This window comes from Impatiens glandulifera, chromosome 2 (genome assembly GCF_907164915.1).
Source record: "Impatiens glandulifera chromosome 2, dImpGla2.1, whole genome shotgun sequence".
Classification (NCBI taxonomy): Eukaryota; Viridiplantae; Streptophyta; class Magnoliopsida; order Ericales; family Balsaminaceae; genus Impatiens; species Impatiens glandulifera.
The window spans coordinates 54543855-54615943 of NC_061863.1; the positions used below are offsets into that span (position 1 = coordinate 54543855).

At 29.2% G+C, this 72089-nt stretch overlaps 5 protein-coding genes across 7 annotated transcripts; all 5 read right to left on the minus strand.

The window, feature by feature from the left end:
* Positions 1 to 23362: 23362 nt before the first annotated feature.
* Positions 23363 to 24926, minus strand: LOC124924965. Its single transcript, XM_047464946.1, has 2 exons — positions 24516 to 24926; positions 23363 to 23962 (listed from the first exon to the last, which is right to left on the minus strand). The coding sequence occupies exons 1-2, from the start codon at positions 24924 to 24926 to the stop codon at positions 23363 to 23365; spliced, it is 1011 nt and encodes a 336-aa protein (XP_047320902.1).
* Positions 24927 to 29764: 4838 nt separating this feature from the next.
* LOC124928061 (transcription factor MYB52-like) lies at positions 29765 to 31144 on the minus strand. Its single transcript, XM_047468594.1, has 2 exons — positions 30956 to 31144; positions 29765 to 30537 (listed from the first exon to the last, which is right to left on the minus strand). Exons 1-2 carry the CDS (start codon positions 31092 to 31094, stop codon positions 29888 to 29890), a joined length of 789 nt encoding a protein of 262 aa, XP_047324550.1. The 5' UTR covers positions 31095 to 31144; the 3' UTR covers positions 29765 to 29887.
* Positions 31145 to 35665: 4521 nt separating this feature from the next.
* Positions 35666 to 44045, minus strand: LOC124923887 (transcriptional corepressor SEUSS-like). Of its 2 annotated transcripts, none has more exons than XM_047463870.1 (10): positions 43696 to 44045; positions 42017 to 43367; positions 41359 to 41478; positions 40758 to 40806; positions 39341 to 39555; positions 39155 to 39223; positions 38249 to 38346; positions 37918 to 38011; positions 37548 to 37617; positions 35666 to 36666 (listed from the first exon to the last, which is right to left on the minus strand). In XM_047463870.1, exons 2-10 carry the CDS (start codon positions 43001 to 43003, stop codon positions 35957 to 35959), a joined length of 2412 nt encoding a protein of 803 aa, XP_047319826.1. In that variant the 5' UTR covers positions 43004 to 43367; positions 43696 to 44045; the 3' UTR covers positions 35666 to 35956. The 2 variants fall into 2 exon arrangements, with proteins under 2 accessions (XP_047319826.1, XP_047319827.1); XM_047463871.1 differs by lacking the exon at positions 43696 to 44045 and adding an exon at positions 43534 to 43621.
* Positions 44046 to 62214: 18169 nt separating this feature from the next.
* Positions 62215 to 63708, minus strand: LOC124926203 (psbP domain-containing protein 4, chloroplastic). 2 transcript variants are annotated; one of them, XM_047466388.1, is made up of 5 exons: positions 63394 to 63708; positions 63142 to 63245; positions 62954 to 63065; positions 62484 to 62711; positions 62215 to 62391 (listed from the first exon to the last, which is right to left on the minus strand). In XM_047466388.1, exons 1-5 carry the CDS (start codon positions 63653 to 63655, stop codon positions 62327 to 62329), a joined length of 771 nt encoding a protein of 256 aa, XP_047322344.1. In that variant the 5' UTR covers positions 63656 to 63708; the 3' UTR covers positions 62215 to 62326. The 2 variants fall into 2 exon arrangements, with proteins under 2 accessions (XP_047322344.1, XP_047322345.1); XM_047466389.1 differs by having other exon boundaries at positions 63142 to 63249; positions 63394 to 63605.
* Positions 63709 to 65302: 1594 nt separating this feature from the next.
* Positions 65303 to 68912, minus strand: LOC124925566 (serine carboxypeptidase-like 42). Its single transcript, XM_047465600.1, has 9 exons — positions 68459 to 68912; positions 67104 to 67211; positions 66945 to 67037; positions 66774 to 66866; positions 66614 to 66702; positions 66261 to 66539; positions 66059 to 66192; positions 65760 to 65970; positions 65303 to 65681 (listed from the first exon to the last, which is right to left on the minus strand). The coding sequence occupies exons 1-9, from the start codon at positions 68691 to 68693 to the stop codon at positions 65514 to 65516; spliced, it is 1410 nt and encodes a 469-aa protein (XP_047321556.1). The 5' UTR covers positions 68694 to 68912; the 3' UTR covers positions 65303 to 65513.
* Positions 68913 to 72089: the final 3177 nt, after the last annotated feature.

The following is a 72089-nucleotide window of genomic DNA, read 5'->3' on the forward strand; positions in this document are numbered from 1 at the left end:
AAGGAAAACATAAATAACTTATTTAGGGAATGCTCATTCGTATCTATACTTTGGTCTAATTTTACAAGGAATATGAACATCTCTAATTTCCTAGGAACATGGAATGAAATCAAATAAAATGATAACGATGAAAAGGAAGAGAGAAAATTTCTACGCAAATTTACTGAAATACTTCTATGGAGTATTGATTTACAATATATGGAGGAAAAGAAATGCAAGAATTTATAGTATAATGCGTAGATCAGTGGAGAAAGTCTGAAAAAAATATAATTGCAGACGTCAATGCACTAATTCATACTTAGAGAGTAAAATTCAGAAGAATGAAGCAAACTAGAACTTAAGTCAAAGATGGAATATCTATGGGATAGTCACCAGCAAAATCAGATTCAAAACGCTTTAAACGATTTTTATTTGTTATAATTCTCTTTATTGTTTGTAATTCTGGTTTGTTGTTAGTTTTTTTTTTTTTGTCAAAGTAGAGCTTGTCCAGGTTTGATTTTAACTCTTGAACTATATTTCAATTTTTGGGTTTTTTTTTAAATAAAATGACACTAAGTTATTTTCTAAAAAAAAAAAACTCAGTTGATGGATTTTTTTAATAAAATATTTCTACAACAGTCTGTGTTTAAAAGATTAAATCAATTTTCATTTAAAACGCCATATATTTGAAGTGAATGTAATGACTTTGAAATTGTCTTAAATTTCTAAACTAAAATAAAATAAAAAAATCTTTCATAATATCATACCATTAGAAAAATGTTCCAATCTTATTTATACATATAACACGAAAAAAAATAGTCCTGGCAAGTTTGGGTAATATGCAAAGTCTCAATCCCTACAAATTTTCCATGAATCTAAGACATCTCTTTGTTCCGACAATGCAAAGCTCCTTAGCCCTCACAAGATGCATTTTTCGATTTCTATATGATTATGGCTCCACTCTCATTGGTATTATATTTATGGTGACACATTAAACTCAACTTCATGATCGACTTTCATTCGCTTAAATAGCAGTGAAGGGAATATAGTTTAATTTAGAGTTAGTTCAATCGGTTTAGGTATGAAATATATTTGATTATAATTGGATTTAAAAAAAAAACGAATAAGCTATTATAATATTTTTCATTAAAAAAATTCCCAAACTAAGAGAATTTGATTCTATATTCTTTTTTCTATTCATATATAAAATAATAAAGGGATGCTATGTGAATTAAAAGACACATTATAAAATGAACATAATATATTCTTTTTCTTTCTAGTTCAAGAAAGATCTAGACTTTTTTTATTCTTATATTTCAATATATATGATATTAGTTTAATTAGAGTCTTTATCAAATATCTCATATTGATTACAATGCTAAGAAACAAGATCTACTTTGGAAGTCATAGATCATGCTAACTCACTTGTTAGCATAAGATTGAACAATTATAGAATTTGAAGATAAGACAATGAACAATCACTGGTAAAAAAAGGGTCTTTACCGACGGTTTTTCCCGAAGGTTTTGTAAACCTCTCCTAAAAACTCCCGAGAGGAACAAATCTTTCGCTATTAAAAATAGATTCCGAGAGGGGTGTAAAACCTTCGGGTTTATTTATTATTACCGAAAGTTCTACAAAGAACTTTCGGTTTTTACCTTCCCAGAAAACCCAAAAAAATTCTAAGTGTTGGATGTGGGTTAATTGCGAAGGTTTTTGTAAAAACCTTCGGTTTTGAAATCCCTTGGTTTTTTAATTACGAAGGTTATTCAAAGAACCTTCGGTTTTGCCTTTTTTGAAAATTTCATTTCCGAATGTTTTACAAAGAACCTTCGGTTTTGCTCAATAAAAAAAAATTCTAAATTTGTAAAATGTTTTTTCCGAAGGTTATTCAATGAACCCTCGGTTTTGACTAATATCAAAACCGAGGGTTTTATGAAAACCTTCGGCCTCAACCTCTATAAAAACAAACCCTAGCCCTTCTCTTTTTCATTCCGCTCATCTCCTTTCTCTCTCTTCCGCCGCCGCCGTCTGCCTCCTCCAAGCCGCGGGTTCTTCTCCTCCCTTCAGGTAATTTGTTTGATTTGGTTATTTTTTTTGTTTTGTTTATTGTAAGATTTAGATTTCTTAAGTTTATATATATATTATAGATCTAGATTTATGTTAGTTTACGTTATTTTGTTTGATTAATATATATATACATATATCTGAAATGCATTTAGGATATGGGTGATTCGACATGGAAGAGACTTCGGCAAACACCGGAGAAACTGCATCCGTGTTACCAGAATCTGATAACACAATCAGAAATTGCGGCACGTGAGGAAGAGGTCAGAAAGATGACGCTGGAAATGGAACAAATCCGATTAAGGGATGCCGAAAGAGGTCGTTTGCTCAGTGAAATCAAAGCGGACCGGGCCGAAATGTCTCAGAGATTAGAGAATCTCGAACAGGAACTTGTCTTGTTGAGGAGTCGACTGAATCAACCACCCCCTCCTTCCACCCCATCTAATAACTAATTTGTAGATTTATTATGGATTTATTATGGGTTTATGACAATTAATATTTAATTTTATGCGTTATGTTTTAATATTTATGAATTATTGTTATTATGTTTGTTTGGTTTGGTTTAATATGTTTTAAATAATTATGTTTTTTTGACTTGTCACCTTTTTTTTAAAAAAAAAACCGCATCGCCAAAACCGAGGGTTTATTTGAAAACCTTCTGTTTTGACCAATTTTTTTTTAAAATATTGAGGTAAAAACCGAAGGTTTTCAAATAAACCTTCGGTTTTGACCTTAAATTAAAAAAAGCTGATTTTTTTCTAAGTATGGGGAAGGGTAAAAACCGAAGGTTTTCAAATAAACCTTCGGTTTTGACCTTAAATTAAAAAAAGCTGATTTTTTTCTAAGTATGGGGAAGGGTAAAAACCGAGGGTTTTCAGATAAACCTTCGGTTTTCACCTTAAATTAAAAAAATGATTTTTTTCTAAGTATGGGGAAGGGTAAAAACCGAGGGTTTTCAGATAAAACCTTCGGTTTTGACCCCTCATTAAAAAAAGCTGATTTTTTTCTAAGTATGGGGAAGGGTAAAAACCGAGGGTTTTCAGATAAACCTTCGGTTTTCACCTTAAATTAAAAAAAGCTGATTTTTTTCTAAGTATGGGGAAGGGTAAAAACCGAAGGTTTTCAGATAAACCTTCGGTTTTCACCTTAAATTAAAAAAATGATTTTTTTCTAAGTATGGGGAAGGGTAAAAACCGAGGGTTTTCAGATAAAACCTTCGGTTTTGACCCCTCATTAAAAAAAGCTGATTTTTTTCTAAGTATGGGGAAGGGTAAAAACCGAGGGTTTTCAGATAAACCTTCGGTTTTCACCTTAAATTAAAAAAATGATTTTTTTCTAAGTATGGGGAAGGGTAAAAACCGAGGGTTTTCAGATAAAACCTTCGGTTTTGACCCCTCATTAAAAAAAGCTGATTTTTTTCTAAGTATGGGGAAGGGTAAAAACCGAAGGTTTTCAAATAAACCTTCGGTTTTGACCTTAAATTAAAAAAAGCTGATTTTTTTCTAAGTATGGGGAAGGGTAAAAACCGAGGGTTTTCAGATAAACCTTCGGTTTTCACCTTAAATTAAAAAAATGATTTTTTTCTAAGTATGGGGAAGGGTAAAAACCGAGGGTTTTCAGATAAAACCTTCGGTTTTGACCCCTCATTAAAAAAAGCTGATTTTTTTCTAAGTATGGGGAAGGGTAAAAACCGAGGGTTTTCAGATAAACCTTCGGTTTTCACCTTAAATTAAAAAAAGCTGATTTTTTTCTAAGTATGGGGAAGGGTAAAAACCGAGGGTTTTCAGATAAACCTTCGGTTTTCACCCCTCATTAAAAAAATCGGATTTTTTTCTAAGTATGGGGAAGGGTAAAAACCGAGGGTTTTCACATAAACCTTCGGTTTTTAACAATTCCCAAAAAACATTCTGATCAAGGTCAAGACCGAGAGGTGTATTTAAAACCTTCACAAAATACACATGAAAACCGAAAGTTAATTGTATAACTTTCGGTTTTAACACTACCTAGTTTGTTAAATTTTTTTGTTTTTAACCCACTAATCTTAACTTCTAACTAATATAATCAATTTTGTGTTGTATTTTAAAAATCAATATTGTGTTTCATGTTCAAATATTTATGATTGTGTTTGATTATTATAGAGAAGTCTATATGAATGTTCATGTTTGATTATCTTATGAATGTATGCAATGTTTGATCATATGGATTGTGCAATATTTTAAAGACATCAAATGTGTTAAAATAATGTTGTAAAAGGTCATTAGATGGTAGAAAACCAAAGAATTTAACAATTTTTCAAGTGCTAATTCCGAAAGTTATATAATTAACTTTCGGAAATAACAATAAAAACCGAAAGTTTTATATAAACTTTCGGGTTTGTCATTTCTCAAGAACGAGGGTTTTATATAAACCCTTCGGTTTTGATGGATATTTCCGAAAGTTAATTATATAACTTTCGGAATTATCATTTCACAAAATTGTTAAATTAATTGGTTTTCTACCTTCCAATTTAGACTCCTAAGTAATATAATCAAGTGTGTGTTTTATTTTAAAAATTTAGATTGTCTTTAATGTTAAAATGTTTATGAATGTGTTTGATTATATATAGAAGTGTATATGAATGTTTATGTTTCATTATCCTATATATTTGTGTAATGTTTGATCATAGGGATTGCAAAATGTTTTATGGAGATCAAATGTGTTAAATTAATGTTGTTCATGGTTATTAGAAATTGAGAAACCAAATAATTTAACAATTTGTAAAATTATAAAACCGAAAGTTAAGCATATAACTTTCGGAATTAACCACCAAAACCGAAAGTTTTAAATAAAACTTTCGGTTTTGATTAATGTCATTTCCGAAAGTTTTATATAAAACCTTCGGAAATTACCCTTTTTAAAACCGAAGGTTTTATATAAAACTTTCGGAAATGACATTAATCAAAACCGAAGGTTTTATATAAAACTTTCGGAAATGATATATTTAAAATTAAAAAGCCCTAGCCTCTTTTCTTTTCCGCTCTGCCCGATCTCTCTTCTCGTTTTCTTTTCCGCCAGCCGTCCGCCCTCCCCGATTGAAATCGCCAAGACCACGCCGCCCAGTCGCCGCCGACGCCGAGACGAAGCCTCCAAGACGACGACGCCTCCGCCTGAAGAAGACTTCTCCGCTGAACCTCCTCCGTCCATCCGACTCCGTATCTGCCGCCGCTGCACCTCCGCCTCCGCCTGAAGAACACCATTGACGGTTAGTTTTTTATCTTAGGTTTATTTTGTTTAGGTTTATTAGGTTAGATTCATTGTACACAGTTCTAATTTCATTAGGTTATATGATTTTGATTTAGGTTAGATTAAGTTATATATTAGGTTATATGATTTTGATTTATGTTATTGGAATGAAATCAAAATTGATGTTGGAATTTATTGATGTTGGAATTTATGATTTTCATTAGGTTAAATCATATATTGATGTTGATTTTGGTTATATTTGGTTAGATTAGGTTTATATGTTATATTTGATTTTTTGGGAATTTGTTAGAATTGGAATGAAATCAGAATTGAATTGGATTTGATTGGAATTTGTATGATTTGGATTGAATTTAGAATTGGGTTTTTTGGGAATTTGTATGATTTGGATTGAATTTGTTTGAATTGGATTTTTAGATTTGGTTTTGGATTGGGATTTGAATTAGGTTTTTCAAATTGGTTGTTGGATTTTGTTTTTGCTTAGATTATGTTGGATTATTGTTAGATTAGGTTTATATTTTTGTTAAAAAAAGTTTAGAAATTGTATTGGATTGTGTTATTGGTTTGATTTTGGTTGCTTTGATTTGGGTTAAATATTTGAGTTTTGATTTAGGTTTAATTGATGTTTGATTTAGGTTTTGGTTTGGTTGTGATTTGGTTTGATTGTTTGTTGGTTTGATTGGTTTGATTGTTTGTTGGTTTGAATGTTGGTTAGATTAAGTAATGATATGTTATACATTAGGTTATTTTGATTTGATTCATGAAAATTTGGTTAAATTAATGTTGGTTATTGTTATTAGGTTTGGATTGGGAATTTCAGCCGCCCGCTGCCCGCCCTTCGATCTACATCCACTGATCTTGTTCGTCGCTCTGTTTGTGCAAGGTTAGTTCTTGTTGGTTTATTATATGATTAGGTTAGTTTCATGTTAGATTTATGTTAGATTTTCATGTTAGATTTAAGTCGAGATTTATGTTTGATTTGACGTATGTTAGATTAGGTATTATGTTTGATTTATGTTAGATTATGTTAGATTAGGTTTGAAATGTGTATGAATGAAATAATGTTGAATTATAATTTAAATAGGTTTTGAAATGTGTATGAATGAAATAATGTTAGAATATATGTATGTTATATTGAAGTTAAATTTATGTTAGGTTTTATTATTGTTTGTTTATGTGTAATTTTGGTTATAATATTTGATTAAATTGAATTTTGGTTGGATAATGATAGATTAGTTAGAAATTATGTTAACATTATGTAAGCCTAATTAATTTAGACAAATGTAAGTAATTAATATTGCGGGTTGTTTTCCATTTTATTAGAAATATGGAAGTACCCGATAAAAGCTGGATGACCTTACGTCGAGATCATCCAGATTACGAGGAAGGTGTTGACAAATTCCTCGAGTATGCTGTTAGGAATACATCCCGACAAACCGTGAAATGTCCCTGCGTGAAATGCTTGAACACGCCGTTTATGGAAATAGACGAAGTCAAGACTCACCTCATCGTTTATGGAATAAATATTCATTATGAGTATTGGTATTTTCATGGAGAAAAGAGACGTACTACTCAAGTGGTTAATGAAGATGTCGATGAAGATGCCGATGACTTCGATGATGATGATGATGACGATGATCAGTCGGAGGATGCCGTGCCGGAATTCAACGATGCGAGACCGGAGATGAATAATACAGTTAATGAAGAGGTCAACGAAGAACGTTATATGCACGAATTTATAAACGATATGTTCCCCAACGTTAATGACGGCCCGGATAACGATGAACCAGTCGAAGATGCGCATAGATTTTATAAATTACTTGATGATTGCAAACGGCCATTGTATGAAGGTGCTCGAATAACGAAATCATCGGCACTACTGAAACTACTTCACATAAAAAATGTATGTCAATGGACGAATTCTTCGTTCGATATGTTGCTGCGTCTGCTTAAAGACTACATATTACCGATTGACGCTCAATTGCCAAACTCGTACTACGAAAGTAAAAAATTCATTACTGATATCGGGCTAAAATATGACAAGATAGACGCATGTAAGAACAACTGTATGCTATTTTGGAAGGACGACATAAATGAAGATTCTTGCAGAGTTTGCGGTCTTTCAAGATGGAAAGTCGACCAAACAAGTGGGACAGTTCGGGAGAAGCAAAACGGGAAATTCATTCCAAAAAAGGTGTTGAGATATTTCCCTTTAATACCAAGACTGCAAAGACTATACATGTCCTCAAAAACGGCTCCAATGATGAGATGGCATAAAGAAGGAAGAGTTGACAGTGATACGTTGAGACACCCCGCTGATTCCTTAACTTGGAAGACGTTTGATGAAAATTATACAGATTTTTCTTCAGAATCCCGAAACGTAAGACTTGGTTTATCAAGCGATGGATTTCAACCATTTGCAAATGGGAAAAAATCATACAGTGTTTGGCCGGTAATTCTCGTCCCTTATAATGTGTCACCCACGACTTGCATGGATTCTAGCAATTTCATTTTATCTATGTTAATTCCGGGTCCAAAGAGTCCGGGAGATGCAATTGACATATTTCTCCAGCCATTGATCGATGAGTTGCATGAACTGTGGCAAAGAGGTGTGAAAACGTTTGATGCACACACCTCGCAATACTTTAACATGCGAGCGGCGTTGTTGTGGACCATTAACGACTTTCCCGCATACGCGAATTTATCAGGCTGGAGTACGAAAGGTAAATTTGCTTGTCCTTGTTGTAACAACGACACGGTATCCCTTCGATTGGTCCATGGTTCCAAACAATGTTACTTGGGTCATAGACGTTTCCTTCCACCGAAGCACAAATACAGAAGGGATAAAGAGTCGTTTGATGGTCGAACTGATTATAGGGATCCCCCTAGATTGTTAACGGGCCAAGAAAGTTATGAGCAAGCACGAGACCTAGAAGACATTATTCTTAGTGCGGATATGAGCAAGAGAACCAAGATATATCATGAAACGCGGGGCGACAATTGGAACAAACTTAGCATTTTCTTCCGTCTACCTTATTGGAAATCGCTATTATTGAGACATAATTTGGATGTGATGCATATTGAGAAAAATATCTGTGATAGCGTGTTGGGAACAATAATGAATGTGAAAGAGAAGACTAAGGATGGTCCTAAAGCTCGTAAAGACTTAGAACTCTTAGGCATAAAATCATGGTTACATCCTATAAATGATGAAGGAGTTGTTCATTATCCAGAAGCGCCTTTCACTTTGACATCCGAAAATAAAATACGTCTTTGTAACTTCTTGAAAGATCTCAAGTTGCCTGATGGGTTTTGCTCAAATATCGGGAGTTGTGTAAATTTGGAAGAGAAAAAACTTTCGGGATTAAAGAGTCACGATTGTCACATCTTGTTGGAATATCTAATTCCTTTAGCAACTCGTGGATTGCTTCCAGAGTATGTGTATGATGCGTTAGTAAATCTGTCTCGTTTCTTTCGGTTGTTGTGCTTCAAAGAGTTGATTCAAGAGGACCTGGAACAATTGTACATGGATATTACATTGACACTTTGCAAATTTGAAATGATTTTTCCGCCGTCAATCTTCGACATCATGATGCATCTCCCGGTTCACTTGTCATTTGAGGCTTTGCTTGGAGGACCTGTTCAGTATCGATGGATGTATCCCTTTGAACATTACATGGGTACAATGAAAAGATATTTGCGGAATAATAACCACCCCGAAGCCTCTATAAGCGAGAGCTATCTTGTTAACGAAAGTATTAGCTTATGTGCCAGGTATATGGAGGAACAAGATCAAGAAAATGCACAACCTGAAATCTCGGGGATTTCAATATTTGCATCATTGGAAGACCTATCCAACGGAAAAGTATACAACTTGGATTATATAGATCGAGTGACAGCCCATTCTTACATTTTGAAAAATTGTCCCGAAGCAGAACCTTTTTACATGTAAGTTTCAAAGTTGCTGTTACTAATTAGCATTAAAGAGTGTTACTAATTAGCATTCGATCTATTTGCAGAGATTATAACAACGAGTCAAGTGGAGAAACGTTTGCCGCATATTTCAAACATCGAGTGAGTAAATTACAAACCATATATCCTAACTCTTTTTATTCATATTAACAACTTCATTTCGGATACATATATAGGTCGCCCATTTAACAGAAATGAACGACATATCAAGAGACCTCAAGATCTTAGGAGAAGGTCCAAGTATGTATTCGTCTATGTATGTTTGGTGTAAAGTAAACGGATTCAAATTCTGTACAGAAAAACACGACGAAGGTTTGACAACTCAAAATAGTGGGGTGGTTGTTGAGGGGTACAACGGTTCTGAAACTATGTCATACTACGGAGTTTTGACGGATATAATCGAATTACAATATTATTCTCACAAACGAGTTGTTTTATTCAAATGTAAGTGGTTTGATACACACTCGGGGGAACTAGGAGTGAAAGTGGATAAATATGGCTTCGTAAGTGTAAATGTAAACCGAATTTTGAAAACGCAAAGTCAAGACCCGTATATATTGGCGAGTCAAGCAAAACAAGTATTCTACGCCCCTGATATGTCAGCCCGACCCGGTTGGAAGATTGTGACAAAAATAAAACCGCGGTTTACAAACATATAGTTCATATTAATTAATTAGGTAGATTTAATTATGTTTTTAACTTTATATTCATTTTTATTACTACTTTATTTCAAGTATTCACTCATTTTTATTAATGGTGTGAATTAAGAATGTCTGAAGGTCCTAAAACAGTTTGGAAGAGTATGAGGAAGACACCCAAGAAATTGGATAAGAGTTACCAAAACCTACTTGCCCAATCCGAGGCGTTAAAGCAACGAGGATCGTCTTCGAGAGACCAACCACCGATTCCTGTGGTCCCGATAGCTACTGCGCCTCCCCGAACATACGAGTCTGAAGACGATATTGATGACATCGCAGAGTATATAGAGAGCACATTCGCTGCTGATAACCTGCCTACCGATGAGGCTGAAGACGAGGGTCTTGAGGAGCATATCGAGGAGCAGGATGACGAGGAGGAGCACGGGACCACTCCCGACCCATCATCGACAGGTATTTCGTTTACAAATTAGTTAGTGTTTCAATTGATTGACATATTTAATTAAGATTTTGATAATTTCGAAGAATCTTCTGCCCGCAAGAGACGGGGGAAGAACAAGAATATTGCGCTGTCTAAGAGGCTAGCGGGGACGAGGATCCCTCTAACGTTTAGAGAGAAGGATGGGAGGCCAGGCGGTACAGACGTGGGAAGGACACTGTGGTCTAGACATGTGGGGTCGATTATCCGGAGCCCCGCAGCCGTCTCACACCGTCTTCTCAAGTGGAAGGCTTTAAGTGCAGACCAATTGGATTCACTGTGGACTGCTATCAAGGTTAATAATTATTACTTGATTATACATTACGTCATTAAATAATTATTTTTCACATTTGGATGTTATTTTTTTCAGGATCCGTTCGAAGCGACTAATGGTGACATTGACTCTTTTCGAACGAGGGGGTTGGGACACGCCAATCAGATATGGGATAGATGGCGGTCGGATTTGAACAAGAATTATATCCGCGTCCACAAAGGAGACGAGGCGGCGGTACTGGCTAATCCTCCACCGGACTACGATCGAGATGATTGGGAGTTTGTGTGTCGCAACCATTTCTTCACAGAAACGTTTAAGGTACGGTTTCATAATTCAAATAAGAGTTGATATTAATTAATCTAACTTCATTTGTTATTTCAAATACAGAGACACAGTACTACAAATATGAAGAATAGGAAGAATCTGAAATTCCCACATCGAACGGGAAGTAGACCGTTTGCACAAATTGAAGACGAGTTGGTAAGTACATTATTTGTAATAACTTAATATAAAGATTGTTATTAAATTATATAAATCATTTATTTCAACAGGCGATTGAAATGGGACGGCCACCGTCTGTAATTGAAGTATTCAAGAGGACCCGTACACCAAAACCGACACAAGAAAACCCAACACCCGTCCCGGACGAACACGTGCAAGAGAAAATTGTAAGTGAATTGAATATGCCTAGTTTTTTTATTATAGAAATGATATTTTATTTGAATTGTGCAGGCTGAGATGGAGGAGGTTGTTAGTAACGAACCGGGAATATCTGATTTTGAATTGACGGAGAGGGTGTTCGGACAACAAAAACACGGGGTCGTCTTCGGAATGGGATCAGGCGTCCGACCCACACACTTTCGTGAGGATCGTCGGAGTGGAAACAGTTCACAGCGAAACAATGAGCGATTGTTAGAAGAGAATCAAATGATGAAGCTCAAGCTGGAGGAACTGGAGAAGAGGGATGAAGAAAGAAAGCGCAGAATGGATGAAATGAAAGCGGAAAATGAAGAAATTGTGGAAAGAATGGAGAGGGAGAAGTTAGAGATGAACGCAAGAATGGAGAGAATAGAATTGATTATGAGGCAAGGACCACCTCCTCCCCCCACAAGCTAAGGTAGTTTCGATTCAAAACATTTTTTCATTACTGGTTGGATTTAGAACAGATTGTTCGGAATATTAGTTTGGTGTCGAATTTTGTAATGTTCATGATCAATTAATGTGATCGTTTAATGTATGTTGAATTTCTTTTATCATTGATATATTGGTTTGGTGGCTGAACAGGTTTTGGTTGCGAAAAAAATAATCCGCACATTTTTAAAAATTTACATGAAAAAACCGAAAGTAAAAATGAAATCTCTCGGGTTTTCTCTTTGTTGAAAAACCGAGAGATATTAGAAAACTCTCGGTTTTCAGCCAAAGAGAAAACCGAGAGTTATATGAAAAACCCTCGGTTTTACCACAAAGAGACAAACCGAAGGTTCTTTGTACAACCCTCGGTTTTTCCACAAAGAGAAAACCCGAAGGTTCTTTGTAAAACCCTCGGTTTTTCCACAAACAGAAAAACCGAAGGTTCTTTGTACAACCCTCGGTTTTTCCACAAAGAGAAAACCCGAAGGTTCTTTGTAAAACCCTCGGTTTTTCCACAAAGAGAAAAACCGAGGGTTCTTTGGAAAACCCTCGCTTTTTCCACAAAGAGAAAAACCGAAGGTTCTTTGTAAAACCCTCGGTTTTTCCACAAAAGAGAAAACCGAAAGTTCTTCGTAAAACCCTCGGTTTTTCCGAAAGAGAAAAATCCGAAAGTTTTCATATAACTCTCGGTTTTTCCCTTTGTGGAAATCCCGAGAGAGTCGATACCGAGGGATGGCGAGAGTTACTAAAACCTTCGGTAAGGTCTCTTTACCGAGAGTTATATGCTCAAAACCGAGAGTTTTAACTCTCGGTTTTGACCACTTTTTCACCAGTGAATCCCTATATATGGGAATAAGGGACTAGGTTATACTTTCAAACTCCATCCTCATGGGTTCCTTGAGAAGCACTTCACAAAATATGTCAATTGTTCTTGAAAAGATATAAGCCTCACAATTGCAGGCTGGTGTTGAAGACTCGTAATTCAATAATAGTGCACATGAACTCAAGAACTTAAGGTCATGGGTTCGGTTTTTAATATCAGATCATTTAAAAATGCAAGCTTATTGGGAAATGAGAACCGAGTATGAAGCTTTCATTGTCGTTATTTCAAAACTAAGCTTTTGTTGTAAACAATGCAAAAATATCATGTTGGGATATTGTTTTCGAGATTAATGCATTTTTAGCTTATTGTCAAGATTACATTCAAATGATTTTTGGTACAAAATTTCACTACTTTCTAATGTAAAAGGTTGTGCCATGAACCTTGCTCACCAAGAAGTATAGGCTAGATAAGGCCAATCCAATCTAGCTATTGATTAGACATATATCCCTTAATTATGTTCTTTTTTTTTGCTTGAACATATTGTTTTGCAGACATTTTCAAAGGTGTGGCTAAAAAAATAAAATTACCTTAATTAGATCGATACCCATAATAAATAAGTCTAAAACTCTTCTTAATCACATATGTCGGCGAATAGTTAAATGACAAGAGATTTGGAATAAGTACCATACATTTTCATATTTAATTCTCACTAAACATATACATAGTGACATCGGGGTTATTGTGGAATGTAATGTTAATGGGTTGTTAGCTAACTTTCTAAAAAAAAAAACAAAAAAACTGTGAGATGAAAACAAAAGAAATTTGTTCCAAATAACTTTCTTATATTGTGAAATATATTTTCTTACACCGTGATTTTTGCTTTGTGGCACTATATATGGACCATACATGCATGAAGTGTTATGTGAAATATTATTTAAATCCATTGAGTGATGCCCAATAACACCATATATAGTTGAGATTTGAGATGTGTGTGGATCTGATATTTTATGTTTAATTATATATATATTTGTTACCTTATTAAAAAATTATCAGTTGGTCGAATGTTTCTAATTTTCTTATTTGTTATCGGAATAATGAATTTTATATTTGAATTGTATCAGTGTTAATTACATGTATTATAATTAAATGGCATATTACTGATATTTTACTATAGATAATCTTTAATATGCAACTTTTGGTGTCAGTAAGCATATTCGAATTTTTAATTCCATTATTCTAGAGGATATGTGCATAAGTCTGGCCTTCTATTGGAGTATTAACTATTTGCATGCTTTAGCATCCTTTTTATTTTAAAAATAGCCTCTTTTTTATATTTTAAAACAATAATATCTGATTAAAGAATCGATAGTTTTATTACATTCTATTTTACTACCGTATATGTTAAAACAAATAAATTGATGATATTGGGCTTGTTTGATGTTAGGTTATTTGGGTTTTCTTTTTGTTGGTTTTAAAAAAACAAATCTTGATGAAAAAAAAGTTATTTCAGTTTTTTATTTGTTAAATTATTAGATTTTTTTTTTTAATTAAAATTAAAATAACAATATTTTGGATATTTTAGTTTATAAATTAAGTGATTAAATGATTAGATAATAAATAAATTGTGATATATGATTTTTTGATAAAAACTAAAAGAAACCAACTTCAAACAAACTTTTAGTGTGCATGATTCCATCTTACAGATGTGTGGAAAACATGAAAGATCCCATCAGCATTAAGATATGAAAGGTGATAATCAAACTGCTTTTTTAATATTCTTTTACATCAATTATATTTATAAATTCTCATTTTAATTGTTATTCTATGAAAATGTCTTTTCTTGAATTCATTCGACGATAAATTTAAAAAATAAATAGAATTTATTTTTGCTCCAAGGGGTAGGGTTTAAGTTTAAAAATCTATATGGGATTCTAATGTAATATTCTATTTGGTGATTTCGAATCAACCGTTGATGTGTTTTAAGTAATGAAATAAGGCAAAAACTATTTCCTTCCTTTTTAACCGTTTTACAACCTAACTAAAAATAGAGGAGTGATAGGGGAAGGAATTTGAAGGAGGGAATGATGTGTCACTATATTATTGGTTGAAAAAAGGATAAAAGGTGAGGAGAGAGAGAAAAGAGAGAAATTTTGTTATTTTTTTTGGCTAATCAAATTGCGCCACATCATTCCTTCTCTCAATTTCTCTCTCCCAATCATTTCTCCTAAAAGTATAACCGAATATTTAGTAGAATAATTTGAATATAACGAGATATCTTTGAATAGTTAAAACAAAAGTTACAAGAGAGAACAAACATCTATCTTTTGATGATCTCAATTATTTCAAATATGTGGAAGAAATCTCTACTAAGTTCTCATGTCTATATTATTATAAATAACGAGATTTGTCATACGCTATTGCAATCTTACCAAAACAGATAAATGATCAATATTGTTCAATTTGGATATCGATATTATGTGGTCACAATAGAAGTGTTTCGATAGACATGCGTCAGCTTAGTTGGATGAATATCGATCATTGACTGAGTCTAAATAGAACATCAGCATTTGTCACTCAGTGAGTGAGCCGTGACTCATTTCAATTTGTCCTTTGCATGTAATTCTAAGCATGTGAGGTCCTCCTCCGCTTATGAGTGAGTCGGCGAGTGGAGAAAGCCATAAAGAAAATTCTCTTATTCATTTATTATCGGATTGTAATAGCGAATGGTTAATTATCGTTAAGAGATATCCATATCTTTATTTTTGGCTTCAATTCAACACATTATCTATTTTGGTAAAAAGATTGCAATAGCCAATGACAAATCCCGGCCGCTGTCTTTTTAATTAAGGTTTCCAATGTGTTAGACATACTTGAAGTTGAGATGAATGTGGCCGGCCACCTAATTCTTTGAATTTGTCACAAAGATAACATTTTTGCCCATAGGAAATAGTTAGACCCCTCTCAATGATCCTACATATATAATAAAAATATTATACTTTTAATCCTTTTTTCATAAAATGTGAATATCTTCGGTCTTCTTGAGATGTACTGAATTTGCGTCCCCCAAACGGGCCTGATTAAATAGTTAAATGTGTTTATAGGCAATAGCTTAACCCGTGTAGCTACATTTATTTTTTCCCAAAAAATATTATATTTTAAGTCATAAGAATATTTAATTTTACATCATTCAAATTAAAATGCAGTAAATGTCACTTAAATAATAATTTATCTCCAACCCCAAAACTTATTTTCAAATTCAAGATAATATTTTTAAATTTTCTTTTTCACACTAAGTTTTAACTTTTCAACACTACCTATATATTTAATAACTTAATAAATTGAACCCCAATATTTTTTCAAACTCTCACCCATGCATTAAAGAAAATTATAATAAAATTAATTATAGATCAATTATTTATACAAATACAAAAAAAACAAATTATTAATCCTATTTTTATTTATTGTTGTTAATTTCTTTTATTTATATTGTATTTTTAATTATTGTAGAAAATATAAAAATAAATCATATAAAAAACTAAATATATAAAAATTCACTTAAATTAAAAGTTAAAGGAACAAATTAAATATTAAAAATAAATTACATAAAAAAAAGTTAAATATCCAAATCAAAATATTTTTAAGTTTCAGAGAGGGCGTTTTTATAAATTTATCAAACTTTTGGGTGTTTGATCAACAATATCAACGCATATTTGCATTATTACGATAGATACACATTTTGGATTTGCCTGATACGTTGAATTGAAGCCGAAAAGTGATTATGAGTATGAGTTTTGCTCGTAGAGTTGGTTTATATAACTTATTAACTTGCACAAGAAAATATATATTTAGATGTTATTTATTTATTCTTTAAATTCATTTCACACCATTGTGGACAGGGACAAATCTATGTAGAGACTTGGGTCAGCTGAAGTCCACTAAAAAAAAAAAAAATTTACGGTGAAAATGTGACATTATCCCCTAATTTTTTTAAAAAAATCAATAGAATTCACTATTTTATTTATTTAATTATTAAAAAATGGTAAAATTTACTTTTATTTACCCGTTTTATCCAAAATTTTCTCGGTTTTTACTTTAGCTCTCTCTAAAAATTTTTTAAGCCCACTCCACCACCGAATCATGGGTCTGTCCTTGATTGTCGGATTATTTATTTTCGTTGTCATTTTATTTGTTCTGCCTTAACATTTAGATCAGTTATTTAGTAATGAGATTTCATCTTAATAATAATATTTTTCAATATTTTTATAAAAAAAAAATAAACCCTCTTACATATAAATAATATCGTTAAGCCATTTTGCATAAAGTGAGCACCACCCCAGAATCATAGTGCCAAGACGTGCATGGACCAACCTGTGGAGGGCCTATATGATGCCCAAGTCTAGTCTCTATCCTCTACTCCTCAGGTCAACAAAAAAACATCATGATTTATTAAACAGAAAAAGGAGTTACATAAACCTAGTAACTACACAACCTAGAAAACCCTCCATTATTTAGTGTTGTATGGACCTTTTTAATTGTCTAAGATCCAACTTTCTCAAAAAGTTTGTCATCATTATATAAAATAAAGTCATTTTGAACGATAATTAGGTATTGAAACCAAGAATCTTTGCTATATTAATACCACCATTAATAAATTAATGAGCACTCATCCACAAACCAAAATAGGTAGAAGTGGGCTACAACCATTGGTGCATAATAAAAGACCAAAGCGGACACACTTTAATATCCTCCTTTGTCCACATTTTATTAGGATTAGACTACTAATTAATTCACTTTATTAAAGTCTGTTTTTCTTTTTTTAACTTAATCACATCTTATTTCACATCCCATTCATAGTCAAACCTGGGATGCAAGTTTGTAGACACTTACCAAATTGATGTTCAATGGTCTTGTCCATCTCAGAATACATTTGTGTTAAATCATTCAAAATAATTTAAAATTTCTCCTCTATAAAATTTCAGGCATTTTATGTTTGAAAGGATTAAAGAATTTTAATTATTAGTCAACTGTTGTCACACACTATAGGAAGTTTGGAGGAATTCCTTGGTTACACTACAAAAATTACAATTGTGAATGAAGATATATATAAACCCCAATATATGATAGATATCGTGACTTAATTTGTTTCATAGAGTTTCAGACTAAGTGTGCAAATGAACTCGTTAAAGCTTGGGTGAAGACTCTCTATATCTAGCTTTATGTTCTTTGTTTTTCTATTGCATTGTTTTTCTTATGTTGCTTGTATTTGTATATTTCGTGTTTTTGTAAATATTTGACTTATAAGGTTTATCCTTATATGTATGTGATTTTTTATAAGACTAAAAAAAAGTCCCATTATTAAAAAAAAATTATAGCATGATAAAAAAAATACTTTCTTATACCTTTCACATTTTTCATCTAATTTTCAATTAAATCTTTTTTCTTATTTATTCAATCACATTTTTTATTTCAAATAAAAAAGAGTTATTTCACTTTTTAATTTATTATTTTTTCAATTAAAGTAATAAAAAATATATGATAATGATAATTATAACAAAATAATATTTTAAACAAGATACTCATTATATTATTTTATTTTTGATAAATTCATCATTATAATTAACTATGTTTGTTAAGTGTTTTATTACTATATTCATCACAAATATTATACATTTTTATTATTTATTGTGTTATGGAGTTATAATTAATTTGGAATCATATTTATTATTTAGTACAAAACTATTAAAATAAAATATTGATTTTCCTTATTATGAGTTTCATTATTATCTTATTGATTGAGATTGAATTCTTATATTGAGTTGATGATATTAATTAATGATCTACATATACATTTGTTTATGTATTTAACTACATCACACTTTGGTACGAAATTAGTAATTTTGGTACTTTTATTCACTAGCCTAATAAATATTCATTTTATTATTTTAATTTTCCATGTATTTTGTTTTTTTATGCTATTTAAAATATATTATTTATTAGTTGTAATATTTTTTACATTTCAAAAATCAGAATTTTTTAGCTTTTATTTGCTACGTATACTATGATTAGCATCTAAGATTTTCTTTATAACTTTGGTTCTTTTGCTTTTCAATTAAGTAGAGTTGGGCATCGTGCATAAACCATTTAATTTGATTCAGGCACAAGTCGTATTAGACTTTTAATCGTATCGTGTTGTGTCGTGTCTCAATCTTATCCGTGTTGAATCGTGTCTTGACCCACTCAAAATATTATGATTTACGGACTCTTTCGTGTCGTGTTTACTAGTGGAAAATGAGGTTTTGGTAACGAATGTTAGTAACGGCGCTATAGCGCCCTTACTGAAAGTTTTTATCAGTAACGGTTTAATATATCAGTAACGGCCATTTAAAACTGTTACTGATAAAGATTTTCAGTAACGGTCATAAGGAATAGTCGTTACAGACCTTAGTGTTTTTATTCTTCTTTTTCGAAATAAGAATATCAGTAACGGTTTTAAGGATAATCGTTACTAATATGCATTCATTTAAATTTTTTTTCACAAGAGGTGTCAGTAACAGTTTTCGAAAACTCTTATTGATACATACATACATTTGTAACGGCTATACTAAAACCGTTACTAATATCTAAGGGGTAACAGTAACGGTTATCCTTAAAACCGTTACTGATATGCATTCATTTAATTTTTTCACAAGAGGTATCAGTAACGGTTTTTGAAAACTCTTACTGATATATACATTTGTAACGGTTATACTAAAACCTTTACTAAAGTTAATTTAGCCCCTGAACATCAATAACCGTCATTTCCATTTCTTTCATCTCTACTTCTTCCTCAAAACACTCCCTGGACAAATCTCTCCACATCAATTTCTCCATTCTCTTTCATCTCCCCTTCTTCAATCGGCAAATACAGCGGTCTAGATATCTTCGTGTCTACGAGTTTATTCGTGTTATACTAACTCGTGTTTAAATTCGTGTTTCGTGTTATTCCGACTAAATTTTGTCATCGTATCAACACAATCGTGTCTTGACACACTCTTGTTAATTATTTATTTATTTATAAATATTAAATTAATTGTTAGTAAAAAATATAAAATATGATTATTAATTTATTTTAATTTAAAAAATTAATTTAATAAATTAAATTAATTTTTAAAAATGATTTAATAGGTAAAATGTGTAAATATAAATTTTAACATATAGTTTTATAAATAATAATTTAAATGTCAATTATTTAAAATGTGTTTTAAAACATACAAATAATTATACAAATAAAATTAATTAAATTTTTTATTATAAAATTATTAATTTATTTAAAAATATATATATTAAGTTGGTTACCTAGGAATAAAGGTGAAATTTTATAATTTTTAAAATATTAGATAAGAATTTATACCTAATTATTTAATTAAGTATATGATATTTATTATTATATAAATTATTATTTTTTAAATGTTTTATTAACTTTAAAAATTTTAGATTGATTTAAGATTTTTTTAAACTGATTTAGTGATATAGAAATATTAATCAATTATTACTGCATTTGTGGATACTCTTCTATGAAAAAAAATTAGAATTGATATATTATTAATTTTTTTGTTTTATATAATTAAAAATATTTTTAATTTTTTTTTGTTAAAATATATTTGTTATAAATATTTCACTATTGCATTTTTTTAATTAATAATAATTTTATAAATTAGATTTTTATTTAATTAATAAAATTAATTTAATTTTTTGTTTTATAAATTATTATTATTTTTTGTTAAGTAAAGTTACTTATTAACTTGTAAAATTTTGAAGTGATTTAATTTTTTTTTTAAATGATTCGATAATAAACAATAAATAATTAAATATGTGATCAATTAATAAGAGACTTGGAGAGACGTAATAATGTGATATTGTTAATATAAAGGGGTGTAGTTTGAGTAAGAAAATGATAAAGAAAACGGGAAAGAAAGTGGGAAAGTTAGATAGAAAATATAAATATATATAATTATATTATTAAAATTAAAATTATTGTTTATTATTTGATGTATTAACAATAATTGAAATTATAAATAATTAAATAATTAATAAATTAATTAAAGTAATAGAAGAATTATTAATTCATTCATATTTCTATTCATATAATTTATTTTTTATTTTATTTATTTATATTTTATTTTAAATTATATTATTTAAGTTAATATTTTTAATATTGTATTTTAGTATGTTTAATTTTAATTATAAATATTACATTTATGAAATTAAATAATTTATTAATTGAATAAAAATGTAACAGGTTTAGAGAATATTAACCTAAGTAGCTTAGGTAATGTTACTAATTGTGTTTATGTCGTTTTGTGTGTATACTCGTGCTCGTGTCTATACTTGTGTCGTGTCTATACTCGTGGTGTGTCTGTGTTGACTCGTAACCGTGTTACGATCGTATAAACTCATAATCGTGTCGTCTCGTGTTTGTATTGTGTCAACCCAAGACCTAAGTGAGATAATATTGTATTGTGTCGTTTCGTACAAATATCGTGTTGATTTGTGTCGGTTCGTATTTATCCAACTCGTTGTCCAAAATGAAGAGGTAGAATAAGATTGAGATCAAAATATTAGAATTTGAAAATAAGTGACTGTGGCCCATGATGTCATAGATTGGGCCTTGGGCCTAAACTATGTTCTAATTGAGTAGAATTTTAAATTAAAATGAAAAATCTTCATGGATCCACTTAGTGATGTATATCTAGAATTATCTCTATTCGAGTGGTATATATATCTTCTAATAAGGGTGAAATCTTTGAGATTTGTTAAGAAGTTCATGTGTCTAAAACTAACATAGCGATGATCTTATCATACATTACACAATTAATTAAGTAAACTTATCCAAATAATACGATATAAATATACCTGATCTCAGAAATAACTAATGAAATATGACATACAATCGAATTCACATATTAGAAATTCAAAAGTTTAAAATATGCAAAATTCGATAATGTCTTTAATCAAAAGTTTAAAATATTGTTTGGGTCAGTTAAAGTGTTTTGTAGGCTTTAAAGATAACTTTGGTGAATTTTTAGAATATTTTGGATTATATTATTGACTTGTGAGAATTAAACATTATTGGGTGATTGAGCCTCAACCTAACCAAAACCCTTAAAGACATTTGTTTTCTTTGGACATGGGCTTATAAATGCCCAACAAACTTATTTCAAATACTGGCTCAATAAAGTGAAGCTATAATAGAAGTACCATTATATTTTTCTTTATAAGAAAAAAACAATACAAAATCACGATTATCTGCCATGTTGAAAAGAGTGAATGGATCGTTTCTGATCACACTTTTTTGATTCCTAATTTAGTTCACATTGGAGAATGGTCTAATTCATTAGTTCATCCAATCTAATATCATTAGTCATCTAGTTTAATAATGAAAACTATTATAACATAGATATAAAAATCAAATTTAATATCCTTGAATCTCACCGTGGTTTTTCTTATCTAATAATTATCTTGAATCTTCATTCTGTTCTCTTATTTAGAGGATTAAACTTTAATAAAAAATAAAGAAAATTAAACTTTAAAAAAAAAATAAAGAGAATTAAACTTATTATTTCAAACAATATTTGTTTGAAACTAACTTTGTTATTACTTCAGAAATACCAGCTAAGAGTGTAATATGTTTTTGAATCAGTTAATCTTGTTTGACAAATAAAATTGTTTTGTATTATAATGACAAACTACGGTGAAACAAACATATTTTTTGTTTCATAAAAATTTGTAAATTAGAGTTTAATCTAGATCGCAAATTGGATTCAACAAAATATTAAATAAACATACAAACCAAATAGGCTTTTACTTTAATGCTTGGGTTGGTTGAACCATGCATGGGTAAAAGAATATTTGATTTTTACCCATTATCTGCAATATTAATTTTAATACAGTTTTTATATTAATATCCCAATAAGAAAACCTCGTGTAAATTTACAAAATATTCATAATATATGTAATATAGTTTGACAAGGAGCAACATATATAAAAAGTATTTCTTTAGTTTGTTATAAAATTTAGTGGAGAAATAATAAAGAACGGAAATTATTTGAAAAAAAATTGACATATCATTACTTGAATAAGTTGAAAATTTAATAAAAGAGAAATTTTTCAAAATTCAAACTAGTGTCATCCTACTAACTTGGTTTAAAATGCTTACAATATATAATTTTGTAGAAAAATTAACTCACCTAAAAGTTCAAGGACTAAAGTAAACTATTTAAACAATAATTATATTTAAAAACTTCCATAGTGTTTTTTTTTTTAGATTATTAAACAAATGTATTCTCGTATAAAAATTAAATATTATATATATAGATATAATATTAAATATTATTATATGAGGTGAATCAAACTCACACTTATCACTTATCGTAAAGAGGATTTATTTTTTTGGTTTATATGAATTTAACTACAAGGGTTAATCACATAACCTGCAAACACACTTAAACATGCGCATAATTTATCGATAACTCGAACCCAGTACCTTATATTCATCTCTTGTTTCCAATAGATAAGAAGAGGTGGTGGTCGAATGAATTAATTTTGATGACTAATTTGGCTTTTGAATCACATAGTTTTAATAATGATAGTAGACCTACCAAAGTTCATTCAAAATGTTAGACTAACTAGGTAAGAAACTTGCCATAACTAATTTTAAAGCACTTGATAAAAAAAAACAAAGACAATAATAAAACAAAAGTAAATTCTAGACATTATTGACGTCGCTCATTTGAACATCCTTAGGTGATCCAGTACCACTAAAATCATTATTGTACTCCCTGCTTAAATGAGTTGTCAAAGACGGCCTATCCACCACTTCATTGTGATAAGATTTACAAACAAAATAAAGAACAGCCTCAATCACCAACGCATAAAGGATCGCAATCAAATTCAACACCACAAACAGGAACCCTAACAAAACCCTAACCACCAGTACTCCTACAACATTCAAATTGATCACAAGAATTAAGAAACCCACCTCAATTCCAACCATCACCAAACCAGGAAACACCAATACAAAAAACCCTAGCCAAAACTTTCCTTTTATCAATTCCTTGCTCTTTCTCATCGCCTTGAATCCTTTATAGTTCTCCAAAACCGAGACAACGCTCGTCAATTGCCAGACAACATTCAGGTAAGCAAATCCCAGCAAATACACTATGGAAACTATTATCAAAGACGGTAAGCCTGCCGATGTTTGTACTAAAAGGCTCATCCAAATTACCAGAAAGATTACAAAAGCGGTATTGTATAAGAAGAATGCCAGATATGTACATATAAATGTAATCACCAGCCTCTTCCAAACCTTATATCCAAACCAAAAAAACAAACAAATATTATTAGTTGATGATGAAAGCTTGTAATAATTCATAAATCTATCAAGCTCAATACAAGGTCATGTCATAGGTATTTAAACATGAAAAAAAAAATTATTAAATATAAAAATAAGAATAAAATACAAACACGTTCCTCAAACGTTATCGAGTTCGTAGATATTCAAAATAGCGTTTAACCACGAACGGACCGAATTTCCCTAAAGAATCTTATCTTAGTACTCCATTTTAAATTCCTTCTAAAATCATAATTTAAATCATTAACTACTATATATTTAGTTTTAATTTATCAAATCAAATATTTATAATAATATTTACACAAATTTTATGGGCTAAAACTATTTTAGTATGGAGGTTAAAAATAATATTTTCATTATATATTTATACTCTTTATAAAAATAATAATAATTTATTAGAAACCCAAATAATAATAATTTATTAGAAACCCAAATAATAAGAGTAAATAACCCATTTTGGAGTAACCTAGACATGGCCGGAAACATATGTAAGAATTGTAATTGGTACCTTTGGAACGACAGACATGACAATCCGGAAGGCAATATCACGGCGAGCATAGATGGAGGCGACGGTGTAGGTTACGGCAGCGGTTGAGAGGAGAGAGAAAACAAGAACAAAGGTAAAATAGAAGATCTTGATGACCCAATACGACAACCATTCGGAGGATATTCGACGGGAGATTACATCGTAGGAACGCGTTCCCTTTGAGATATGATCTAGGTTAATGGTGTCTCCCATGATTCTGGTGAATAGAAAGTTAGAAGCTTGCTCGTAAGTGAGGAAGATCAATGAGAGAGGAAGAATTAGGGCTAAAATAATCTGGAAAAAGATCTTCTTCCATGTCAAGAGTAGTTTAAAGGATTCCTTGCAGGTTCCACAAAAACCTAACGATTTCATCTCAACTTGTTCTATGTCCATGGTGAAAGATCGAAGAGAGAGAGAGATTTCAGAAGAGGGAAGTAATGATTATATATAGTCACATGATGTTGGGTTCATTGGCTTTTAGTGAATCAACAAGTGTCGTCTAATCCACTTCCATTGGACCGAGACACGAATAGATGATGAGTTTCTTTTTTATATATATAATTCTTAGATTATGGTTTCAAGAAAACAAAATGTATTATAATTTTTGTGTCATTAGACTAGCTAGAGATAATGACTACTTTATTTTGAATTGTTGTTGTAATGTAATGGAAATAATTTTAATTTTTTAAGTTTGTTAGCCTTATAGCTTGAAAGTTGTATTTGTGTTGGTTCAAGGTTGACATATCATATTTATTTACATTTTTTGTTGTAAGTGTTAAATTTATATATGTATTTATTAAAAATATTATGTTTGTTCAAGTTGGTCAAAAGTGTCCTATTTATTAAAACACAAATTATATACTTTGTTAAAAAACAGTGATATTATCAAGTCACTGATTTTTTTATTCCACTTTAATTCTTACTAAAATCAAACAAATTTTTTTAAGACTCGGACCAAATTCTTTCTCTATTATCAACCGGTCTCATTTCTCTCTTTTCCCCTGCCTATGTAATTCTTTTGATTTTGATTTGTTTGAAAAAATGAAAAAGATTAGTTTGGGAGGAGCAATTGTTAATAACAATCACAAAACACTAAGTGCATTATCACAGTCCAATATCACATGCTCTGGATATGCATTTTGAAAAACAATATGAATATACATCTTCTCTTTAGAATTTTCAATTTTTTTCAACATTTTCAATTTTTTTGTGAAAAACATTTCATTAAATTTAGTGATACATCTAATTACTTAACTTAGTTTAATAATATGTTTTAACAAATATTTAATGATGCATCTAACCATGAGTTATGCACTTCATATAGCTAGAGAAAGATTTGGTTAGGCAAAACTCATGCACTTAAAGCACCAACTATTTTGCAAGCGCTTGAGTCAATATGATAACATTACTCTTAAAAAACGGTTAAACACTGAAATTTCGCTTGAAAATAAGACACTTCATCGCTTGATTTTTTTCTTTTTTCAATACATTTGGTTCTATTGAGGAAATTTATAAACAAATATAGCATTTTCAAATAAAATGTTTAACAAGTGCGAATATTGGGTTTTGTTAGAGTCTTTGTAAAGGATTCTTTTTCATTTTTGTTATTGTGCGCTTCCAATTATAGTGGGATTTTTAAAAACGTCATCGCAAATAGTATATGGTTTTAGAAACCTATGGGCCTAGACATGGGTCATAATTAAGGCCCATGAACGAACACGATAGCGTGGGCCATAATTAAGGCCCATACACGCACATTATAGCATGTCGGGACGGAAAAACAACAAATTGGGAAATGTTTATTTTAGCCCCAAATATAAAAGGTAGTGTTTAGATTAAGCTAAACACAATCATTTTATCTATATCTCCTAAGAAGCGCCGCCGTCTTGCTATTGTGTGCCTCCGGTTCTAGGAAGACGACGTGCATCCGTGATCTTTTCCCTAAGCTGCAAGGTCGTAGATTCGCCGCCACAAAGTGTAGAGGTATAACTCATTTTTCTTGCCTCCTTTTTAATTGATGATAAAACGTTTATAGACTAGTATAACTTATCTTGTCTCTTGTCTTTATTTTTGTTTCATTAATCAAAATTTGATATATTTGGATATATCTCACAGATTAGATGTAGCATATTGAATAGTTAACTCGTCTCGTCTTCTCTTTACTTTTGTTTCATCAATTCAAAATCTATTGCCTAGTAATTTACATATTTCTTATATGTTTGTAGCTTTACATGAATCCAACCAATTTAATTATGTTTAGTCGCCTTTCAACTACGAATCGTTCCCTCATTAGCAGTTTTAGATCTTAAGAGAAAAAATGTAACATAACAAACCGTGGACAGTAAAAACATACAAGAATAGAAACATGAGTATGGCATGAACAGAACATTATGTTACAAAATTTTGAATTAAATAATTAACATGCAGTAGGAAGTCTTGGTGACATTATGCTTTGTTTCTTAATATGCTTGAAATTCAATTATTGCTTTTTAGGTACATATGTTAAATAATTTGTAGATTCTTAGCCAGTGACACTATATGATTGTAAATAGTTATAAATTAGGTGATGCTAATTGGAAATAATTAACTAGTATTCATTCACCTTATTATAGAATCTGTGATAATTGATCATCTAAATTTCATGTTGGGTATGGATTCCATTTTTATTAGTCATGTACAAATTAATATATCATAGATCACAGATATCTACTTATCAAAAGGTCTTTACTATCAAATTCAATCTCTCTACAGGTTTTATTTCTTTTTAAATTGTTTATTTCTTTATTTTTGTAAGAGTACAACATTTCTTTATTAAATCCTGACCCTGTCAATATTACAAATACCGATAACAAATTTCATTCAAATCTTTTAGCCTAATGGTAAAAAATAGTTGGTATATATCTCACCTCTTTGAGGTCCCGAGTTTGATCCTATTAGATGTTTCGAATACATTTATTTACTTAATGTTTCGAAAAGTATTTATAGATACATCTAACCTTTTATTGTTTTATCCTTTGTTGCATCATGTAAGGTTATAAACATTGTAATGGGGAACAATAATAAATATGAGGCGATCAATGCAGTTCAAATAGCTGAAAAGAAGCTGTTAGAGAGAGACTTGATTGGTGCAAAAACTTATGCCCTTAATGCACAAATGATGTATCCTAGTCTTGAGAATCTGTCTCAAGTATTAACAACAATTGAAGTGTTTTTGGCTGCTGAAAACAAAATCAATGGTGAAATGGACTTGTATGGGATCCTCGGCGTGGATCCCACAGCAGATAAGCTATCAATAGTGAATCGTACCTGTGAATTGATTTCTGTACTTTTCGTTGATAAAACCCAACATTTGATTGCAAGTGCCGCTTTTAAAATTGTTTATAAGGCAGGGAACATATTATCTGATGATGGTAAAAGGCTTCAATATGATCAGAGGAGAATAAATACAAGCAATTATGATAAGGGTTCATCGTCAATGTCTGATCATGTTGTTGAAACAGATACTGCGGGAAGTGCATTGTCTAGTCCGAAAGGAGAGAAGTTTTGGACTGTTTGTTATTATTGCAAAACGTATTATGAATATTTGAGGGAACATGTTGATTCTATAATGCTGTGTCTCAATTGTAAAATGTGTTTCTGGTCTTCAGAGACGGTTCTGCCCCCGTCCATAGTCAGTCAACCTGATCACTCTAATCAGCCACCACAGTCGAAATAAGAATAATGAATTTCATTGTTGACGGGTAATCTCGACGTGTTTCGGGTATGTTTGGTGACATGGTAAACATTAGTGTTTTTTTTATTGATTTTTTCATAATGATGGATCCCAGACATGCCATCAAACTTATGTTGTTAAATATCAACTTTAATTGAGGGAAGATGAATATTAATTTGTTGTTTGTTTGTTTTTTTTTCTTTTATACTCTGTATTTTGGATTTTCTGCTTAAGTTTTTTTCATTAAAGTCTCCTGTTTACTATGGTTTCATTATTCTATTATATTCCTTTCTAGATAGTGAAACTTAACAATTACAATCACCCGCCTTTTCTAAGTACATTTCAAATAAAACAATACTTTTATAGAAGAGAATAAAAACAAAACAGCATTTTCAATTAAAATGTTTAATAAGTAGGAATATTGGGGGTTAGAGGTTTTTTAAATGACTTTTTTTTCATTTTTGCTAATGGTCAAGAATTTGCATAGTAACACTAACATAAAATAATGATAAAAGAAATATTTTTCTTTATGAGAGTTTATTAAGTCCAAATTAAAATACTAAACTATTCTTACATCCATCGAACCCACTAATAATAACATTAATTAATGTCAATATAAGCTATATCCAACAATATATTCACCTTAACAAATATCAAACCGTATGAATTCAAACACTTCAATCTACATTCGTTTGAGTAATTTAAGAGATAAATCATCGTACCTCCACTTTTACTCAAGAGCCTCCTTAAAAAAAAATACAATATTTATTTGGCCAGATTCAAATTGGACTGGGTAAGCCCCCAAATTAAGTTTGGGGATTAACATTGGTTTGCCCAAGATGCTCGGGTTGAACTGGCAGGGCCGGCCCTGGGGTAAGCCCGGCAAGCCCTTGGGCTAGGATAGTCCACTCCCCATGGCAGCCCATTTGTAAAAGATATTAAAATATTTAGTTACATTCATTTTAATTTTAAACATAAATAGTTGTAGCTTGGTGGTTGAAGATATGCATTTAAAGATTTTATGTGGTTATGAGTTCAAATCTCACCAAAAATGAATTTTTTGTATAATTTTTTAAAACTAGACCTAGGGCAACAAAAAGTATATCAAATTTTTTCTACCGAGGTTAGAACAGTCCAAACCTCGGGGCCGGCTCTGTGAACTGGGTCTCACCTTTGGTGGTTAAAAGTTCTAACTCCAAAATAATAATTGATATTGTTATCCCTAACCATTATAATTAAAATTAAAAACATGAAAACAACATGAATACATTAATAAATAAATAAGACATTGTCAAAATGCATGTGATGTATGACTTCACAATGTGTGTGCATTTTGTCAACGTTATGGTATGATATTATTCTTTGGCTCATTTAGGATCAACAAGTATTCTTTTAATATTCTTTCCTTCCAACAATATTAGTTGGTGTTCTAATAACATATATTTATTGGTTTTATTCATTTTATTACCAACAAAGAGTACACTTATTAAAACAACGGTTAGCCTGTCAACTAGTAGAACTAAACATTAATGTTTGTGTGACAACATAACCAAAATAACAATACAACACCTACCAATGATTAATGTTCTATACCTATCCGCATTATAATTTAACTATATATATTATATTTAATTTTTAGTCATCAAGAAGGAGCCCCCACACCAAGAAAATCTATGAATGGAATTTCCTTCCTCTTGATGAATCCATGGATGTGCTCTCGCCCTTGTTCTATATTATCTGCAATGATAAAATGCTTTTTTCTCTTGACCATGTTTTCATGGGAGGTGGTTACATTCTCGTGGCATGGGAGAGGGTTCAAACAAAACGGGTTAAGAGAAGGTTGTTTGACTTTGTATTTTACAACCTCCGCAATTGAGTAGGTTATAACATTGACTTTTGTATTTGGTAATTCTGCGGGTTTTAAGAAAGTAATCCTAGAAGCGCAAGAACTTGAAGGGGAGATGGAAGCAAGCTTGTGCACTTTTGATATACGGTCCTCAATGGATTTCTTATAATTTGTTGTTTGTTGATTAAGTCGACATAAGGTTTCATGAAAACTTCTTTTGCAACCATTTACCTTAGAATGTTCCCTTTTCTTTCTTGCCATGACGACATGCCAATGATTCTTGACTGCATTATCGGTTCTTCCAGGAAAGAGTCGAGAGATTAGAGCCCACTTGTTACAATGGATCTTGTGAGCTACAAGAAGTCTATCTTCCTCTTCCTCTGTGAATGGTGATCTATTTATTCTTGGGTCGAGTTGATTGAACCATCTCAATCTACAACTCTTTCCTATTCAAATTGTCAAATCTTCAAAAATCCATGCTAAAATATTAATTAATTTGATAAGGTACGTAAACTTCATACATTTATGTATAACAATGTTAATTTTTTAATTTTCAAAAAAAAAAATCATTTCAAATATGCTCATCCAAGTTAATTACCTAATGTTTGATTTGATGTTTCACCTAATAAAAAGGAAACCCTACTTACTAACTTTGATTTTTTCATCTAAGAATATTCAAAAACTAGAGAAAGAAGTAAAATATTGTGATATTTTAATAGACTAATTTGTAAATGTTATATGAAAACTCGAACACATGACTTTAAGAATATGAATTTTGCTTTATACGAGTTTAAACTATGAATCTCCCGTACAAAGAAAAGTCTTTCAATTTTCAAAAAAGTAAAAGAAAATCATAAGATGTACCTGTTCTTCCTGGAAGTTTCTCAGCAATTAAGTTCCAGTTCTGAGCTCCATATGTTTCTACAAGCTGCCGTAGGTTTTCGTCCTCCAACGGTTGCCAGTGGCCACGCCTAGAATCTTCAACTGTAACTGCGGCGGCCATATGAAGTAGAACAGAATCCTTTCTAACGTTAAATTGCAGCTAAGAGAGATCAAAACCTATATACAAGACAAAAAAAAAAACATGATATTAAGCCAGTATATATGCAGCAAGAGAGAGACAGAGAGGGATGTTTGGTTGAAAGGTTTGGTTTAGGGTTAACATTGTTGATGGACGGTCACTTTTGTTGTTTCCACACGACATATATATAATTTGTTCATTTCAAACAATAATAATATAATTTTAGGGTTTGTTGTGGAATTTGTCAAACTTAAACAAGAGCCCACCAAGTCAACTCTATGAAATGAAAGAGAATTATAATTAATCCCCATATATAGAATTTGATCTTCATACAAAAATATAAAAGAATTTATCTATTTGTTGGATCTCATCAATTATATATAACAAAAGTTTGAAAAAAACAATTTCTTATCTATTTCAATGGTAGGGAAACAGTTTAATTGTTACTTTAGAATGCTTTATAATTTTAGTTTTGGTGTATGATTTGGAGAATTATTCTCACTGAATAATTTAAGGTTGAAAATGGTGTCGTCTTAGGTTTTAGTTAGTACTTCTAGAAATGTATATAACTACTTAATTTTATATATCCATAATTTATTTCAATCGGTAATAACCACTTTCACGTGCATCTACAAATTTGGAAAGGGTCAAGCTTTCTAATTATTATAATCTCTTCTATTTCAGATTTTGATCAAAAAAAAATTATAGGATTCTAGCACTATTTTTTATCACTAAAAAGTAGGACCATTAATTTCACCTAGATAGTCACTAAATACATCTAGAGTCCAATTAGACATGATCAAAGCTTGGAGCTAAAGGTTACATAGAGGTCAATGTTGTGATCTATTGTCTAGTAGGAACAGTGCCGGACCTGAGATTTCGAGGCCTGAGGCGAACACAAAACTTGGTGCACTCAAAGCTTAATATCCATACATATATTTTTTATCGTTTTAAATATAATAGTATTTGTAACATGAATTCTAGAAATAAAATATAATCAAAACAATATGTCATAAGTAAATACTAATAAAACAAAGAAGATCTAAACAAAATATAAAATTCATATTCCGAACTAGTACATAGTCACTTGATTATTACTCGTCTCGCATCTTTTGAAACGAATGTATTGATCAAGTTTGCATAATCAACTTTCTCAAGTTTTGAATAACTTGCAACAAAAACAAAAGATCTTGTCCATAGAAATAGAGTACACTAACCATTTTCTGTCACTTTTCTCACCATTTGTCAATTGTCTCTTATAATGTGATGGATTGAAATATCTTCTAGTGTTATCAAGAGAAAACAAAATATCATCATATCTTTTAGGACTTCTTTCAACCAAAAAGTTCCTAATATTTTGCATTTTGTCCCAATTTCCTAGATTATCAACATTTAAAGGAAACAAAATCTTTTGATTTATATCTCCATCAGTGTCACTTTTAGGCATACTTACATCGTTCTCATTTCAGACTGTTTTGGGTCTTCATTGCGTAGTTCATTCAATTCACCATGTTCTCGATCATTCAACTTATCATCGATGTCATTCTAGTTCACTTGCTCTACTATTTGATTGCTTGTGAAATACTTATTAAGGTTTCCTATTTGGCTTTGAATTAAAACATCTTCCTTTTTATTTTTTTCTACCCCAGACAATTGTTTTCTTATAGGAGGCATGCTTGATAAAACTCTAAATATTAATCTGCATTAAAAATTTATAGATTAACCAGTATTCTATGAATCTATGATTAAACACAATGTTGCACTTCCGCTATGCAATAATGTAAGATACAGATTGTGAATCCACCATTCCACCAGACAAGTCATCAACAACAAAAAATAATCAAGTGAATCGAACTAAAATCTCACCAAAATCGGAGGAAGAACTCTAGTGGGCAGTGGCGCAGTGCCGAGAAACAAGGTTGGAACGAGCGAAAAAGGCCCAAGAGCTCGGGGAGGGAGACGACCGAGTTTTCTGCTCCGATTCTGGCAAGCTGAAGGATCGACGACAGGTTTGGGGTTTAGGGGAAGTGTTTACTTTTCTTTTTCCAGAATGCTTGTTCTTATTTTTTTTCTTTGATTTTGTTGATAAATAAGAATCGTGCGATTCTTTTCTCCAAGTAAAATAGTGTTTTTTATTTTTATTTTTTTTTATACAAATTAAGTTAGGGTTTATCATTGATAGGTTAACAATTATTATTTATGGACTTTTTAAAAATAAGTCCATGACCATATCATTATAATTTATTTATTTTTTAAGATTTTGGTATCCCAAAAATACTATCTTACTTGGACCATATCATTATAATTTATGACCATATCATTATAATTTAGTTATCAATTTTTGGTTCGGATAGATTTCAAATTCTAGCTCTGTCATAGTCGTTATAAATCACTCTGATTAAATATAAACATTGAATGTATAAATCAGATATTTAAACAATTATCCAAACATATATGATACATACAATTCGTAACCTATTAATTGAGTATAATCAAACATGCTAAATCAGGATTTAATTTTATTATAAAATATCTGCTATCCTGACCCTCCTTGAGTCCTTTATATCCAATTCAAAGATAGAAAAAAGTGATATTTTGGCTTAAGTGTATATGGAGTTGAATATAATCCAAATTTTCATAAACATCTTTATGAAAAGTACATGATATGTACTTTCCAAGCAAAGCAGAGCAGAGCAGATGGCAGGTGATCAAAACATAAATTAAAGATGAAAGAATCAGTAAAACAAATTAATGGTATTATTAATTATCAAATAGATTTTACTTAAATCAATGACATATAATTAATTATATTACATGCTTCACGATATCAAATCAAACATGTACTTGCTTCTATCATCATTAATTAAATTAATTATCCTTAAGTAATAGCTTACGTAATCAATCTTAACCAAACATACAAGCAAGCGGCCATTACCAACTTTTGGTTCAAAATTATATCCTTGTTTGATAATTAATTAATCAATTAAACTTGTTTTCCTAACTACTCGTATAAATAACAACTCTTTATTATTGATATATCATTTCTATAATAAATTAACTCTGATATAGTCTACAAAATAGTTATTGGGATAAAAGAAATACATTTATTATATAAATATCTACAAAATAGTTAAGAAAATTTGATATCTTGATAAATATTGTTAAATCAAATAAAATACAAATATATATATAAGATTGATTTGTACTTTTTTTTAATTTTTATGATTGTATTTCATTTATTAACAGTAAATTTGAATATATTGCTTATTAATTTTAAAAGTTATCCTCCCTTAACGGCAACAAAAGTTGAAAACCCCTGTGAGGCATGGTTCTAACCTGTCAGATTAATTGTCGGATTAATTGATTAAGTGTTTGCGGGCGTTTTTATAAAATAATAATAATAATAATAATAATAATAATTTGAAATTTAATACAATTAATTAAGTATATATATATTTACTATTTTTATTTATTTTTAATTTCAACTTTTTCTAGTTCTTTTATTCAATATTAAATTTAATAATAGTTTGTTTTTTAAAATTATATTTTTTTATTTAAAAGTAATATTTTAAATTTAAATAATAAATATTTTAAAATTTTAAAATATCAAAAAATTAAATTTATGTTATATTCTACTAAAAAATTTTAAATAATAATTTAATTTGTTTTATTTAACAAAATATTATATTATTACTGTTAAATAAAAATAATAATTAATAATTTTTAGTTATATTATTTTATAATAAAAATTGAAAAAAAAACTAAAATAAAATAAGAAAATGTAATAATAATAAACTTAAACAAATATAAAATTCAAAAACAAATCATTAAAAATAATTTATTTTGTTAAGTTCATGTTGGATGGACCTTCTAATAAAAATATTATTTTGTTAAGTACTTAAAAATAAAAATAAAATTTCAATAAAGTAATTTTTTTTATTTTAAAAAACTATAACGATCATATCACTCATTTCATTAACCAAAATACTAAAATACCCTTTATTTTTTATTTTATTCATATATATCAATACCTTTAAATTTTTTACCAAAAATAATCATTATTTCCTCAAAATCATCACCAATCATTACTTTTTTTTTCTCACTAAATTTTTTCAAAAATCCCAATGAACTTTAAAATTGTGAGGTTCAATTGTCACATTTCATTTAAATATTTAAATGTGGGATCATGCCTACAAAACTAACCATATTCTAAAATAACCTCGTTAAAATCTACGGATAATCCTATACCAAGCTAAAATAAATAACTGACAATTTTCAATTTTCTAATAGGATCTTTATAGACTAACAAAACCCTGAGTTTGAAAATCATGTAAAAACCAACATTATAAATGAGGACAAAACCCATATTCCAATGAATTCAGAGGAAAAACATCTTCTTTTCCCAAACCAACCACAGTATATAAATATATATATACACTCACATTTAGAGAGAAAGAGTATAATAAATTAAGTCTACCCTAAAATAGTACAATGCCTGGAAAAGGTAGTGCAAAACCAAATCAGCAACATATGAATGTAAAGAAAGAGAGATCCACCAGGCAAAACTGATCATGAGTTACTATATATATATATATATTATCATAAACTGGCACAGGTAAGTTAGTAAAGAAAATAACCGAACAGTTCTTTTTTTTTTTTTTTTTTTTTTGCTGAATAATAACTCAACAATAATGGAGGTAATATCTTACTTCCCCTTCTTCTAATTCAGATTTGTAGACTTCAAACCTTGGCAAACCTCCTCCTTTTGCTTGTCTGTCGGATCGACCATTGGTCGGTTTTGGGTAACATAATACTCGAATACAACAACAGCCATTTCATTTCAATCAAGATTTCCATTCAAATTGAACGTTACCAAACCCATTGTTAACCGATCCAATTCCATTAAAGATCTGTTCTCCTAAAACCTGTTGTTGTTGCTGACTATTAATCATGCTTTGCTCCCTTATCCTCCCCACGCCATTATTCCCCATTACACCCCGGATTCCATTCATCATGCCAGCTGTACTTCCGTTTGGTACAAGGAAGTTACCTCCAGTACCATTGACGTTTTGGAAAATCTTCTGGACAGAGGGAATTGCTTGAGAATCATTTTGGTCGGTGTTTCCAGATAGAGCAGGGTTAACAACATTAGCTGTTTGTTGAGATGAAGAAGGTGGGGGCTGTTGGAAAGGAGGAATAGTTGCGCTAGAAGGGTTCTGTAGACCGGTTGGTACATAGGTGTGGGGAGCGTTTGCGTTGTTGTTGTTATTATTATTGCTAGTATTATTATTATTATTATTGACAGGGTTTTGATGTCTTGTCATTGAATTCTGATGGAGGAGGCCGACAATGGTGCTGGCTGATGAAGAACTGGTAGATGAGGAGTTGTTAACAATGGGAATGATGCCATTACTTTGGTCTCCGCAGTTTGTATTTTGAGCTACAGATTTATGTGTCTGTTGTTGCTGTAAGTCTTCTTCTTTATGTTGAGCTTGTTGTTGATGGAAACCAGGCGTACTACTACTACCCCTCCTCGGAAACTTAGCCAAGCATTCTGCCAAAGAAAACTTATATATATTAGCATGGCCTAAACTAGAAAATACTTTTTTTGTTGCTGGATATGGATCTGAATCTAGATGAGAAAAGCGCTAGAATCTGTGTCTCACTAAGTTCTGTTATGGAATGTGATTGGATCCACATCCAGATGAGATATCTGACACATAAAAAGTGTTTCCAATTTTTTTGTTGAAGGATATGAATTTTGTTCTAGATGAGAAACAACAAGTAAATTTCTGAACGTGTATCTATCTAAGTTCTAAGTTTTGTTTCAAATGAGATCTTATTTAGATTAATATCCGTGTGAGATATTTGATACAAACAAAATGATTCCAATTTCAGTTTTTTTATCTGAAACTAGATCAAGATGAGAATCAATCATTTTTTGAATATGTGTTGTGTAAAAGTTTTGTTTTCAATCGCGGTCACGTCTGGATCCACGTCCAGATGAGAACCAATAAATTTATGTATTTGTGGACTAAGTTTTGTTAACAAAAGTGATCACATCTTAATCCACATCTAAATGTGTTTCTAATTTTTGTTTCCCACATCCAGATGAGAAACTGTCAACAAGACTAAATTTTATTCACAAATGTGATCTCATGTGAATCCACATTAAGAAGAAATTTAAAATGGAAGCACTTATTTTCTTTTCTGGATGTGGTTCCATACGAGATCGCGTTTAGAAACAGAACTTACTCGGACAAAGATTCAGAAATTTATTTGTGGTTTCTCTTATGGATTCGGATTCAGATCTAGAAACAGATGCTGAAAACTATAAGATTTGGAGGCTACACAAGCCCGTACCTTTAAATTTTGATCATATGTCACTAAAGTGAGAAATACAAAAAAAAATGGCGACTGAAACGTAAAACTCACCAATAGGCCCAATTTGTGTTTCCCGGCTATAGTCAATCAGATCCCTCATGCTGTTAACCACTTCAGATATCTGTTATACAAAAGGCAAACAGATAAAGGACATAAATTTTCCATTTTCAAGTTTACCCAATCATCTTAACATTAGTTTGAACAATTCCCAGTTCTATGAAGCAGAAAGCATTAGAAGAAAAACATCCATTAACAAAACTGAATAAAAATGTGATCAAGAGTAACATGCCTACAAATGAAATGAAAGTTCAACTGTATTTAAACCCTTCTATAATTAAATGAAAAATGGCTTGTGAGAATAGTAGATTGAGCAAAATAGAGGCTAGTTATTAAAAACAAAATATAAATGTAGCTAAATTACCTGGAGACATCGCACATATCTTTTTGTATACCCTAGGTCATTAACTAGAGGAACTTCCAATGCTTTTGCCAACTGACGAGCTGATGAAACAAACCTAATGAATTAAATCAATATGTTAACAATCATCAATCATTCTCTGTATAAGGCTATTCACAAAGGATGACATTGATATATAGATTGATCATCCCCAACTAATTAGGAAAAATGCTTTATTGCGTTGTGTTGAGCATAGTCTCATTTGACCAAACCTAATAAGATTGAACCTCTAACTTCTTCTGATTCATACTAGGAAGATAGAGAAAGATGAAAAAATGATGATAGGCTTAATTACATGTTGCAGTTATTCTGTAGCTCAGGAACTGATAAATTGGATGTCGCATTTTGGGCAGCAACCTGATATTTTTGAGCAGCAGCTCCAAGTTGACTTACCTGTAAAGTGTATAAAATTAATATAATATATTGAATTATAGTTTGAAGTTACAGAAAAATATTTTTTAAATATTCAAAAATGGGTAGCTATACGTAAGAAATTTACATATTCAGCCAGGGGATTGGCTTTCCAAATTTGGAAAATGCCAATTAAAATTTATTTTTTTGGAGACCAGTGTTTTTCGTGGAGAGGCTAGCACCACCCCACACTTAAATTGTAGTGATCTTAGTGAGAATCGAACCTGAGACCTTTGTTCTATTAGGCCAGATTCTTTCAGTTGAGCTACCCAATTCAATTTTATGTAAAAGCATTTATTGAATTCAGCACATCATACAAAAGTTCAGTCAATTTTATGTCAATTGAACACTATGATTAGTACATCCTAAATATATATATTGTCCTAACTGGAGATATGACAAACTGTCAATTTCGTTTTCATGTGACAGCAGGGCAAGAGAGAATTCAGTAAACTAGAGACCATCAAGAGAAATTTTAGGCTTATCCAATAACTTGGTTGTGGTACAGCTAATCATAAATCTACAAAGAAGATGACGGCTACAAAACATTGACTGTAATCAGATAATATTGACATGAAGCATCAAATAAATCTCTATGGCTCCCATTTGGGAATATCTTTTATTTTTATTTTTGTATATGGGGGTCCATATCCAATTGAGAAACAACCGATAAGTTTTTCAATGCGACTAAGTTTAGTTTCTAAACGTTTTAGTGTTTGGATCCGGATACAAAAACATAAAAATAAAGAAAAGGTGTTCCAAATGAAATGTACAAATAAAGCTAAGTAACCTGGGGAATTAGTATTCTCCTAGGAAGCAGTTCTTCATGTCTCCTGGCACAAAATTCCCAAGAGCAAATCTGGTGAAAGTAACAAAACAAAGAGAAGAATAAGTACTGATAAAGATACTTGTGGAAAGATGAAAATATATAAAAGAAAAAGAGAAAAAATAAATAAAGATATCATCCAGAGACAACCTTTAGGTCTTGAGAGAAAACTATCCGAAGTTGGCCATCTCGGACAACACGAAGTTGGTCAAAAACACTTTCTTGTACTGCTTTTGCATATTCCAGGACAATTTGACCGGATGAATTCTGATACTCCTGAGGCATATCTACATAAAGAAGTTCTTCTAGCGTTCCACTTTCATATTTGATTTTAAAAAGCCGTGGGAGAACCTCCACCGTAGCCTCTGGAAAATATTTGGTAACACAATAAGAAATAGAATCTTACATACTAGCCAAAACGAATAAACAAATGATAGAAGGATGAGGAGAAAGAGAGATTGTAACAATGTTATGAGCAACCAGAGGTACAAGGGAAGACCTACAACTAGGGGTAGAGGATCAAACCCTAGCAGCTGTAATAACAAACCACAAGGCCAGTTGGCAAGTAGGTTAACAGTTTAGAATCCTTTCTTGTTAATTGATAGTGATGTGGCACTAGGTTATATATTAGAGGATAGGACCTCAATTCATAGGCATGATTGGAAATGGTGTAGTCTTTATCCTTTCTACCTATAACTGATCTAAGTCTCTTTGTTCTTTGTGTCTCATCTTCTCTCTCAAGTTATATACTTGTTGATGATACAGATGACAGAGATAATTTGGGATAGGAAACTGTTAATGGGAGGGTCATGACAACGATGGAAGTCGTGCGTGCTCTCCAAGCCCAACATGGATTATGACACTTATAATTTTATATTTTTGTATCCGGATCAGAGTCCACGTGATAAACAGACAATAATTTTGTAATTATTCTCTAACTATGTTCAGTTGTCCAACATAGTTTTGTAATTATTTTCATCTAGATATGTTTCTGGATCCATAACATTCACATCCAACTCTATCCAAATGGGGGGCCAAAACGTTTCTAAATAATGTAAAACAAGAAAAACAGAAAACACAATGTTCCAAGAAAGGGGTTTCATCCCGGCTTAGTAAACGTGCTTCTCAACTATATAGTCTTAAGAAACTTGGCAATTATTGTAATTACTAGATTAGTAAATATTAGATTTCAATTTATGTTGATCTCAAATATTAAGGTTAGTAAAGTTTATCAAACCTCAAGAGCTTGCTTGATGTGGATTATTTGGGGTTAACATAAAAATAATCCACCATCCCATCAAAAATCATATTTTAAGTCTCATCATTCAAATCATCAACTAAATATTAAAATACCTTTATTTTATTTTTTATAACATTTTAAAATATTAAAAAGTAAGGATATTTTGTCATTTTATCCAAATAATCTACTGTTACACAAGATAAATTCTCTTGAATTCGTTCCTAAGCTCGGAAGGATTTCCAGACATATAAAATCATGTGGAAGGCAAAACAAGGTTTCTTTAGTGCCATTAAAACAGTCGGTAATAAATGCAGCAAGTAAACTTACCAAATCCACGCCCAGGTTTGCGCTTGCATATTTCACAATGCCAAATGTCCTGCAGCATCAGAATCAGGTTTTAGATTTTCCACGTGTCTGATATTCAAAGACAATCAATCTGCCAATCCTAAACTAGAATGTCCAAGTAAACTGAAACAATCACATATATTTAAGTGTGTGTTCGGTTAGAGGTGAATTGGAATTGGAGGTAGCAATTCCAATTATATTTGTTTTTTTAAGGACTTGAAACAAGAAACTTGATTTAGAATTTAAATTCTTATGGAACTAAAACAAGTACATATTTTTTAGTTTGAATTTCACTTAAATTAAGAATTAAGCAAATCCCTTAAGAATCTCAATTCTATTATTTTTTCAGACAAATAATTGAATTGTACTTCAATTCCAATTCTTATAGAATTGGAATTAGAATTCTAACTCCAATTCTAATTCCTTCACCTCATCTAAACACAGCCTAAGAATATATTAATATCCAAAGAGACAATTACATGATTTGACCAGTCAATAATGAACAAGATAGCTGAAATACACATTTACATAGATTTAGATGTCTACATGGCAGAATGAATTAAGAGGCCTCCAAGCTACAAACCTGAGGAAAAACTCCAGTTGTCTGGCGTCCATTTCCATACATGGAAACACACCATTTTTTCTTCGCATTGGGCGCAAAGTACTCGGCCACAAACTTTCTCCAAAACTCAATGTTGTTATCCTGCAAAAAGGGGATAACAAGGTGCACAATGGTTACCAATAACTCCAACTAGTTGAAAATCCAAATAAACCATTCCCCCATCTTCGTTCACTTCTTACATCAAATCATCAACTAAAAGTAAAAATAACATAATACCATTACTTGGTTCATTATAACTTTTTTTTCTGAAAAGTGGGGATCTTTTCACTGATCCAAGGTAAAATTAAAGGTAGCATTTTAACATGGGAAAAACTGAAATCATTACAAAACAAGTCATGACATCAACTATCATTACAAAATGAAAATAAGGAAAAACATACAGGTCCTCAAAAGTGCAAATTTGAAAGAACTCAAGTCCATAAGAAGCAGGATATTGTTTACATGGTCGGGATTCACTCCTTTTCATCTACTAACACCACTAAGGAGTGTTTTTTTTTACACTTTAAAAATATTAAGTATATTTTAGCATTTCCAAATAAATCAAGTTTTTACATCAAACAAGTTATTTTTGTAAAATCAAAAAACCCAGATCAAACAAACACTTGGAAAATCACGTTACCTCAGGTCTGCGCTGTTGGTGACAAATGAAATGTGTAAGCCGTTTGGCACATGTCCCAGGTTCATATGAAGGCTTTGCCGGGGACCTCAAAGGCATATTTTGCGGCTGGAACTGAGGTTGTGCAGGGGACCTTTGCATAGGAATAGATTTCAGTGATTGTTGTTGATGCTGCTGTTGTTGAAACTGCAACATTCTCTGCTGGTGCAACATTTGAGCAGCAGCCTGGGGGGACTGTCGAGACATTTGGATAAATTGTTGTTGTTGCTGCTGCTGTTGTTGATGCAAAAACAACGATTGATCTGAAAGTTGGGGCTCCATCTTTACAGAGGCCAAGCCTCTCATTGTCTGGATCTGTTGGGGTTCCAGTTTTACTGAGCCAAGAGTCCTCATAGGGTGCAACTGATGTGGAGGCTGCTGAATATGTAAATCATTCACTTGAGGTTCTAACTTCACAGGCCCTGGCACACCTAATACTCCACGAATTTGTTGATATTGCTGTTGTTGAAGGGTGTTATTAGGGGGAGCAGTAAATTGGTGCATCTGTTGCTGATTGTGTTGGAAGTTTTGCATGTCTGGCTGCTGATTCTGCTGTTGATCAGACATTATGTGGTTGCCTGAAGGACTGGAAAACTGTTGACCTTGAATTTGAGATGATGTAGAAGGATTATTAAATACAATTCCATTTCCAATACTTGAAAGTGGATCTGTCTCGGCTCCTGTATCCATAACTCCCCTCTGACTGCTTGCTGGACAAGAGATTCCAGAATCTGGAACACCATTAGCAAAAGGCTGCTGAAGGAGATTGGACACATTTCCCATCATATTAACATTATTAAACATTGCACGAGATGATACAAGTGATGGGAAAGCTTGCTGGGCACCACCCCCTTGACCACCCCCCATCAGACCGGAATTTGATCGAAGAAGGGAAGGAGGAACTGACTGTGGACCACCAACAGGTGTAGGCGTCCCTGAAGGCACCACCATATTATCCCACACCAAATTACACACAATTATTCTTGTACAAACAAATGTGAACTTATTAAATTATTTCAACAAAGAAAAAAGCTGGATAATCAATCAATCAATCAATCAATCAATCAATCAATCAATCAATCAAACAGGAACTCCAAAGACATAGCAAAATGCTCCACATCCAAATTCTGGCCAATACAAAAGGAATTGGGAACCTTTCTTCCTCCAGAGCTCATGGTCCTATCTTTTCAAAACGGAATCAGGAATGAGGTCCTGAATGTTCTATAGGACAGCTGAAAAAGCATTATTTTGCCCGTTTCCGTGTGAATCCCAGGGTCATATATCCAGTTTCGGAAAAATTCACCTTCAACACATTCTACAGCATGAAAAAAAGATAAAAACACATTATTTCCTCAGCCAAATGAAGAAAACAGAAATTTGAAAAAGCAAAATCAAAAAAACGAAGAAACCGAAACGGAGCTATGACGGAGAAAAGAAAAACTTAAGACGAATTAGTGATTTTCACAAAAACAAAATCGTACTCAACATAGAATGCAGGAATAAAGCTAACGAATCTCAAGACAACCACTCGATCGAGCCTAAATCCAGAGAAACGAGTTACAGCTGTGGATCCAGAGCCTCAATGAGTGAAAATACCAAGAAACTTCAACTGAAACATGAAAAGATGAATAAAGAAAACTTACGTGAGTAGAAATTCAACAGTTACGCAAGTTTCCTGATCGAAGAAGGATAGGAAGACATCTAGAATAAAAAATCAAGGAAAATCTAATAGTACAACTCTTTCTTCTCCTTCAATTTACACTCACTTGACTGCTTCAACTTCTATTGTTTCTTTTTCTCGTCAATAGACTGTTTCACATTGGAAAAAAACCATTCATGGATACAATAATTCAGACTCCGTCCCCTCCGGTTATCGCGTTTCAGGTCTTCAAACTTCGCGTGTCACAATAGAGAGGGAGAGTGTATCGCTGTTTTCGTTTTCGCACTGTATATTTTAGAAAGAGAAAATTATAGAGAGAGAAAGTTGCGGACGTCAAATTATATTCGATCGAATTGAATTCACCTTCATTCCCTTACCTTTTCTTTCTTCAGTTGATGAAGTCAAAATCCTCTCTTCTCTCTCTACTTTTACACCTTGTTTGTTTTCAATTATTTGGATTCAGATATTTTCATTCATCGTTTAAATAATATTAATCACAAATAATAAATATATAATTAAATGATCAATTATTTGAAATTAAACTCAAATAAACTAGTTTAATTAAAGTTATTTTAAATTCTTTATCAATATTAAATAATAAAAATTAAAAATAAATCAAACAAGCCCTAATGTCTCTCTCTAATTCCGCCCCTCATATCTATGGGCATAATCATGTATGCAAATGGCGCATGCCCTAGAATGAGCATGTCATGGAAGAACAACATAGTTTTGAAATATGCCATTATATATCTATTTAATTACCGATTTGCCTAGATTTGGTATTATCGAAGATGTTGGGAATTTCTTACGTGTGACGCACTCACACCATTCCTTGTTGTAAGCTACAGATCAATCACCGTTCACTTGTTGTACGCTATATATCATCCACCGTTCACTTGTTACGAGAAGCGCGAAATATGATTCTACTTGGCATTATTTTGAAGCTTGTATTATTTTCTAGCAAAATTAAAATTCAATAAATACAAAAAGAGAAAAAAAAAAGTTAAATAAACAAATAAGTTTCTAACTTTACTTTCTAGAATAAATCAATTGATTATTTTATATCTCTAATAAGCTAACTGATCAATTAAAAATAATAATATTTTTAATATTTGTGTTATTTGATAACATAATTTATTATTTAATTTGAAAAATTAAGTATTTATTGGAATTAAATTTGTAAGATAATTATTAACTATAGTTACTTAAAATATATAAATTCAGTTCAAATTAAAGTAAAATAAATTAATTACACATATCACTTAATTTAATAATTTACAAATGGTTAACTAGATAGACTAAAATAAAATATATAAAAGACTATTTAACTTTCATAAATTATATTTTTATTAGACTAAATTAATCTTGAGTGATTTTGAAATGTTGGCTATATTATATATACATATATATTTTATTTTTTTATTATTTTTGGTTTGAGAGAAAATTTAGAAACTTCAAAAAAATTAAATGACTTGTTTTCAATTTTTTTTTCATGCATTTTGATATTATATTAGATAGGAGATTGGAGGAAGATTCATTTGTATATCACATCACATTGTCCTCTTTCATTTTTCTCTTCCTCAAATATTATATTTTTGTTATTATTTTTAAACAACTATTAATTTTATAATATCATTTCATTTACTTAAAAAATATTTTTGAAATATTATTTTTTTATTAATTTATTTAGTTATTTATTAAATACTTAAAATTTAGATATTTTATTAAATTTATTTAATATTTATTTTTAAAAGCTTAAATAATTTAATAATTAGAATTTCATTTTTTTCTTTTCAACCACTTTTTATTTTTATTTATCGTACACATCCTGATTAGACTAATTAATTACAAAATAAATATTAACATGTTATCTATATTTGTTAGTACTCCCTACCATGATAATATTTTTTACTATAAAACTAATTTATTACCAATAAATTATAGTCTTGATAATGTAAAAGTACACAAAAAGTTATCTAAATAGAATAATAGTGGCAAGACCAACATATTTTTTTTTATAAAACCAGATTATTACAAATAAATTATAGTCTTATACATGTAAAGTAGAAAAGTTATCTAAATAGAATAATATTGACAATACCAATGTTAATTATTTATTATTATTATTTGGCTAGCAAGAGTATTCTGTTGTCATGACATTAACTTCGTCCCTCGAACTTAAAGCGTTTAAGTGAAAATTGAATAAGTAACACAACTCTCCAACTTAAAGCGTTTAAGTGAGAATTGAATAAGTAACATTCGATTTCTCAAAAATCACTCTTGTCACTTAAACTATTTTAGTGGATTGTAAAATTAACATTAATAAATTACACTAAAGTAGTTCAAGTGACGTTTGACTCCCACTAAAACGTTTTAATTGAAGTATAAGTCATAACTATGAGGTGTCAGATTAGCTTCATACCTTAAAAATAAAATAAATACCAACATTAATAATTTTTAACATTTAAAAAAATTACAAGTAAAAATTAACAAACTCCAATTACAAGTTTAGATATAAGGGAATAGATAACAAGAATATAGAATATGTCAAGTTTGGATAAGTTTGAAAAATATTTAGGTATTTTTAGATTAGACTTGTTGGATTTTAGTAAGAAAAATACATACTTTAAATTATTTATATAAAATTTTAGTTTTTTTGAAAAAGTTGATAAAGTGTCACCAATTGGGACATAACATAAAATAATTTCTTTTAATATAAACAACTTTAAAATAAAAGAAAATAAGAGTGAAAGTGAAAGGGGATGAATAAACCGATGAATGTGAAGATTTTGGGTGGGATATCTTGTATTTGAATGAATAATGCCTATCTCAATTTTGAATTTGAGGCAGACTTAATTAGTCCAAAGCGATCTTTATTGGGAAGAAAGATATTTTAATAACCAACTTTTTTTTTTAAGGATAAAATTTATTTTATTGATCCAAGTATTAGGATATTAAGTTGTTATTATCCCGCATATAATATAATGTTAGTAAAGTCTTATATAAAACACTAATTTATTCTTGTAGTAACATTTTAACATTTGATCGAGTATACGAGAATTTTGCCATGTGGTCGCCTATAAATCCTATCGGTAAATTTCATTTTCTCATTCCTAACTGATTTATCTCCACTATTAGAAAGTAATTAGTGTATTTTTTACTAGTGCTTTTTAAAATAAATTTTTGTTTATCTATCCCCCTAAATATAGTTCTATTTTACTTTGACGAAAGTTTATGAGTTCAATGTATAATAGACTTACACAGAATATATATCTCACTCGTAATATAAGATAATAGTTATGCTTAATAAATTAAAATGGCACGGATTTGATTTTCACTAAAAATATTTTAAATAAATTGTGTTATGATTGTGGATCGCTATATACAGTGGCGGACCCAGAAATATTTTCTCGGGGGGGCCAAATACATAGTAACGTAGCATTTTTTTGCTATCAAATAAATGCATTTTTTAATTAAATTTTTACTCTATAATTACATAAAAATACTAACAAGCACAATTACTAAATTATTCTTGTCCATGATTTGGTACAAAAGAAGACAAAATATATTCATTACGTTGATTATACCAATCAATCAATTCAAGAAAATTAACTTTATTTGATGAACTACTTGACTCATATATTCTCGAAAAGGTAATCCTTGGCTCAATAGAAAGCGTGTTACATCAAACATTGTCGTTAAATGGGTGCGATAATTTATTTCTATATCACAATCATGTGTACGTAAAACGTTTCTCACGTTATGTCTTTGATCTTAAAATGATTCAAATTGAACTTTAGTTTCATTATGACAACTATTTGAAGTTCTCATATGATGATTGAATCTTTCTAATGCCTTTTCCAATTTTTGTACTCATCTCTTATAAATGTATCATTTACGTTTTCTCTATTTAAAAGCTAAAGATAACACCAAAATAAAATGATGCATCTTTTGATATGCTATATTCTAACCATGTATATTTGATCAGTAACATTAGACTCATTAGTAGGCTCATTAATTGATTGAGAAGACTCATGTTGGTCATGTGATGTAGAAGTACAAATTCGTTTATAGAACATCTCCATTATTCTATATCCTACATAAAATAAATAATTAAAAATAAATATGTATCAACCCTAGGCCCCTAAATAAAATCTAATAAATACATTTATTTGTTGAAATAATTTAAAACTATTTTAAAATTAAGAAATATAAATTAATATTTTACCCTTATATTTATAAATAATTTGTATTATTAGTTTTATTAAAATTAATAAAATATATATATATATAAATAAATTATAATATAAATGTAATTTTAAAATAAATAATAATATTATATGATTTTCATTATTTTATATATAATTATTTATATTTTAACTTATATAAATAAATTTTATTTATATGAATTAGTTTTTTTTTATAAAAGAAAGTGTTAGTTTATTATAAATATTAGAAAATAGTGTTGGTATAAAATAAAAATTTTATAAAAAGAAGTGTGAGGTTATTATAAAAAAATGTGAGAGTAAGGGGATTTGATCACATGACCTCTAATATAGATTTCAGCTCCAAAACCAATAGGATAAAGCCCTATTTGGTAAACATATATATAAAATATATTAAAAGTTTTACCCTGGTTGGGGGAGGCCCGGGCCCCCCAAGGCCCCCCTTGTAGGTCCGCCACTGCCTATATATATATATATCTTCGTTCAAAATGAAACAAACTAGCTTTAGTAGTCTTTTTAATTTTAATTTTTATTTTATATATAGAAATATTTCTTTATAAATCTTGTTTTAGAATTATAACGTGCAATTCAAGTTCTTTTAGGCTAGTAGGCCATTTAAGATTAAGAATTTAAATTGAAATTATAATTTTAATAAATTTTAAACTATTATAATTTTATAATTTTTAATTTCACTCATTTTAACTCAGAATTATAATACCAAATATTTATTTTTTCTATAATTTATAAACAAACATTTTTTTTATTATTTTATAATTTACAAAACACAGTTAACGTTTAAACTGATAATTATTTTATTTTAGAAAGTTAAAATTTTGAACCATTTTTTTTAATTTAGTAAGCTAACCATTCGAATTGATTTTAAGAAATTAAATGTCGAACTAATTTTTTTTTAAAAAAATTAAGAAGTTTACACGCGAAACTAGTATATTTTAATTTAGTAAGTGAACTCGTTGAACCGATATTTTTTTCTTAGTGAGAATCGACCTCTAGACAAAAATTCTTAGACACCTAAAACTAAAATTAAAATTACAATATCAATTTCAATTCCAATAATCTAAACCCACCCTTGTACTTAGTTTGTTTGTTTTTTCTTGAGCTTCTTAGTTTTGTACATGGCTAAGTTTTTGCATTCATTCATCTTATTTAATGTTGTTTTGGAAGGCTAAACTTAGCCATTTTGTTTATAGATTATAACTTCTTTATGTGTTATCTATGGATTCAAATGGCGAGTTTGTTTGGAATTTTGAGGATTTTGTGTCAAAGCAAGAATGGTGTATGATATTCTAATTAGGATTGAACAAAAGTTTCGACCTCTTTTTATAACTCCTACTTCATTTTGAAAATGTTTGGATCTTTAGGAGTTTGAGTCTTGATCAAATCTCCCGTTACTTAGAAAATCGAGAGTTATGGTGTGCTTTATTATGAGTTAAATTCATTTATGAGGATTTTCAAAGAAAGGCATAATCATGTATATGAAGTAACTATATACGAATGAGAGTAATAAATTAATTAAATTAAGCTAATAAATGGGTTTAGCAAATCTAAAATAGTAAAATCGATTTGAATGAGAAAATAAATCATATTGGCTGGGTTGGTTTAGAGGTCTCAATCACCGACCGTTGAAGCGTCTGTGTGGGGTCTGATGATGAGGTTTGAAGCCTTTATTATTAATGCATGACTACTACCACCATCTCTCATTTGACACATTTAACATGTTATATGCCACTTTGACTTTGCTCTTCTAATTCCTTCCTTTTTTACATTAAAAAAATAAATAAATAGAGATAGGATCATAAATGCACAATTATTTTTTCTTCTTTTTTATATATTGTGAAAAATTAAACTCACAAACTTATGGTCACAACATTTATCCTCTACCAACCAGAAGAATTTTTCCATTTCTTAATAACTATATAGGTTCCAAGTAACAACTAAATTTTGAACTATTTTGTATTTTTTTAACTTGTAGTCATTCAATTTTTATGTTTTTTCTTGATTTTATAAACATATGAATTGAACTAGATTTTGGAATATTTTTTTATGTGTATAATTTAATGATGTTAAAGAAGATAATTTATTTTAAATTATTGTTCAATAAACTCATAATATTTTTAATTTAATTAAATTATAAAAAATATTTTATAATATTATTATTATTTAGGGATAAAAACACTTGAGTATCACGTGTTTTAGGATATAGACATTTTATCCGTATTTAAAAAATACTAAAAATAAATACATGTGTTTATCTTCCGCAAAATTTCTGATGATTGGATATTTTCATTTTCAATAAAAGACGTAAATTTTAATAATATGAAAAAGTCAATATTTTTAGAAATGATTTTTTTTTTTTAATTAGAGTTGATTTAAAGTTGTCACATCATTTCCAAAAAAAAAAATTGTCACGTCATGTTTTCATGTCAGTTGGTCACCGAAAATTTGGTCGAAAATTTGATCGGAGATAAATATAATTATTATTTTGAGTGTTTTTTAAACACGAAGTAATGTCTAATTTTTAAAATACAAGTACTTAAAGGGTCTTTATCCATATTATGTATATATAAATTAATTAAATAACAATAAAAAATATTGTATTTATACAATTAATTACATGAATTTATTTATATAATTATAATTTTTATAAAAAATTATAAATATAAAAAAATTCCTGTAAACTCAAAATTATTTATAAACTTGTAAAATATTACATTCATAATTTTAAAATCGTAATAATTTATGTACTCTAAAAAAAAATTATATAAATCAAATTTGTAAAAAAATTCTATAATCTGTAAAATTTTAACCATCTAACTCAAAATTTTTAATTTGTTTGTCTAAGTTGCTCATGTTTTAATTATAGAAGGAAATGGGGGTAATTTTTAATTTGTTTGTCTAAGTTGCTCATGTTTTAATTATAGAAGGAAATGGGGTGTGAAGATGTTGTTTTATTTGTTATTTTTAATTTATTTTAGTAATTTCTGATGTAGAGAATTTATTGTATGATGTTGGTGCATTCTTTTTTATTTGTCATGTTTTCTTGTATATGTTATTTCATTTTAATAATAAATAAAAACAAGTTTAAATTACTTTTTGATTTATAATAATGTAAGAATTCAATTGTTAAATAAAGTGTTTACATGTTTTAGTTGAGGTTGAGAGTACTCTCACTTATCACCCTCTCAAAAAATTGTAATAAGTTTAATTTCAATTTTTTAAAATTATTTTTATGTGAAATTTTAATTTATTAAACTATTTATATAATAAATAATATTTTCAAAAGATATTAATTTAATGATTAAAGAATATTATATTATTTAAATATATATACATAAAAATTTGCTAAAATTTTAATATTTTTCAATTTTATGGGAGGTACGAAATGAATAATTTAAAAAAAAAATATTTAAATATGGTTTTAAGAATTTTTATTATAATTATTGTTTTTATAATATGTTAATTCTTATTTAATTTTAAAAAAATACCTATAAAAAAATAATTTATAAATAATATTTATAAAATTAATTAATATCAAATTACAATTATATGAACAAATTAAACAACAAAATAAAGATGTTCCAATTATCATGAAATTAAATTGTTTCAAGATGACTATAAAAAGAACTCATATGAGTCCAATTAATGATAAATGAAATACAACCAATTAACGATGTTGAAAAACTTCTATAAAATATTATGAAATACAACCAAAATTATTTTTGGTTCGAGGTTGATAAACAATACCAAGAAAGATTTAGCCAAATAAAAAATGACAAATAGTAAAAAATTCATTGTATTCATGAGATGATACTTATAAGAGGACTTTCATTTTAAAAAATCAATAACAATCGACCAACAATTGAGAATAATAAAAAAAATATGATAATACTCAACAAATATGATTAGGAATGACAATGGGTCCCCGTATGTCCAATACCCGTGGGTACCCGATAGTCGAGTTCAGATATTTTAAATCAGGTTCGGGGTCAGGCATAAGGAAGGGAGAAGGTACCCAGCCGGGTACTAGGTCGGGGATGAGAAGTGTGTGAAATCCAAACTCAATATCTGACTATATAATTAATATTAAAATTATTATTTTTTAATTAAAATTTAATGGGTGACTTTTCAAATGCTTCATTATTACAAATATATCATAAATACAACATTTAATTTGGTTTTATTCACATCTCACTCCAAAAAACATCGTCATAAATACACTTCACTCTAATTTTAAATTTTTTATAATCCCCAAAATATATTTCTCTACGTAAATCTTCAATTTCAACTTCAATTTTTATTTTAATAACAAAATCATTCTTCATATTAATCTCTATTTATTTTTTTTCAATTTTTATACTATTTTTTCTCCACTTTAGTTTATCTTCTTCAAAATCTACAAAAATAAATATTTAGGTAAGTAATGTTTGTTTTTGTGTTCTTAACATTTCGATATTACTAATTTTAAAATTATTTATTAAAATTGTGCAGGGATGGGGATAGAAGTAGAGATAACCGTCGAGTTCGGGATCAGAATTGAGTAGTGAAATGAAAATCGGGTTCGGGGATGAGTAATTTACTACCCGTTAGGTAGGATATCCATTTTCATCCCTAAATATGACACCTAGAAAATATAACATCATACAAGTGACGAAACTAAGGACAGATCTAGAAATCTTATTTGGGTTGGCTTAAATAAATAACGAGAAAATTTTGAATAAAACGAGTGAATAAATGTAAGTTTTGTCATTTTTTTAAATAATTAGATAAACAAATATTGAATTAAATTAATTTTTTTAAGAAATTCTAGATAATATTACATTTTTATCATAAAAAACAATTTTTTTTATTATTTGATGTACTTCAGCTCACTTAAACAATCTATGTAAATTCGCTCCTAAATGAAAAAAAAAATTTCTAACTTGATAGAAAAAGCATTCAATAAAATAAATAAAAGACTTCATTTTCACGTAATCTTTGTTTATTTAAAGAGAAATTTTTGTTTGTTTTAAATTATAAATGTATTGTAATTTAATAAAGTTTAATATATATATATATATATATTTAATTGAAGTTTTAAAAAATAAATGGATAGCGGAAGAAAATTGGGAAAGAATATATAATAGAAAATAGTGTGTCATCATGTCAATGTTTAAAAAAATGAGAAGAAAAAGAGAAGGTATAGAAGAGAGAAGAGATAATTTTTAAAAAAATTTTTTAGACAATTAGATTGTGCCACATTATTTCTTTTACGTTTTTTTATTATAAAGTGGTTTGAAATATCATAATTTTAATTATTTAAAATTTTATTTGAAACCAATGTGTTTTTTTTACTTAATTGTAGTATTTTTTTAATTAATTTAACATATATATATATAATGATGCTTAATTTTGAAATTGTCCAAATTGCCGGGTCGAGAGCTATTGTTAATTTGGATATATATGTGTGAGTAAATGGATACTTGGGTCGGATTCTGGGTTGACCCGCCCATAAACTTAAAACGGTTAAAAATAAAATTAAAAATTCTATAGGTATATTTTGAACTCGCAATTTAACAAAAACACGTATAACTCTTTAACCAACTAGGCTAATAACACTTTATATTTTAAGTTCAACATTAAATTTGATGAATACAGACATTTTTTAACTAACTAATCTATATATATATATATAATGATGCTTAATTTTGAAAGTGTCCGGATTGCTGGGTCGAGAGCTGTGGTTAATTTGAATATATATGTGAGAGTAAATGGATACTTGAGTCAGATTCTAGGTTGATCCGCAATAAATTTAAAACGGTTAAAAATAAAATTAAAAATGATATAGGTATGACTCGCAACCTAACAAAACAAGTACAATTCATTAACCAAATAGACTAATAACACTTTATATTTTAAGTTCAACACCAAATTTGATGAACGCGAGATATTTTTAACTAACTAACTAATCTCTCTCTCTCTATATATATATATATATAATGTTGCTTAATTTTGAAAGTGTCTGGATTACCGGGTCGAGAGTTGTAGTTAATTTGGATATATATGTAAATGGATACTTGGGTCGGATTCTAGGTTAACCCGCACATAAATTTAAAACGGTTAAAAATAAAATTAAAAATGCTATAGGTATGTTTCGAACTCGCAACCTAACAAAACAATTTGAAAGTGTCTGAATTACCGGGTCGAGAGTTGTAGTTAATTTGGATATATATGTGAGGGTAAATGAATATTTGGGTCGGATTAACAATATATTTTTATCTGTGTATATCGTACAGGGATCTTCTTAGTAAAAAATAGTAACTATTTTGGATTATTTTTTAACTATTCTCGCCTAGGAGACATCTTCTAAGACATTCCAATCGTATTTAAAAATTAGAACGTATATATCTAAAAAAAATCAATTTATATATCGTCGTAAAGCTTGATAAATAGATTATACACAAAGTTCTAGTTTGATCTATCGAATATTTTTTCATTTAACAATAAAAGACTATTTTGTTTTTAATTTAATCAAACTGAATTTTTTAGAAAAATATCCCAATAAAAACCTAAAAAACCAAAGATCAAACTAGCTCAAAGTTATGTTATTCCGAAATTATACGAAAAACAATTCCAAATTTATATTCTTTTTGGAATTCTTTTAAATCTTTTCATGTCACAGTTTTTTTTATTTATTAAAAAACTTTTGTCAATTTAAAAGGCGTAAATTTTAAAAATAAATATTCAATTTAAAAATAATACGTTCAAAATTTATATAAATATCATTTTAATTATAAACATGATAAATTAATTTAAAAAATAAAAATATAGTTTAACTAAAAAAAGATGACAATTCAAAATTTGAGTTTTATGTCCATACAAAAAAATTATAAGGCTGGTTTGATCTGAGTTTTCTTGAGAAAAATATATTAATTATTTTCAAGCATTTTTCTTACATTATTAGGTAACATATAGTTCGAAAAAATTGTTTAATAAAAAGATAAATTATTTGAGTTTTTTCAAGTTAAATTATTGATATAATGTCATACATATAATTAATTTGATGTTAATTGATAAAATAATTAATGATATGAAATTGGGGTTATTTAGATAAAATCATTCATCAAACAGGACTTAAGTTTTGAGACAGATGACAACAAAAATAAAAGTGGAATAGAAAAGAAACCCTAATGAGGATAGAAACATCCGGTCATATTTATGCCATCGAGGTCTCGTTCACATACATCATGCACATCTATATATGGTGCATGATGTATGTACCAATGTGAATGTAATCTCATTACATTACAATTTACATACATCATACATGAATCATGATGATGATGAAGAGAATAAGTACCATCCACATGATGGCTTAACACGTCACCCAGACCAATCATTTATAGTTTTATACCCGGTTTGTTTTGCCCCCACCCATTAACATTATTAATTTAGGGTCTTGTTTGATCTCACTTATTTCCAAATAATAGGTTTTCATAAAGGAAAAAATGGAAATGATAGCTCAAATAAAAAGAGTGGTTTTAAGAGATAAAATGTCACCAATTTAATTCTTATTTAAAAAGTCTTAATTAATTAGAGTGAATGAACATAACTCATGAATTGTTTTTTTTATTATTCCAATTCAGTAACCTATACCAAATAAGTTCTTAATACTTTTATTTTTAATAATGTTTTTTTAATGACAACTTATTGGTAGCCACTAGCTAATAAATTCTTTGAATGGTTAACATTTAGATTTATGATTATGTGGTAGTTAACTCTTATAAGACAATGTTTGGACTAAATTGTACAGTATTTTGAAGTATAATCATTAACTAGATTTAAAAATCATAATAAATATTAACATAACATTTAAACCTACATAATAAATAATAAGTTATTTTAATATAATTATTTAATATAATATAAAATAATAAATAATAATATGAAATCTGCTTAAAGTACCCAAAACCTCGTAGCCAAGGAAAGATGAACATGTCAAATCTAATTTCAATGGAATTGAAAGCTATAAAGACAGATATTCATGACATATTAATTTATATTGTATTGGCTTTTTTGAAACACTAATATAATATATATATATATATATGTTATTATTGATTAGTAAAATTAAACCTGATACTAAAAAAAATGTTACTGAAAGGACGATTTCCTCAAATTTAGGCATTCTTCCTAATCCATAAGGATTATGAACTCATTTGGTTACTTAGGTTTTGTTTGGTAGGATTATTGAAATAATTTAGGGAAGAAAAAAATGATTATGGGTAATGATTTGAGGAGTTTATATATATATATATTGGTAAAAATATTTAGATTGTAGTGATAAATACAATAAAATTAATCAAGGTAGTTCAGTGGTAAGAGTCGACTTAAGAGACTAAAAAGTCACATGTTTAATTTCAACAGGAAACATTTTGTGTTTAAACGTTGGGCATGACTATAAAGTGTCATGCTAGTTTTCTTTTAATTCTAATAAAATTTAAAATAGATGATATTTTAGTATCTTAATTAATAAATTAATTGATTTAGTGGATAAAAAGGAAGTAAAATGATTTTACCAATTAATATCAACCACAAAAAATTATTTAAATAATTTCAGATAATCCATGTTATAATATATAATAATATTTATGTAAGATATTATCAAATATTATAAATTGTGATAATATTATTATTATATTATATTAGTTTCTTTATAAGTATAATGTAATCTTTATATAACATGCCTAACCTATATAATAATATTTATGTAAAATATTATCACAATATTATTATAAATTGTAATAATATTATCATAATATTATTATAAATTGTAATAATATTAATAATATTATTATAAATTGTGATAATATTGTCACAATATTATAAATTGTGATAATATTATTATTATATTATTATATTATTATATAATATTAGTTTCCTTATAAATATAATATAATATCTATATAACATATCTAATCTATTTAATTTAATAATATTAATACAATTTATCTCTTATTCTAAGAGAATATCAAAGTTTTATCTACTTTTTTGAACATATAAAATTCAGACTTATAGATGGAGGGTTCTAATAAATTTATAAATATTTTTTCTAATAATTTTTTCTTTAAAATATTTCGGTTGATGTTCTTATTTTATTGGGCTATCATATCCTTTGAGTTTAGTTTTCAGTTGTTAATTATTCCAGTAATTAATGCTTATATTTTTATTTGTCTTAATCCAATCATATGTGTTTCTTTACTGGTTGTTTAGTCAACATTATGACGAATTTTCTTTTCAGGTATTGTTTCACTCAGCATTTTATGCTCATTAGATTCTACATTCTTCGTTAATTTATTTTTAGGCAACACATTGTCATCCCATTGTTGGATGAATCTCGAGAGTTATGAGTAACTTCAAAGTTTATTTTTGATTATTGTTTCACCTTAGTATTTAATGCCCATGGAATTTTACATTTTCAATAATTTATCAGGCAACACACTGTCATCTTATAATTGGATGGAGCTCACAAGTTTATAAAATTTGAAGACTAACATCAATATTTCACATTTTTATCTTCAACCTTAAGTTGTTCAAACGTTTTTCATCTTGAATTTTAAAAAAGATCTTAAAATATAAAATATAGGTAAATATATATTATCACAATATTATAAATTGTGATAATATCATTATTATATTAATATATTATATTATATTAATTTCTTTATAAGTCTAATGTAATGTCTATATATAATAGACATAACCTATGTAACTCAATAATATCATTAAATATAATGTTAAAATATAAGGAGAAATTATATTTAATGATATTATTGAGTTACATAGGTTATGTCTATTATATATAGACATTACATTAGACTTATAAGAAAACTAATATAATATAATAATGATATTATCACAATTTATAATATTGTGATAATATATTACATATATATTATCTTATATTTTAACATCTTTTCAAACTCAAGATGAAAAATATTTGAACAACAGGATGTTAAAAACGAGACTCTAAAATGTTGATGTTAGTTCTTCAAACTTCACAAATTGTGAGCTTCATCCAATTATAGGATGACAGTGTGTTGTCTGATAAATCCGTAAAGAATATAGAATCCCATGGACATTGAATACTGGGGTAAAACAACAATAAAAAATAAATTATAAAGTTAATAATAAGTCTCGAGATCCATCTAACGAGGGATGTTAGTGTGTTGTCTAAAAAGAGAACTAGTGAAAAAGGTAAATCGCATGGGCATAGAATGTTGGGTGAAACAACACCTAAAAAAGAAAATGTTGGAGTGTGTTGACTAAATAACTAATAAAAATTCACATATGATTGGATAAGACTAATAAAAATATAAACATTTGACTACGAGAATAAACAACAACTGAAAACAAAACTTAGATGATATGATAGTCGAAAAAAAAACATCAACTGAAATATTTAAAAAGAAAAGACATTATTAAAAATATAAGAATAAATTATTAGAGCCCTCCATCAATGACTAAAATAATCATTGATGGAGGCAATAAAGTATATGATTGTATGCTCGAGAGTGAAAATAAAGCTGTCTGATACTATGTTAGAATAAATAATAATTGTATTTGATGATATATTAGTTATATAAGTTATGACTACTATATAGTCATTATATTAAGCTTATAATTATTATAATAACATTACATTGAGTTTATAAGAAAACTAATTATAATATAATAATGATATTATTATTATATATATATATATATATATATATAATCCAAATTAAAAAAAGTCGTTGAATTGTACTAAGAAGCCTTATATATATATATATTCAATGTGTTTCATTGAATATATTTAGAAAAAATGGGATGGGAAACGTCCATATTACGAGTACGTCTTTGTTGAGCCTCGTACAAGGAAGGACAAATCTATTGATCCCGATATACAATTAGAATCGCTAAGTATTTCTAATTTTTTATTATAGGATAAGATTCATGAAGTTAGACAATAAAATCCTTCCATTTCTGATTTGGATATGATGGAATAATTGTTTGATCCTCAAAATCATGGAAATGTGAATTTAACGGGAATATGAGTGTCGATTTCACAATTTAGAGGTAATCAAAGAGAGCCCTTCGCCAAGAGAATGCTTCTCTTAGAGCCGTAATAGAAAAATTAACAAATAATCATGAGCAATTACAAAGTGATTTGGAAGAAATTTAAAAAAAAAGTTAATAGTGGAAAGGGAGACTAATGAAGCAAAAATATTAGTTGAAAGAGAAGATAGCTATTGATGCTAGAATATTAGCTGAGCGTATTAAAACAGATAAAATGATGCAATCTATGATGGTACGATACTTAGAAATTCAATCTTCGTCGATGTCACCCCATACACAAGTACCACCTGCTACATCACCTTCTAAAATAGGTTTGCAAATATATTGATTAATTGTTTATGTAAATATAATTTATTAATTTTAGTCTCATTAAATATAGCACATGAAGAAGAAGATGAAGAAGATAAAAATTAGCGAGTCTTTCCACTTCTCTTGTAAAACATTTGGTAAGAGGTTATTACATTTTACTTTAAAATCAACAATTGTTATATTTTCTACATGATCAACAAATCATGTTATTTCTTTAAAATTAACAATTGTTTTTGTGCTTATCATGATCATGGTTGTGGTATTGGTGTGCTTGTGTCTTATTTAATGTTAATTTAATTCGTCTATTTTATGGATAGATTCAACTTAATGAGATTTGTGATTTTACAGGGTTTTTTTTCTTCTCTTACAATCGACTATGATTTTTATTAGTTGTATTACTTTGGAGTTTGTAAAAATAGTTAATAAGAATGTGGTTTCAATGATAATGTGGTTATATTATTTTTTAAATGAAGTATTTCACCTATGTTGAATTTTCTTTCTACAGTTTTTTTGAGATACCTAATTTTAATTTTTATGTGATTATTGCAGATTTTTGGATATAGGAAGATTGAAGAAATGAAGAAATTGAACTTATATATGTCTATTCATGTTTGCAAGTTCGAAGAAATGAAGAAACTGAACATATATCTATATAGGTTCAAAATTTACAAATGTCTATTTATTTTGAAACATATATATTTTTAAATAGATGGTTGGAACATGTTATATGTTTTGTGTTATATATAATGGTGTTTATAAATGTCAGGTTTTAGAGATTTAAAACATTTTTTTAATAAACAACTAATAATGACCGTATTTTCTTCGGCCTTTTTTATAGTCGTTCCTAATCAATAATGTCCGTAGTAAATTCGGCCTTTATTGATTAATAACGTCCGAAGAAAATTCGGCCTTTATCGATTAAGCCGCAAAAAAATCGGCCTTTATTAATTCATAATCTTTTTGTTTACAGACGTTATTGGTGTTTTTTTCAATACCGAACTGGTTCCATCGTCCGTAATTTTAACGGACAATATTGATTAGTGCCTACTGTCGACCGAAAAAGTATATATATCGACGAATTTCCGAACGTTTAAAGACAATTTTTACTAGCGTATGTTTTATTCAATTAAGAAACAATATTGTTTAATTGTTCCATATTGATTATGTAGATGTGAAAATGCCAAAATAAAAGAACTAATAATAAATGAGATAAAAACACTTTAATCTGGAATTGGATTATAGACATCTCATCATTGGACACATTGGCGGATTTAGTAAGTGCAATTATAAATTAATTACAAATATTTTCAAAAGTACTTAATATTTAACAATACAGGTTTTATTGATATTATTAATTATTAATATTTATTGTATTATTAATTAATTCCTCTTTAAATAAGTAAAAAATATTAAAACAATTAATTATTTCATAGTGACGATTATACCCACTAACTAACTACGAGTTATTCTAATTTCAGTATTGTTTATTTATTTTGTATGATATCAAACTTAGAAAAGAAACATGTTAAAAACAAACTAGAAAGAGTAATAACAATAACAAAAATAAAACTAAAATTCTTTTCAATTTTCTCTTCCTTATAATATAAATAATCTTTAATCTTCTTTTTTTTTTAGAATGAAATGGATCTTCCATAAATTTTTAAAAAAAAATCTTAATATTTAAAATGAAGTCAACAAACAAAACCAAGCCTTAAAAGTTGAATCAAAACTTAGCTAGAAAGGAGAGAATCAAAATTTAAAGAGCGGGGAAAAAGACATGTGAGCAAGATTGAAAACAATGTTATGGTTTAAATTTATAAAAAAGCTCAAGACAATTAAAATAATTTCTTTAGCAATCTTACAGTTTTGTTCTGTAACGTTTTTGTTTGAAGGGGGATAAATATAATTATCAATTAAATTATGTTCAGCTAATTATTATAATTTAGTTTTTATTGTTTCTCATCTTTAAATAAATAGATAAGTTTGAAAGAGTATATATATAAAAGTAATGGTATATAAGTAAGTTTTTCAATAAACTAGATTATTATATCTTTAACTCTCTTATATATATATATTTTTATAATTTTTCTCTACAAAAATAAATTCTAAAAAAAATCTCTATTTTGTTACTTTAAGTGATTTTTATCAGCATATGAAATATCTAATTTTCTTTTTCATCGTTTATATTTGAGTTGATATTTTGTTTTGTTCGATTCGACTTTATGTATAACATGATCGATTTTTTCGTCTCGAAAATTTACAATCTAAATAAAACTTTTAATCATTGGTGGGTCGTTTCCTACTCATCTTCTCTGATTGTGTTATGATGATCATTTCTTGTATCGTCTTCTTCTTAGCAGCAAAGAAAATGAAATAATCAAATCTTATTTTTTTTTTTTACTTTTTCAACAAAATATCACAGGATTGATCTTTCATATTGAGAAACTCTAAAGGTATACTCTCATGATTTATATGGATTTTTCGTTAAATTGTCCATTTTTACTTTTTAGCGTTGCTCACAAACCATCGACTAGGTATAGTTTTAACTATTGTTCAAAATATTTGGTAAAAATTCTTTAGATACTGGTTCGTTCAGTTTGCTCTACTTCAACCCTCTTCGTTCATTAACTATTCGATATATATATTTTCTTATATTATTTACTAATTAATTTCATATACGATCACTCTTATTTGAATTTATTGAGAATTAAATCTTTATAAAAATAAATTAATTTAATAAACTCCCATCTTTTATACACAATTCTTTTAATTTTTTTATAATTATTATTTGTTATTTTTTTTTATGGGAGGGAATAACTTTATTTTAGTTTCAATATTGTTAATATTTTCTTTCTAATTTAATAATATAATTAAACCAGATTCATGCAAAATCTTAGTTTACACATGCCCATTTACTATATAAATGCTACCTCTTTTTTTCCCCTTTTTTGTATGCCTTCTTCTTCATTATACAATCCTGAAGGACTCAGCTATCTTTTTCAAATCTTTGTAATGCTTCTTCCATTGAAGACCTATACACAAAATCAAGCCAATAAAATAAACATTAATCTTCTCTATAGATAATTCTTAATTTTAAATAAAAATTGCTAGTAATTGATCATACCATTAGCCGTTACATTGAACAAGTAGAGTCGGTTCCCAGCTGCAGTCGCGGTTATGAAAATGTGAGGCGGCTCAAGCTCGAACTGATAATACAATCTTCCCGAGTGTTCCGCCACTTTAGAACTCAACACCTTCCCATCTACATTCTCGCCAATAACTTCGGGTCCAAACGCACTTATCACTCTTTCTGGAGGACCAATCGTTTCGATCTTCGCATCATCTCCTAGATCTACATGTTGTATGATGACATGACTCGTTATTAAATATAACAAATTCTCGAACCAATTTGAATTCAAATCTTTCAACAATTAGCTAGCTAAAGATGAAATATTTAAATTAATTGTTCACAAATATATGTAACATATATATCAATACCATGTAAATGTAATCAAACATATTAATAGGTTACCCTATCCTAGGTAAGAAAAAAGATAGGATAAATGTTTGGCTGCTTTAAGAATTGTAGCTTACTGTCGGCGAATCTTAAGACAGGTGCGACGATAACTGAAAGACGACCTTCCTTTGGATTCAAAAACCTCAAATCGATCTCGGTTCCTCCTAGGTCAGCAATGGAGACAGGAACCTGAATTAAGTATAGTTGAATGAAAACAAATTCAAGTGGAATTAATAAGAAAGAAAAGAAAATGAGTAATTTGAACCTCTTCCCAATTTTCAGGGACTTGAAAGTAATAAGGAATGATAGGACTCCATCCAACACCATGACCTCCAGATTTTTCATCTGGTCTCCTATAAGTTCTCCAACCTGTCTGAGCATTTTCAACAATTGTGTTATTTCATTTAACAAACAACATTAATTTAATCATTATCATTTTATTCAATCATACCTTTTTAATATGGTCTTTAATCTTTATTATAAAGTAAAAAGAATGAAGATTAAATAAATTGTTAACCTTGTTGATCAGGTTCAGAGAGGCCAGGAATCCTGCCGGCGAGAAGACCCTGTTTGACAACTGCAAAGGCATCGCCGGGAATAGGAAGACCTGCCGGAGAAGAAATCAAAGCTGCCCCTGAAGAAAGAAGAACTTGCCTTCTCTTTAGTGACAATCCTCCATGCCGGCCTTCAACCGTCGTCTGCGGTGGGGAAGGCATGTCTCTGTCCTGATTTGCCAAAAAAGAGCAGCATCTTGCAACTGTAACTGTTACCACTACCATCTTTCTTCTTCACAGTTTCGGAAGAAGGTATATTAGGTTTTCTTCTTCTTACACAAGATTTCTAATAATACTACTCCTTTAGTTGTTAGAATAATAAGATTTTTGTGGCCAGTTTTCATCACCTTTTTTGTTTGTTTTTCTTTGGCTCAAGTAGATAATGTCTGGTCTCAAATAAACCACATCACAACTTATATATATGAATTTTATTTCAGCCCTAAAAATGATCATTCCTCAATTTTCAAATTCTATTGTCTTTTTTTTTTTTTTTGTAAAGCATTTAATTGTTTAAGGGCATTTCCACCCGGACGCCAAACGCAAACGCAAATTTTGCTCCAACCGGACGCCAAACGCAATCCTATAATGGGAATTCATACTCTCTCAAAAAAACCATATATCTAGTATCATTATTCATTACACCATTTTTTTTTACATTTTTATTTTTTTAATACCTTTTAATTTCTATTTATATAAATTAATTTTTAAATTTAAATTTTTTATTTATAAGATAGAAAATTATAATATTTTTTAAATGTATAATTAAATTATTAAATTTATTATATTTGAAATTTTATCTAATTTATTTTATAATTCATTTTATATTTTTATGTTATATTTGATAACTTAAATTTTGTAAATTATAAATTTCTGATTATAAATGATACAAATAAACATAGAAAACACTTAATATGTTTGTTTTAATATAATATGTTTATTTATTTAAATATATTATTAAATTATTTTGTTGTTTATGAATTATTGATATATATACTTAATTTTATTTTAATATTATTAAATGAATGGAAAAAGATTGAGGTTAAATATGTAAAGTTGATAAATATATAGATAATATTAATAAGGTTAAAAAGTTAGTGTAAGAAAGGAATATTCTTTTAGGTTTGAAAATGGTTTTTGGGTTTAAGATGAATTAGTGTTTGATGTGACGTTTACTGCATTTTTTGGTTTGAGAATGAGTTTAGGGTTGAAGATGGTCTAAGAAAAAACTGCATAAATGTAGTGTTTATTGTAGAAATAATTACAACAAGAAAAAGTGCAATCTTGATCTAAATGAATTTTGTGGTTGTCATGATACGATAGAATTTTTGAAATGAAGAATTATATGGTAGTTGTAATAGGAGAAACATTTTTTCTTTGAGGAATATGGATAAGATATTTTTATTGCATTTTTTCTTTTACTAAGGATAAAATTATAATTTGTTAAGGGTCATATAATTTGATTTTCTCTGTTTGAGTTGATTTTTTTTATTTGATTCTTAGTTGATCAAGATGGACAATCTTCTCTACAATTCATATAATTAAATATATGTTATCACTAATATATTTATTTATTATTTATATTTTATATATGTTTTAAATTTATTTTTTATAATAATATATTTTTTTAATATATTAAATTATGTGTTATATAAAAAAAAATCCATTTTATATAATTTTATAATAGAAGAATTTTAGTTTTTAAAAAGTATAGCATGTATGATGCCCACGGAGTCAAGCGAGACCGGATGATAAATACACTTTTCGTCTCGATCCGTATTATTGTTATCCATATCCTCAACTATACCTGAACCGATAGGATAGGTATTCGGTCGAGTCAGATAAATTTAAAGGATTTGAATCTTAAATTATGCCTAAGTTGCAAACTGCAGTTCTCTTACTAATTAGTTTTTCCCATTAAGTTGGGTCAGTCATGTCATATGCATGGCAATCAATCACAACAAGACTTTTAGCTTGAATGAATGTGAAATACAAATGGATCAATTAAAGGGAAGACAATTGCAAGTGTAATGTAAATCTCACGCCTTCATTACCACAATTGGTTTCTTACGTTAGCTTGCTTTGATCAATCATCAATAGATGGGCGGGTGTTGTTAGGCAGCCTCCTGCCACGAACAATCGAACTGAAGAGGTGCAAAGCTCTCGACGGTTGTGCGTAAGGCACCATATGAGCAGCTCCCCTTACCGTCGCAAATGTCAACAAATTTCCATATTCAACTACCCAACCTCCAACCTGTTTCATTGTTCCAGATCAATCAATCAATGAAAGTATGAAACAGTCAATCAAAACAATAAAAGGGTAAACTTTTACCTGTCCTTTATGAAACCAGGATCCATAAGGGACTGAAGTCTTGAATTGTAGATCGTGAGCAAGTTCGCGAACTAGCGTCCTTGATCCAAGTAAAGACACGACAGAATCTTGATCACCGCTGAAAATCCAAACAGGAATGCGGTTTCGGAGAATCCTTTTCAACAGCGGCAAGATATCGATGTTGCCATCGTTTTCGTTGTAGTTTAGAATACTGCTTATCATAAAACAATGGATTTATTACAAGTAAGAACAGGATTTTTCAGTTAAGAGTCTATGTAATGTAAGAAATATATACTTACTCACTGCACATGCTCCACCTATATGGCAAGTTGGTTCTGTTTGCATGAAGAGCCTTTTGAACTTCAGGGAGGTTGAAATAAAACCGTCTTTCATATGTCATGCACACGTCAACTCCGATACTCATCTTAGTAGCCTGCGTGGGAAAACTTTAAGTTTCTATACAGAGAACAGAGAACAAAGAAAAAGAAGTGTTTCTTTTACCAATTTTTTCAATCTGAGCTCTTGTTGAACGATGGAAGGGTAGCAAACATCGAGTATGACATCGTAACTGTTGATATAACTGCCAACGGTTTGCTCTGCTTCACTAATGGCATCGTTACAAGAATCAGTAACATTGTGTGGAGATGGGAATGTGTAGTCTTCAAAATTGCAGTCTTTCATTATTGTAAGCCCAATTTCGTCAGAGATCATCCCGTGTGACCAATAATACTCGTATATTGCTGGGGCGTCGCGATCCAGTTTAAGAAGCGGATTTCCAATCTACACATGTTTTCTTGTAAGAAAAAAATAATAATAAAGAGGAATGATTTGTTGTATCAATCAAGTGTTCTTACAACTACTCCTTTGATGTTGAACTTAAAACCATTAGATTTATCACTATTATGGTCCAAAAGGGCAATAGCCAACTGTGGTATGTAATGTCCTGCAAAAAGAACACATATTTTTGTATCAGATCATCCACACCAAAGACAATGAAATCTGTGTTTGTGTTACCTGCATAGCTTTCACCAGTGAGAAATAAATCTCTGGATATATATGAAGGAAACTTGTCAAACCATTTGATCATGAACATGTGCATATCCCTGGCTGTTGAAGAAAAATGATATAAAAATAATGGGTTTGAACTTTGAAGTTGGAACCACCATTGAAGAATGAATTGATTACCTGTTGAAGCATCACCAGTAGAATAATCTGAAGTCTTGTTTGAGTAAGACCATCCTACTCCAGCAGGTGATTCCACAAAAAGGAGGTTGGATGCTGCACAAACAAACAACATTTTCAATTACAAATTCAAATCTATAAAACAGAAGACATCTAGCTTACCTCGGTTCCATGACATGGAATTTATTCTAAGACCTCGGCCATCACCCTTCGGGAAGAAAGGACCAAGCTCCGTAAACCCACCCCCACCCATTGAGGAGCAACCCGGTCCTATATAAAAAAAACAGTCTTTATGCCAAATCTTTTAATAATCCACATTCATTGATGGCCATGTCTTTTTTTTAGAACCAGGATCATCATTCATAATAGGGTTTATAGTTTTTTTTTTTTTGTAAACATTGAATTCTTTTGTCACATCATTAGCTAAGGGTGTAAGTGTTGAACTGAATCAAATTATGGTAAAAAAAATTTAAAAAATACATAATTTTGTTAGAGTGATACCTAAATACCTCTTTTAATTACACTAAATGAATGTAAAAAATACATAATTTTGTTAGAGTGATACCTAAATACCTCTTTTAATTACACTAAATGAATGTTATAAAAAATAAATAATAACGGTTGAAAGTTTGATATTTTCCTAAAAAAAATCCATTTCAACACTTTATTTTAACCATTAAATCACTTAAATTATCAACTTAAATATAAAAATAATTTTACTCTATTTTTATTAAATTTTAAATATATATAAAATAAATAATTCATCCTAAAAGTCCCTAATAACCCATTTTTTATAAAAAAGAAAAAAACCAAAATCAAGCCATCTTTAATAGATGGAGGAGACCAATAAGAGTTTAAAGTTGTTTTTAAAAAAAAAAAACTAGTTTAAAAAAAACTAATTTGATATGATTAGAAATGAATTAGTAGAGGTTTTTTTTTAAAGAAAATAATTATAAGACATTTTTAATACCTATCTATCTAACTAGGTATTAATGGGAATTAATGAAAAAACCCTTTTGGAAGGATTGGTCAGACTTTTCTCCACTGCCCTTTATTTGTCTGATTGGTTATAATTGTTTATTAAATTAATTAAATATTGAAAGAAAAAAAATCCAAATTGCTTTTCATTGGTCCATACATACTACAATTACACTACAGACAATTTTGCTTTTAAATCACGCGCATAAACAAGCTTTTGGATTATAACTTATTTAAAATAAATTATTTAAAATTAACCTAATAACCCAAAACAAACAAGCCCAATCGAGCAGTTATAGAGAGATGAGAATAAAACAAAACTGACCGGAGAATTGGCCGGAATATGGCCGGAGTTATTCAGATCTCAGTGAACAACAACAACAACACAAAAGGGCACCAAAATTAACAAAGAAATAGCGAAAAAGAAAGGACAAAACAAATTGAATCCATCTGAGTAAAGTAATCAAAGTGAAACAGTGGGATCTGTACTGGGTTGTATCGGTTTCTCTGCGTTTTATCGAAAAAGAAAGAAGACTAACCTCCATTAAGCCAGAGAGAAAGGGGTTTGAGATGAGGATCTTTCACTGCTTCAACAAAGTAGTAAAATAAGCTTCTTCCAGCCTTCAAATCAACATCAATGTATCCAGCATACTGAAGAAATTCAACTTTTGGTTGTCCAGGGAGTTTATCAACCAGATCTTCTTTTGGATATCCATTCACGCATATTATCAAACAGCTTGCGAGCAATATCAAAATCCAAATTCTAATTCCCATCTCGATCTCGATCTTGATCTCTCTCTATATCTTTTCAGATCAAAACATGAGTACAGGAAAGGGGAATCAGAAGTTATTATTTATCCAATTCTAGCTCTGGGTATTTCCATTTATATACAAATCAACGGCGGGGATAGGGTATAAAGTGATTTGCCCAAAGAAGATAAAGTAGTACTCATGAATTTTGGGTGAGTTTGAAACCCTAATCATTTTTTTCTTTATGGATTAATTGAATTCAAATTCAAATCCAAATAAGAAATAATGAATAAATTTATGAACTCAGTCTTCTAATTTAAAGTTTTTTTTTTTTCAAATTCAGATAAGTTGAAGCATTGTTTGGTTTTGAAATTTATTCTACGCCAAACCCATATTTTTCTTTAACTAGATTCCAAACAAGGCCAGTACTCGTTTTAACTTTTTATAAGAAATTAAATATTTAATTTCAATTAGTCCAAATAATCTCTTATCAGATTCACCTAATTTTTCGGACAATTAAATGATAAGATAGATAATATGAAGAATAATATATGCATGCATGTCTCTCCTCAGTGTAAACACTAATAAAATCTTATAAATAAGTTTTAGTTTAATTTCTTTCTAATATTATAAAAATAATTAAGATAATTTTATTAATTTTTGTGAACTAAATATCTAACTCCTCCAAAAGATATTTTCTTCTTTTTTTAATTCTTTTTTAAAACTTTTAAAGAGTAGAATGATCTTAATTTTTTTTTTAATGTGTTTACCTTTTTTTTTATCATAAATTTTTCTATAAATATATTAGGTACAGCTCATGACAGGCCATTGAGCTCTAATTAATAATATATAATATATATTATTTTATACTATATAATAGAATTCGAGTTTTTAGTCAAAATTAGACGTAGAAAGAGAATAAATAAAATTAAGGTTAAATATTTAGAGCATTAGACGAGACGATTGAATAGTTGATGTTGTCGATTTTTCCTTGAATTACAGGTGATAAATCATCGGAGAGTTCTCTACAATCTAACTAGTAGTCTAAATGTATGTTTACATTTCTTTCAAAAACCTATTTCAATATTTCACTTCGGTGAGAATTTTTTTTGTCATTTTTCTTTTAATCTATCATTACAAGTGAACAATTTGTATAGTAAACTCCTACGGTACTAGAGAAAATTTTGGTATAATTCACTATAATATAGTGGATGTGTTTTAAGAGGCCTATGAGTCCCGTATTTTTTATCCTTGATTTTTCACGCTAAAATTGATGTTTCCATGTGTGCTTGATTTTATTACTTGGTTGTTTTATTTAGGTCTCTTGATTATCTCATTGTGCAATACAAATAGAGAAAAAACAATTATTTTGTAATTATTATTAAGTGGTTTTTCTCAACAAATGCTATCACAATATTTGGTTGGACTAATCAAATTTCTTGTGTGCCAAATGAATGAGCAAAATTTGATCAGGATGATTAAACTAACATTAACGAACTTTTCGGTCTTGAAATACAATATGCTAAATTTGTTAATCTGTTGATATTTATTTAGGCCTATACAAGGAATGACAAAGTCAGACACGATAAGCGATAAATATTGAAAATTATGAATTGGAAAACAGTTGCTATGGTTAACCCACTACCTCATAGTAGCAACTACTTTCCAATTCATAAATTTTCAATATTCATCACTCATCTTGTCAGACTTTGTCATGTCTTGTACATGCCTAAACAAATCTCTGTAAATCAACAAATCTAAGATCTTGCATTTTCAAGCAAAATAGTTTGTCGAAATTAGTTTTATCATCCCGATCGAATTATGTTCATTCATTTGGCACACAAGAAATTTGACCAGTACAACCAAATGTTGTGATACCATTTGTTGGGAAAACCATTTAATAGCAATTGCGAAATAATTGTTATTTCTCTTTTTGTATGCTATAATGAGATAATTAAAAAAAACTAAATCAAATAACAAGCAATAAATCAAGCCCACATAGACACATCAATTTTAGCATGAAAAATTCAATATAATAAAATCACAAGAGGCCTCTTAAAACACACCTATATTTTAGTGAATCATACCAAAATTTTCTGTTTATTAATATAAAGTCTTCACCTTTAATGGTGAATTACAAGAAAATATTTCACCGAAGTACAATACTCAAATGAGTATCTATGAGAAGTCTAAAAAAAGATCTAGGCTAGCTAAAACTCTGTAATGATTCACCACACATATGATTTGAGCCAAAACCGACACTGTCGCCGAAAGTTGAATATTTGATCTTACTTTTGTTTATTTTATTTTTTTTATCTATAAACTTTTGCAGATTATTATATAATCTAGAATAATATATAATAAATATATTATTTTATATTATTAATTCAAACACAATAATCGGTCACCCAACACCGATCACATGATCTTAACCCAACAATCAAACTCGAAATCTTGAGATCGGACGTTACTCATTTGATTTTATATATCTTAAGATGCAGATGGGATCCCAATTACCAAAAGCTCTGTCTCTATACTCTTTAACAGTGAGGTTAAAAATGTAATATATATTTTTTAATCATTATGAGAGGACACATAAGGTACAAAGAACTTTTGGTAATTAAGATAGATGAAATCGAATGAGTCATGTCCTATCTCGAACTGCTCAGGATGAGGCCAAAACTATGAACACAAAAGTGCATCATCCAGGGGAGGTAATGGGATTACGGGACTTTGTGCTATTTCTTTCTTTATTATTAATATATAACTATACATTGTAGATATGCTTTCTTACCTTTCGAACAGAACAAAGGTATATTAGAAATTATTGTTTGGAATTTTTAAGGTCATTAGTATAATAAATAATTGTGCAATTGTCATATTATATAAGCCAAAATAATGTAATTTAATGTGATTAAGTTTATGTTTATAAGTGTATTTGTCATGAATATAAAGTGAGGATACCTAAGTGGAATTTCTAATTTTATGAAAAGGTTAAATTAGAAATTACCTAACTATAATAACTAACTTAATGTTGGTTATATGTAATGTTAATGGTCCCCATTTGAAATACGGTCAATTCTCCTTTACTCAACAATAGAGAGAGAAACCTATTGATTTACTCATCAAATGGAAGAACCATTCCACATAAAGAAAGTCTACAAAAAAGAGAGATTAAAAACTTTTTTCTATTACAAGGAAAGAGAAGATTCATGCTATTAATTAAAGTACGTTTCCGCTCATTTAGATTTTAATTTCTCACACATTAAATTAGGATCTAATTAGGATAATTCTAACAATTATTTACACTATTTGAATACATATATTATTTAATAATTGTATATTAGTTGTTATTATAATAAAGATTAAAACTTAATTAAAGTGATTTATTAAAGTATAAAGATTATGAGGCTTATTTAG

Excerpts from the sequence above, each read along its gene's own strand:
- LOC124924965 (XM_047464946.1), bottom strand. The coding sequence starts at position 24,926 with ATGGACATAGAACAAGTTGAGATGAAATCGTTAGGTTTTTGTGGAACC. Across the intron at positions 23,963-24,515 it reads TCATGTCTGTCGTTCCAAAG|GTTTGGAAGAGGCTGGTGAT; the intron begins GTACCAATTACA and ends TTTGGATATAAG.
- LOC124928061 (XM_047468594.1), bottom strand. The coding sequence starts at position 31,094 with ATGGCCGCCGCAGTTACAGTTGAAGATTCTAGGCGTGGCCACTGGCAA. Across the intron at positions 30,538-30,955 it reads GAAACTTCCAGGAAGAACAG|GAAAGAGTTGTAGATTGAGA; the intron begins GTACATCTTATG and ends CAATTTGAATAG.
- LOC124923887 (XM_047463870.1), bottom strand. The coding sequence starts at position 43,003 with ATGGTGGTGCCTTCAGGGACGCCTACACCTGTTGGTGGTCCACAGTCA. Across the intron at positions 41,479-42,016 it reads ACCAACAGCGCAGACCTGAG|GATAACAACATTGAGTTTTG; the intron begins GTAACGTGATTT and ends CCCTTTTTGCAG. Across the intron at positions 39,556-40,757 it reads CAAACCTGGGCGTGGATTTG|AGGCTACGGTGGAGGTTCTC; the intron begins GTAAGTTTACTT and ends AATATTTTCCAG.
- LOC124926203 (XM_047466388.1), bottom strand. The coding sequence starts at position 63,655 with ATGGTAGTGGTAACAGTTACAGTTGCAAGATGCTGCTCTTTTTTGGCA. Across the intron at positions 63,246-63,393 it reads CTCTGAACCTGATCAACAAG|GTTGGAGAACTTATAGGAGA; the intron begins GTTAACAATTTA and ends ATGCTCAGACAG. Across the intron at positions 62,392-62,483 it reads GTTCAATGTAACGGCTAATG|GTCTTCAATGGAAGAAGCAT; the intron begins GTATGATCAATT and ends TTTTGTGTATAG.
- LOC124925566 (XM_047465600.1), bottom strand. The coding sequence starts at position 68,693 with ATGGGAATTAGAATTTGGATTTTGATATTGCTCGCAAGCTGTTTGATA. Across the intron at positions 66,703-66,773 it reads CACTGGTGAAAGCTATGCAG|GACATTACATACCACAGTTG; the intron begins GTAACACAAACA and ends TTCTTTTTGCAG. Across the intron at positions 65,682-65,759 it reads CCTGGTTTCATAAAGGACAG|GTTGGAGGTTGGGTAGTTGA; the intron begins GTAAAAGTTTAC and ends ACAATGAAACAG.